Here is a 72,089-nt window from a genome sequence, read left to right on the forward strand (position 1 = left end):
CGCACTCGCTACTTTCTCCTGAAACGTGGGCAACACATGTAAGACGCTCGTGCCACCTGGTTCAAAATTTGAGCCGCACGCGAGGCTTTCAAAATGTGAGTGTCACGCGCAGCCATCAGCAAGTCAAATAAGTGGCGGTTTAACGGACGAAGCTCCGATGACATTGACGTTTCCCCTGTTTTATTAATAATTGTTTAACCCAAACGACGGTCTTTCTTGGTTTAAGACAACATTTTTACAGTTCGACGTTTACTAGCTAGAGATAAAAAATAATAATATAAACGGCTTAAAAAAAAGAAAAAGAAAGGTAAGTCTATGTAATGGGTAGTAACTAGCGGTTGTCTGTGAATAGCTAGCTAGCTAGCTGACAGGCAGCGAAATATGTAGTTAGCTAAATATATATTACTGACATTAGATCAGCTAGATATCTCTCTGCAAGCTCGGGGGGCATCAAATGGGCTAAGCTAGATACGCTAGCTCATTTTGATGCCCATGAGCTTGCAGAGAGAATGCTAAAATAAAATATAAATAAATAAAAAGGTTTACCTTTAATGGGCCGCTCACTGGTGGAGAGTTTGTTCTGGTCCTTGGTCGACATCGTCCAAACAGTCTCTGTTCACCAAAACTAGATAATTCCTACGCGTAGCTAACCGCCTAGCTAATAGAGTTAGCTAGCAGGCTAGCTACGTCTCGGCTAACAGAAAAAGTAAATGGCTGCTCCTGTGAAAAGCAAGGAGAGCCGGTCTAAAACTCGTCCTTAATGTGTAGAGTCACATATACTCTGGGGAATGGGGAGGCAGGGGAAGTCGGGGGTGTCTGGGAAAATGCTGAATTTTGTGTCCTTGGTTATAGGAGCGACCCCAGCGGCTGTCAATTTCTGCCGGAGGAGGAAAATCAGCGAAGCCAGGAAATGTAAGAAAGAAAAAATTATTTGAATTTCCAGTTCCTCTTTCACGCTGTTATTGTTTATCCAGAAAGTTGTTTGTTTTTCCCCTCCCCGGTTGTTTTATCGCGTCTAGTCGCGGACCTGTTTGCTTTCTCCGTTTTCAGTACTGATCCGTTGAGTGAACCTGACTCTCCCCTGTTTTCTGTCGGATTAAACATAAATCCACAGCACTAGCGGATTTCCTACAACATGGCGACTACGAGCTTTAGCGCGGCGTTTCTGGGTAATGTAGTTCTCTCATAGGCATCTGTTCTGTAGAGTAGTAGTGCTTCTCTGGACGGTTACTGCAGCCAGGGACCTCTTGAACTGTTTAAAACAATCCCCTCTGAGAATGATTAGGCACATATTTATTGAAATGCATTAATCTGTTCGTTCATTCTGGGATGACCAGGCCAGGCACATATTCTCTCTCTCTCACACACACACACACACACACACACACATTCACTCTGAGGGGCAATGTACTGCAGCCTATCCAGTACACCAGGACTTTGGGACCCAAAGCAATCTCACACGGCCCAGATCGCTTACTCAGTAGAGCATCAGACTTTCAATCTGAGGGTCCAGAGTTCCTGTTCGAACATTATACCCACTTGGTGCTAATTGAGTTTGTCTTAGCTTGTTGTTTAAGATGGTGGATTTCTGACTGGAAGGTTGTGAGTTCAAATCCCAGCAATGCTAAGCTGAGCAAGGCCCTTAACTGCTCAACGTACAAATGAGATGGATGTAAGTCGCGCTGGTTGAAGGGCGTCTGCCAAATGTCATAAATGACTCCAAAGTGCAGTGGAAAACCTTATCAGAAGTGTGTAGGTTATATAGTAGGGTGGATGTTCAGTACTCAGGTGTCCACATACTTTTGGCCATGTAGTGCTGATCTAGCCCCCATCCAGTAAGCGATGAGGAAATGCACCCTGTGACTACAAGAACACAAAAGGGGGAAGCCATAGCATTCTCCTCTGAGTGACACCGGATAGTTGATGAATTACAGGATCACATTACGCATGTCATCTAGGGAAAACGTTACCAGCACTGATTGTGTTAAATATAGGGTACAGGGTCATAGGATATGGATTAGGATTACATTCACAGTATCACAGTAGCAGTTCTTATGTGCAGCCTAGAGATTATACAGTGGAGCAGGAAGAAGGACGTGAGAGTAGATCGAGAACGGAGAAGCAGGAGGAACCAGTGAGTGCACTCGGCGCCATCTTGTGACAGAACCTAAAAAAAAAATGGCACCATATTTCACTTTACAGATTAACAGCAAACAGTGTTTTTCTTCATCCTCTTTTTCTGATGGACTATGTTTCTTTCACAGTATAAATCTAATCACAGTAGCCTCTTCTGTACATTTGGTTAGAAGCTTGGTACCTACGGCAGCACATTTTCATAGTTTGTACCAAAATGTACCAGTACCTTTTTTGTTCATAGTTTAAAACACTAAGTAGGCATTTAATAATCAGGAACAAGATTATACTGATCTGAATCACACATAATGACTTGCTGGCTCTAAAGTACACCATATCAGAGGTTCTCAAACTTGAACTGTAAAATTTAATTACACTCACCCCTTCAGTACACAGTATTTAAATGTGTGCAATAATATTTTGGTGGTTTAGAAACAAAGGAACTTCAGGATTTTAAAAAAATATATATATTCTTTTCATCCCTGTAATGGTAAATTCTCTTCTTAAACCTTTCTATTTCAGTTAAGTCAGAATGATCCATTTACTAAAGGCAAAATAAATACAAAAAATAATTTCCAATTATATTCTCAGATCAGTTTCTCTAACCACTCAAACATCCTGTATGTTTTAAAATTGTATTGGTCACTGTTAGATTTATTCATTTCACAAATGCACTATATGAACAGACAGTGATTTTATTTGTTTTGTACATATATTTATGGAGCCGACAGTAAAATGACCATGATACACACATGAAGCTGCGAACAGAAACATTTTGTGGATCATCACGTGGTTATTAAGCGTGCAGTACATGACTTACCAGCAGCCTACACAGGACCAGTGATGTTGAGTTAACATTTCAAATATGCAACTACACAACACAAATTTAAAACTGTATCTGTTACACTCTATTAATAGTCTAAAAGATTTCAGGATGAGACCGACATGAGAAAAAGTCTTACCAAAAGTCTATAATATAGTTTTGGCCAATTTTCCAGGCTTGGGGTAAAATGTTAAACAGTATCTCCTTCCAGATAGGTGTGTGTATTTGTGCGACTTCAGACTGCAGTGAAAACAACTAAACATTTCTGCCACTGACAAAAATTATCGGCTTAAAATGAACAAGACTGGAGAGAAATGTGACCTAGCATTCGATCCACCGAGCAGGATACCGAAATGAAATCTCTTCAATTCCCTATATCTCTTCTTATTACTGAAGAATTCATTATTTAAACCTGAAACAGTGACATATGTGTTTAGCTGTGTAAAAATCCTCAAAAGGAACTAATCTATCTGAATCCACTGTTCACACCCTACTCACAATTTTTCACATCATCATGGCATCTTAAGTTTCATTTGGTTGTGATGTCACTGCTGACTTCCAGCAATAAGAATCCACTATTTCGGATTCCTTTTTGCAATTAGCGATGGAGTGTTATTTCACAAATCTAATCTGGAGAAAAAAAAAAAAAACTGCAAGAAAGAAATACTCCAGTATGTTTAGACCAAATTTCTATCTTTTGCATCTCAGCAATATTGATATTTGACTTAAAATAGCAAAGAAAAAACAATAGAAAACCTGTTTATTTCATATAATGAACGTCTAAGGGCATGTGTTTAAATTCCATTATACAACAGTTCCATGAGTGCTGCTGATGTTTAGTATAACAGCACTGGTACATTTCACTGTTTGTATCACTCTGCTTGTCTGTGTTCACTACACAAACGTTCAATTCTAGCAACAGTTTGTCACATTGAAATCGTTACTACAATTACTACAGGCTATGAGTCAGTCTGTACGTTGGCATGGCAACACGCAACACTCTACCCTGATGTGGCTTCTTTGGGAAGTATTTTCGCTGACGGCGGAAAAATAAACAAATTTTTTTCCCATACCGCGTCCGAACTGTCAGTTAATCTATATTAATTTCTTACTAATAGAATTGCTGCATTGCTTTTTCAAACTCTTCAGGCAAAACTATTTGTAATAAAGCCCCAAATCTGTATAAGATGCTTTTTGTGGTAATTTTGTGGTTACCAGTGAGTGAGTTTAACACTGTATGAATACAACCAAACTTTCCAGAAAGCACTACTACTTTTTACTGTATTGCTGTAGTCTTAGAAAGTTGGAGAAAATCCGTAAAACTTTCGCTCATGTTTCATCCTAAGACCATTATAGTTGAAGTTTAATGGTGGTCATTTTTAATTTGCATGATGTAATTACATTTTTAAGTGTTGATATTCATGAAACTCAACAACTGCCCTTAGACTTCCATTTATATACAATTTTAAGGATATTTTCTGATCTTATTTCCTCAGTACAGGGAAATATGTGAAAAATTATGTTTACTACAGATTGAATGGATAGGGCTTCAGATTTAAGTTAAAGGAACCAAAACCTTTTTTTTTCAGCAGTCAAATTCATGACATTTAACCTCCGATTCTTTGCATACTTTGATATGGATGTGAGGTTTTGTGTTTTGCATTTGAACTCAGCGTGAACCCGAAAAAGAGTCATGATTATGGCCTATAAACCTGATGTTTCAATCGGAGATAAACAGGCTGGTATATTTAGCATGTGAATATGTGAAAAATGATGTGTTGTAATAATCATTAGTCCCTGATGTTACAGTTACTACATTGTGTGAGAAAGTGAAATGAAAAGGAAAAGCTTAAACACACAAACGCTTGGCATGAAAACTGCAGTCAGATGCACAGATAATGTGTGCTACGATAATATCATGCAATTTTCATGAGTTACAAAATATATGTTTTGCTATATATGTGCAGGATGTAGTTACATTAGTGGTTCACTTTATGAGCAGACCTCAATGGCTATGAATAAATAAATCAAATATTTATACAGTGGCACAATTGTGTTTTTTTTCTTTTGGTGACAATAAACAGGAATTGTGATCATATCTCATAAATTAAGGTTGTGTAAATATACACACATATATATATATATGACTGTTATAAATTGAACTGGGCACTTTGAGAATCTCACTAATATAAAAGGAATAAGGCGATAATCTGGGATTTTAAAGCAGTTTTCTTAGCATTAGAGTCTTTGAATGTACAATTATATTTGTATAATATTTCTTTGATTGAATGTAAGAGTACTATTGAGCTGTTTCAATATGTGCTGATATTATACATGAATCATGAGCCACTAAAGCTACTCCTGAAGATTTACCCTCCTCCATTCCATTTCTGTTTTTAATTCACCCTCGTCCACCTCAGCTTGTCCACTATCCCCTCTCCACCTCTTGGCCATACTAATATTACAACCCCAATTCCGAAATAGTTGGGACAGTATGGAAAATGAAAACAAAAAGAGTCATTTGAAAATTCAGTTTACTCTGTACTATATTGAAAACACATTATTAAGACATTATTTGATGTTTTACTTTGTGAATTTAATTTATTTTTGAAAATATACACTCATTTTAAATCTGATGATTGGAACACACTCCAAAACAGTTGGGACAGTCAACTGTTTACCACTGTGTTACATCACCTTTTCTTTAATAACACTTATTAAGCGTTTGGACGCTGAGTGAAGACACTAGTTGGTAAAGTTTAGCAAGCTGAATTTTCCCCCATTCATCCATTAGGCATTTCTTCAGCTGCGCCACTGTACGGGGCACATTCTCAATCGGAGACAGGTCAGGACTGCAGCAGGCCATGCTAGCACCCACACTCTCTGCTTACACAACCATGCTCTTGTAATCTGGGCAGAATATGGTTTGGCGTGGTCCTGATCTGGATGGCAGCATATGTTGCTCCAAAATGTGTACATATCTTTCTGCATAATGGTGCCTTCACAGATGTGCAAGTTATCCATGCCATGGGCACTGACACACCCCCATACCATGACAGACACTGGCTTTTGGACCTGACGCTGATAACAGCTCGGATGGTCCTTTTCCTCTTTGGCCCGGAGAACACGATGGCTGTTTGGTTAAAAAATTATTTGAAATATTGATTCAACCATAAAAAACACAATTCCACTGTGCTACTGTCCATCTCAGATGAGAGCGAGCCCAGAAAAGTCGGCGGCGCTTCTGGACAATGTTGATGTATGGCTTCTGCTTTGCACAGTAAAGTCTTAACTTGCATCTGTGGATGCAGCGGCGAATGGTGTCGACTGACAAAGGTTTACCAAAGTATTCCCGAGCTCATGTCAGGATATCCATTTCAGACTCATGACGGTTTTTAAGACAGTGATGTCTGAGGGATCAGAGACTACGCACATTCATAAGTGGTTTTTGACCTTGTCCTTTACGCACCAAGATTTGACCGGATTCCTTGAATCTTTTAATTATATTGTGCACTGTAGAAGGTGAAACGCCCCAAACCCTACCGATTTATCTTTGGGGAATGTTGTTCTCAAAGTGTTGGATTATTCGCTGACGCATCTGCTGGCAGATTGGCGAGCCTCGACCTTATATACTATGATCAGATGATTGCCTCACCTGCTTCACATCACCTTCTTATTTCAACTCGTCACATCGCTCTTAGTCCTAAATTGCCCCTGTCCCAACTTTTTTGAAATGTGTTACATGTATCAATTTCAAAATAACCTATGCAGCTGATTAGGTAAAATGGCCAATACCTTGTCTTTATATGTTTTTTGTTTAAATACAAGTCAAAGTATATTTACAAACCAATCCTCTTTGTTTTTATTAACATTTTCCATACTGTCCCAAATTTTTCAGAATTGGGGTTGTATTACATGGCTCTGCTATGCTCCATTCTGATTGGTCATGAGGAGTTAGGGAAACATATTGGCTACTGTTACTACAGGCTAGTACCACTGACATTATCTAGTTAAGCAACATGGCATCATCCTTTGCCATAAAACTGCTCCTCTTGCCACCTAACACAGACCAGTCAATATTACCATCCCAAAAGGTGTCCCAGTCACAATGTCTCACTTCTCATAAATGGAAATATTCAGTTTTAAAAGCAACATAAATGGATCATGAAACATTTTTCTCCCATGCTGCAACATATTTCTGAGAGTGTCTTCACACTGATGATCACTGGAATTTGGAGCAGAGGGAAGTTAAAAGTCACATGCTATGATGTTTTTGCTATGCATGGGAAATCAGGGACATGGATGAACAAAATAATAATAATAAAAAGAGTAGCCTAGTGCACAAGTTTATCCTATCCTAATGTATTTTTCTACTTTTTGATCAGTATTCTGTCAGATTACTGATTTCTTTGGTGAGTAGGCATGTAATTAGCCAAAACATGGATGGTGTTATGAGACCTGATCACCTGTTGGGGTTGATTACGTGATAAAGACTGGCTCTACTTAAACTCAAATGTTTGATTGTCTGTATTCAAATCGTATTGTTTTCTTCCAACTCCTCCATCTGTACATAACAAATCATGGAACTGCATTCCTTTACTCACTTGTTCATTCATCTTCAGTAAGCACTTTGTCCTGGTTAGTGTCACAGTGGAAGCGGAGTCTATCCCAGGAACACTGAATGGGATGCCCAGAGCAATTTATAGTCGCCAATTTACCTACTAGCATGTTTTTGCGAGGTTGGAGAAAACTGGAAGAACCCGGATGCAAAACTCGTCATAGACACTAACCCAAGCTCAACATCATACTCTGAACCATGGAGCTTTGATGCACCACTGTGCTGCCCCATTATATTATTCTGCTAGCTAATTAGCATGCTAACTAGATCAGGAGCCAGTATGGCGCTGTACAGAGGGGAAGTGAGTGTGTAAATCTCTGAAGTAATGATTTCAGCTGCTCTTACTGCTGAGGTTGAGTGTGTACATTTTGTCTAAATGCACACTTACATGAGGCAAGTCGTTAGGCTATAAGGGTATAAGGATGCTGCAAGTAGCACTGAAACTGTTCACTTGCGTGTCAAATCTAACACACAATAGCTCATGAGGGGCATAGAGGCATTGTTCAAGAATCCATTATTTAAGACTGAGACCAATTTGGGCCTATGCTAATGGAAAATGGAACAAGGAGGCAAATCTTCAGGAGGAGGGGGTTGTGATCTTTGACCTCTGCTTTATAACATACGTATATGTTAAGTTTGTATTTTGACTCGCTGCACACAGAGAGCACAAGTCTATAAGAGACATACACAAGCCACATGATATGTGTTGGAGTTAACAGTGGATTATTGATTTACTTATCCTGAAACGTGTGAGTTGTGTTAGTATCAGAGAATGCTTTTGTCCATAGGCAGATCCTTTGTGTTAGAAAAGCGAGACTTTTTTCTTCAGTTCATTTCTTTTCCACAGTGACAGACGATCAAATTCTGCCATCGGCATCCCGAATAGATTCTGGAACTCTTCAGGAGAGAGATGCCTCTGTGGGGAGACAAAGATACGAGCAATTACATGACACAAACCTTGTAGTTCAAAAGTCCACAAAAGTCCACTATCAACAGTTTTTATCCCATCAGTTATTAACACTTATACCACAGTGCTGTTGAATTCTCAAATCTAATTGGTCAGAAGGTGTTGATTATTGCTCCATAACAACAGTTCTGACACTAATGCCAGCTAAAAGACAAATCACAGGAAGTGTGTACCTCTAGTCTGGTTCTGTCTACTCCAGGTGGAAGCTTACAGCGCCCTCTGTGGGTTACAATGAGCATTTCATATGGAAATACCTGGAAACAAAACACAGGCAGAGTTTCTACACATTTTGGCCTCTATGCCAGTGAATGAGGTGTGGCCTTTCTGCTTGTCAGTAACAGTGATAGAGGTGTGGTCTCAGTGAATGTCAGTTTTAGTAAAGGAAGTGTGGTCTCAGTGAATGTCAGTTTTAGTAAAGGAGGTGTGGTCTCAGTGAATGTCTGTTTTAGTAAAGGAGGTGTGGTCTCAGTGAATGTCAGTCTTAGTAAATGAGGTGTGCCCTCTGTGAATGTCAGTTTAAGTGAAGAAGGTATGGCCTCTGTGAATTTAGTTCCCAGTGATGAAGAAGATAAAAATAAAGACTAAAGCCACTTTTCTTCCAGTTAAATCCAGCCATAGATACTGAATCACAATTGCATAAATGTAGATAGAAAGCAGCCAGAGACTCAATATGATAGGATTTAGAGCTCTCATACATGTATCGATTGTTGATTTTATTGAAAGGAGAAAAACACACCTCTAATGTCCCTGGCAGTGAGAGCTTACAGTGTCACACATCAAATTAGATATCTAGGCCCAATACGCATTTTGTGTTCAGTATCCCGCTGGAGAGAACTACATATTTCAGGTAAAAAGCACATGATGCATATACAACCTCCAAAGTTTTTTATTAGAAACATGGTAATGTCATTTCTAGTCCATGTCTTATTACAGTTGCCATTCGATGAGTGCAGCATTATGAGATGCGAGTATGAAGTGTGAGGTTCACAAGGAAATATGGCAAACTTTGGAGGAGCTCTTGATATTCAGTACTCGGCCTCACCTTCTGCTCCAGCATGCTAGGCAGTGAGTTTCCTCGATCCATTCTCCCTCTCTGAGTGTCTCCGTTCTACACACAACGGATTTGAGAATGGAGCGCCACACACACACAGAATGCACACAGTCAACATGAGTTACTGCAGATTGTCAGGCTTCAGTGTGAAAGCCCTTCATCAAGAGGACCTCACAGTAACCAAAGCTCTGAGGGTCTTTATCAAGCCAAAGGCGTTGCAAGTAGAGAGTTACAAGGGCGTGGAGTGTACAGCTTTCCTAGTGTCAAATGCAAAGTTTAGCATTTTCCTTGACCTCCTCACTGTTGATACTAGCTTATCTTTTACTTAAAACTGAGGAAGAGTTTTTTGGCATCTATGTATAACCTTCCTGTGAAAACACTCTGCCCAACAATACTACTGATAATGACATGAAGACCTAAAGCCACCCAAAAACCTGTTAAGAAGACTGCATTATAATCTTTATTCAATAACAAATTACTTGAAGTTTCACAAAATAGTCATTTGAGAGAAAAAGGGACAGAAGTGGCTACGTTTTTGCCCACATCAATACTCCAGATTCTATGAATATGCAAATGCCCCGAGCTCTACAAGCCCTGTCCCTTTCATGATAATCTAGTGTTGTATAGACTGTATGTGGACTCAGATTTGCTCTTAACACAATAATCCTGTCTGTCAACACTACTTCAGGTTTTTAAAATGAGTCCACCTGCATGTTCAAGTGATTCCCTCGATCTTTTCCACCCAAGTTCTAAGCACCTTTATTAAAATGTCACCCTCTAATTGCAAGAAGCCAAGATTAAATGAGTTAGGCAGAATGAATAAGGAGCAGATCAAGTGTACACTAGTGGCAAAGAACGAAGAGATTAAAGAAAAGGAAAAGCATGCAAAAATGGGGGACATGGTTTTCCTACTACTTCTACCAGCAGCCACAAGCGTGTGATAATGCAAAGAATGAGCTTTACCTGCAGTCCTGAGGAACACAATGTAAAGAGAAAGACAGAGAGTTAGTGATAAAATATTACACTATATAGATGACTATAGACAAGACATATGACAGACATATTACATTTAATAATAATAATCAAATAATAATAAAAATTTAAATATCAAAAGTCCATGATGTGATGATAGTAAAAACCTGATTCATATACAGTACAATACTCGTGACAAGTATTCTGCAGTTCTGTTTCCCACGCTTTTAAATGTCAAGAAAACACAACTGCACACTGTTCCTCAAGCACGCATGTTCCTCGTGTGATACACTTTATCTTGGCAGCACAAATGTCTCCCAAAAACAATGCAGAATGCAATGCAGGGGAGGATTATTTGAAGTGTCCAAATTCTAACAATAATATATCGGTTTTAAATAAAGTGTGACATATATCATGGACAGGAACAATACTGTTTTCTTATTGGCTGGCAGTTTCTTATACCAGAACCTCTTTAAAGAAGATATTTTCACAACTGTATTCACAGTTTCTTATGTTATTTATGACAACATTAATAATAGTTTAGGCAAGACCTATAGTGACTCTTTGCTAATGCCCTTGCTACCCTGCTGTTAAATAACAAGAAAAATATACAATTTATAAAGAAAGGAATATTTTATATAGGCTACAGTGAGTATAAATGTTTTAGGTAAAAAATGTCAGAGCAAGATAAGCACCCTCCAAAATGCAATCACAGCGACAACCATATAATGGCCCGTTCCCTATAGCCTACTGTATATTATTATTACAGTAAATAGTGTAGGTAATTTATTATAATGACAATGAGGTGCAATGTATTATCAGTTATCAGTTATGAGAAGGCTAACACGTACAAAGCCTGCTGGCTTAATCCCTGGTCATTGGGCGTGGTCTAAGTATGTCTAAGAGAGGTGTGGTCTAAGAGATAATTACACCAAGTACATAATATCCCAAATATCTGAATGTATGTTGTAGTGTTTCTCACCTCTATCCTTGTAATCTTTTCTGATATTGGGATGCATAGTTGTATGTTACGTATTATATAATTAATATGGAACATGTTTACTACAGACTACAGTTTACAGTTCTCAGATTACAGCTACATGCTGTATTAGTTTTTTCAAACTTACCTGTTGTGGCTTTTTCACTGTCTGTGGAGGTGAATTCAGCAGACTGCAGCTATAGACAGGAAACAAGAAACTGAGGAAAGATTCTGAGTGCTCAGTGTCACTGCATAGAAAAAACTTGATCTATGGCTGAAGGACAGTTTGTATTATAACCCCAACCCTGAGCCAGATTTATATAATCCTAAACAATGTTGAAAATGTGAGACAAGTCAACCCAGATATAATTCTATAGATTTCCTGTTCTGAGTGGTCCTTCAGTCATTGACCCTCCTACAGTACAATTTCTTTTCCAGAATAAAACACTACACATTTTCAGATTATGCTTGTGATTCTTGGAACATAAAATCTCGCAGAATTTCTTCTGAAAAAAAAAAAAACAAACCCTGTGACTTCAGACCAAAATTTTCACATGACTCAAAACTGTGTTTTCACACGAGACGATTGGTGTTAATTTCTATACCACAGGTTGCTGAATTGTAATTTGTTTTAAACATGTTTTACATCAGAGAGGCCACAATTGGACTGTGAGATATCAGAGAGGTTAAGATTAGATTTTGATTCAGGTTCGATTTTACACACCCCACACCACATGATAATCTGGGAAGATAGGGAGGGCCAAATCAGCCTGAAAATCAGCTTGATTATCCTCTAGTGTGGCAAGGATACATCGGGTAGGTTTAAATGTTGAGTCAGTGTGAAATATAACATTTATATGTGTAAGGAAACATCATAAAATTAGGTGCATTATCATACAGCATAGAGGTCACATAATTAGCATTCCTGTGTCCTTTGGTACAACATTACACAAACTACTACACTATATGGCCAAACGTTCGTGGACACCTGACCATCACGGCTATACATGCTAGCCGAATGTCCCATTCCAGATTTAGTCCCACTTTGCTGTTATAATAACCTCCATGCTTCTAGTAAGGCTTTTCACTAGATTTTGGAGGGTGGCTGTGGGGACTTTGCCCATTAAGCCACAAGAGCATAGGAGATGTCAGGCAAGGAGGCCTGGGGTTCAGTCAGTGTTCCGGTTAATTCCAAAGGTGATCCGTGGGGTTGAGGTCAGGGCACTGTGCAGGACACTCGAGTTCTTCCACTCAAACCTTGTGCTCGCTTTGTGCACAGGTACAACCCCAATTCCAAAAAAGTTCGGACAGTTTGGAAAATGCAAAAAAAGAAACAAAAAGAGTCATTTGAAAATTCAGTTCACTGTGTACTATACCGAAAACACATTTTTAACACATTATTTTATGTTTTACTTTGTGAATTTTATTTACTTTGGAAAATATACACTCATTTCAAATCTAATGACTGCAACACACTCCAAAAAAGTTGGGACAGTCGACTGTTTACCACTGTGTAACATCACCTTTTCTTTTAGCAAGCGGAATTGTCCCCCATTCATCCATTATGCATTTCTTCAGCCGCGCAGCTTCGTACGCGGCTTCGTTGTCTTATTTTGCGCTTCATAATGCGGCACAAGTTCTCAGTCGGAGACAAGTCAGGACTGCAGGCAGGCCATGCTAGCACCCGCACTCTCTGCTTACGCAACCATGTGCTTATAATCCGGGCAGAATGTATCCTGCTCTGAATGGCAGCATGTGTTGCTCCAAAATGTGTACATATGTTTCTGCATTAATGGTGCTCTCACAGATGTGCAAGTTACCCATGCCATGGGCACTGAAACACCCCCATACCATGATAGACGCTGGCTTTTGGACCTGACACTGATAATAGCTTGGATGGTCCTTTTCCTCTTTGGCCCGGAGAACACGACGGATGTATTGATCGGCGAGCCTCGACCCATCCTTGCTCTTGAAGGACTAGGCCTTTTTTGGAGGCTCCTTATATACTACGATTAGACGATTGTCTCACCTGTTTCACATCAGCTTCTTATTTCAACTTGTCACATCGCTATTAGTCCTATATTGCCCCCGTCCCAAATTTTTTGGAACGTGTTGCATTCATCAATTTCAACATAAAGGTTTTTCTTCAAATAACTGTGCAGTTGATTAGGTTCAACATCAAAAACCTTGTCTTTATAGGTTTTTTGTTTAAATACAAGTCAGAGTACATTTACAAATCACTCCTCTTTGTTTTTATTAGCATTTTCCAACTTTTTATGGAGTAGTACATTGCTGGAACAGGTTTGGGCCACTTAGTTCCAGTGAAGGGAAATTTTAATGCTATAGCATACAAAGACATTCTGTACAATTGTGTGCTTCCAACTTTGTGGTAACAGTTTGGGGAAGAACCACATATGGGTGTGATGGTCAGGTGTCCACGAATGTATGGCCATATAGTGCATTTACCTTATAATTGTAATGCTTTCTTTTCTAGTATCAAACACCAGTTTGGGACACAGCACTCATGTGTGTGTATGAGAATGAGAGGATGAGTGAGGAAGGAAGGAGCAATGTGGGTACCCGAGCAAGGACGGAGCGACTGCAGGGAGGTAGAGTGGCGGATTTAGATGCACCACTGGCTGAAACTGCAACCAGAAAAAAAGAGAAAAAACCTTTCATTATCCACCAGTCTGTTCACATTACCAAACATTGCTTTCACATTACACAGTTACAACTAATGTGTCTTTCTTTCTTTCTTTATTTATTTATTTATTTATTTGACATATTTTAGGCACACTGTCTGTAAAGAGACGAAGCTTCCTCCTGAACTGCACCAGCAAGGAATCAAATCCAGTTCACAGCATGGTTCCATTATGGTCAATAAGCAGGTACAAAAATCTGTACAGCTGGAACCTTTTGCTACTTCACTGTAGAAAAAAGTCCTGAAGACGGCTTTGCCCTAAAATTATTGTTATCTCTGTCCAGAACATTTGTAATAACTAATAATGTTACATTACTGTTTTTATACGAGTGCCGCTTGTCCTCGGTCGTGACCTGAAAAAGTAGCTCTTCAGTTTTGCTGAATGGGTTTAGAAAGAAGGTTCCAGGTGTCCAATACTGAAAACAGCTATCTATAACCACTAAGGCTCTTTACTGAGCTATTTTGAAGCAGCATTTTGGTAGAGATTACAATGTACTCATTATCAGCACATGCACACACTCGGAAAAAAAACAAAAGCCAACACAATACACCATTAGGCCATCACTCACCCAAGTGCATGTGTGTCCTGTCAGGCAGTGAGCGTGTTTTCCTCCGGATGTTCACTGATTTCTCTATTTCCTCCTTCAGGATCAGCTTACCCAGGTTGGACTGGATCTGAAAAGTGAATTGTAATCAGAGAAGTGCACTGGACCCAGGGTATGTTGTAGTGGGATGATACATTTACAGTATGTCCAGTCTGCTCATCTACCCAATGTGATGATTTTCAGTAAATCAGGATAACACCTTCTCATTTTCAAAGAAGATGACATTAAACACCATACAAAAGTACATCAACATTCTGGGAGTTCAGTTATTTAAAGACGGAAACTTCTACTGTTTTTAAAAACATATTTTTCTGGAAAATTCTGTGTATCTATACCAGTATAACACTATGATGATAATGCAGCTCATTCAGAGATCTTTATCACAGTAGCAGTCCACTGACGAGACAAGCAGTTTACACTACATACACGTAAACAGCACAAGCTTTTTGCACCTGCTGCAAAAATATTTGTATTATTTTATAACCATAGCATTATTGAATTCTCAAATTTGATTAGTCAGAAATAAATTACAAAAAAAAAACTCTACTAGTTCATATATACTATTTGATATAAGCTTTGTGTAAGGAGACGTTTATTTAGCATTAAAGGAAGTGTCATCACTTTTTGCCATAGGAAAGTCTAATGGAGGACTAATGACTAATGGATGGAGGACTTTCCTTTCTTTTTCTGCCTTATTAACTTCAAGAAGAAGTGAGGAACAACTATTTATAGCTGCTATAATGTAAGTGAAAAAAAATATTTGTTTTACATTATATGTAGGAGCACTAAAACATTAAATGCAACTGTAAATGGATAAGAATCGTATAATGTGCTTTTATAATTAAAAAAAATTGTTGTGGTATAAGAGAAATAAAACACTTCAGGATGTTTTGTCAAAAAATAGTCAAGTCAGGGTGGTAACAGTAGCTCCACTTTACAGCAGGAGTTGATTATTCACTTTCAAGTGTCTTTGGGTCTTCTGTAGTTAATTTTGTATCAAAATATTTTGGTTGAATGTCTTTATGTATTGTAAATGAGTACAAGCAAACTACCAGAATTAGACTTATGTACCCCCTTATGTTCTTACCAAGAAATAACAACTGAAACATATGTTTATCAAAATCCAATGTTGGCAATTTTAATAGAGATGGCAGTAAGACACTTTAACTTCACCTCAAATAAAACAGATCTGAAAGTAGAGGAAGAGCACACTCTCATCGGACTCGCAGCGTCGTTTATTTCAGATAAAAGCCTCTCTGACGGCATTGGGCAGGGTATCAAATGTCTGACGGCTGTTGTGTGAGTGTGTCTGTGCTCTTACTTTGTTAAGTTCCTGCTCCTGCAGCCTCTTTGCATCCTCAGTCAGGTCCTCAAATTCATCGTCCTCGACAGCTTTGCCCTGTTCTGCTGCCTTCCTCCTCCATTCAATCTCTACAGAGAGCCACAGAGACACGCAGCAGGCTTAACTGTGCACATACGCCATGTTAGGATACATACATTTAAAATGATTTTAAAAATTATTATAACATGATACGCCCTGACTAAGAAATAAACTAAAGAGTTATGATATAATTTAAAATTCTGATAAAAAAAAATAAAGAAATATGACACTAATAGAAAATAATGATAAATATATATTGAAAATGGCATGAAAATTAAAATGTTATATAAGTGAAATTTTATGATCTATTAATTTATCATCTATTAATAATACACAATTTTATACATATTGATATATACAATTTTATGTTCTAGTTTACCACAAGCTTACCCATGCTAGCCAGTGATGGAGGACAGGGCCAGTACTCCGTCTCTATTTTGGACGGCTGGCTGGGATCAGGAGGCTGGGCTGCTGGGAACTTAGAGGACAAGATGATGACCTCATCTTTATGCTTATTATGGGATGCTGCTGATCCTTCTGGGAGGGAGAAAGAGGCTTCTAAGAAATAACGATCAGTAAAATAACAGTCTCTGACTCTTTCAGTCCTGTAATGTTACTGAATTCATAAAAATATCATGATTAAAGAGATGAGAGGAAATACCATGCTTGTAAATGGGAGGCTTGTTGTAGATGTTGGTTCCGTTGTCTAAAAAACAAAGAAACACATTAAAAAGACTGTAGTATCGTGCTTAGATCAAATCAGTGGTTATTAATGATTAAAGAGTTACCTGCTCAGTACAGGTGAGTTATCGGACCTGTTGAATACAGGCAAGTTATCGTGCCTGTTCAGTACAGGCGAGTTATCAGACCTGCTCAGTACAGGCGAGTTATCAGACCTGCTCGGTACAGGCGAGTTAACAGACCCGCTCGGTACAGGCGAGTTATCAGACCCGCTCGGTACAGGCGAGTTATCAGACCCGCTCGGTACAGGCGGGTTATCAGACCCGTTCGGTACAGGCGGGATATCAGACCCGTTCGGTACAGGCGGGTTATCAGACCCGTTCGGTACAGGCGGGTTATCAGACCTGTTCAGTACAGGTGAGTTATCATACTTGTTTGACACAGCTAAACTAAGGAACTAAATCTGTTGCTATACCTGATCAGGACAGGTGAACTGATTACCTGGTCTGTGGAAGTGCTGTAAGGGGCCTCTGGATGAGGTGCTTGTTTTGCGATGCTGCACGGTTGAGCCCATGGAGGATGTGCCAGGTGAGTCATGTTCCACCCACTCCTTTTCTTTAGAGTCAAATATCTGAACCAAAGAACAGATTAAAAAAAAAAGATAAATCAATCTATTCAATCAGTGGCATATTTTTACTTCAGAGTAACCTGAATTAGGCTGCCAGTTAATTAGGAGTAACAGTATAATCTGCTGCACAAAGATCACACAGTTCATTTCTAATATTACTGTTGATCATACAATTAATTAGTAGTAATCATGTTAACTTGTTAACGATAATTAAATTTCCCAGGATATCTTTGCCTACTCAGAACCCACTATACCTGAACCGAGCTGCGTTAATCCCGATAGTATTGCATAGTAAAGTCTTCTGGACTGGACTCACATACCACTGAGGATTTACAGATCTCATGCTCACAATCTACATTTTTACAAAATATTATGCTACGTATATAATTACTACTGCATATTGATTGCACAGTTTTAAAATGTGGATGCTTGATAGTAATGTCTTAAATATCATCACACATCATAAGTGCACTTCTGAATCTGTCTAGACAGGGCTAATTTTTTTTTTGCTTTGTTCTGTTTTTTTACTTCACACTAACATTGAGTCAGCAAGACCTTAACGATCCAAAGCTGTATTTCAACAGGCCAGACTGTGGATCTGTCAATCTGACACTGTAGATTTATGTCTTGTTGTGATTTACTCCATTGGCCAGTTGAATGTAAAATACTTTTTTTTTTTCTCTCCAGAGAGAGCAGTCAGGACTGTGCTGCTGTGATATTACTCCAGTCCAGCAGCCTAATAAAAATAAAACCTTGCAGAAAATAGAAGTTATTGACCAAAATTGCCCCATATCACCACTTGTAGGTCTGGGGTTTAATAGGTGTCAAACAGAAAGAAAAATTCACCATATTACCTAGTATAGCAGTAGTTTGTTAGCAATTTTGGGTGGATTATTCTGGAAAATTATTGATTGCTGAGTAATAAATCAGTGTTTTCTAAATGTAATCAATCACACATTCTATTACCTCACATAAAAAGTACTTTTTCTATTCAGGAAAGTACAAAACTACAAGGTTATCCCCCTAGCAAGAGCTTTTTATTCAGACTTGTGTGTGTAATCCATTCGACGAGCAGCTGCAGAGCTCTGATTTTTATTTTTAACATATCTCTGCTCAGTTCAAAGGATTTCACCGATACACTTGAATCTGGAAATTTGAAATATACTGCAAAAGACTGTGATTTCACTTATGTTATCAGATATGTATTATAGCTTGTCTTTTGTCTGTCTAATATTTTTCTGAATACTGGTGGCAGCAATGTTAACCTGCGACTGAAATCAGTGGAGCACAAGCTTACTACCTTCAAAGCGATCAACAGCAATTATTCAAGCTGACCAGATAAATTTATATTGTGTAATAATATATAATATCAACAGTGATTTCATCATCACAGTACACCCATATACCACTATCTACAGTACATGAGAGTGTAGTTTTAATTATATGTAAGCAGAAAGCAGAGTAGAACAATAAAATAGCAATGAACACAACACTTTATATAACTGTACACAGATGACTCACCTCTGGGGAAGGCGGAGGAGAGATGGAATGAGGCGACATTGATCTCTAGGGGATAATAAGAGCGAGAACACAAAAACACATTCACCCATACACACACACACACACACACACACACACACACACACACACACACACACACATTAATTCAGAAATGTGTCTACGTGCACATTCAAGAATCTATCAGTTATCAACAACTAATGTTTATGTTTATATATATATTATATATATATATATATATATATATATATATATATATATATATATATATATATATATATATATATATATATAATCTAAGTAATTTAATTGTGAAATCATAATATTAACAAAAATCTATCATCCTTCTTTGATCATGGTTTAAGAAACATCTTTTTTTCCATCAACTGAAAGCAATAGAGTGAATAAACATAAACTAAATAAAACAGTTTCACTACATTTCAGTAAAGAAATAAAACACTTCTTACACTTCATATAACGACCTATAGCAGAATTAAGACCTCGAAGTTGATTATTTTTCTATAACAGCACATCCTGAATTTGCTAACATTTACAATTCTGAGAGTGATGTGTACTTTTATCCACTCATAGTTACATTTAATGTTGAAATTCTGTGAAACAAGTTCCTGTAATCACTCACAGTCGAAAAACATAAAGTTAGTGGTAATATTATATAACTGCAACAAAACGCTTCCGATCCAGTCTTTAACTAACTTCTAGGACTAGGATTTACTCCTGCGCTTAGGATCATTGTCTTGCTGCATAATCCAGTTGCGCTCGAGTTTCAACTTATGGACTGAAGACAGGACATTATCCTTTAGGATTTTCTGGTAGAGAGCAGAATTCATGTTTCACTCAATTATAGCAAGTTGTCCAGGCCCTGAAGCAGCAAAGCATCCCCACACCATCACACTTCCACCACCATGCTTTACCGTAGGTAAGATGATCTTTTTGTGGAATTCTGTGTTTGGTTTACGCCAGATGTAACGGGACCACTGTTCCACTTTCAACTCATCAATCCACAGAACATTCTCCCAAAAGGATTGCGGATCATCAAGGTGTGTTTTGGCAAATTCAGATGAGCCTTAATGTTCTTCTTGGTTAGCGGTGGTTTTCGCCTCGCCATTCTTCCATGGATGCCGTTTTTGCCCAGTTGTTTTTCTGATAGTGGAGTCATGAACAGTGACCTTTATTGATGTGAGAGAGGCCTGTAGTTCCTTTGATGTTGTCCTTGGCTCGTTTGTGACTTCCTGGGTGAGTCGCTTCTGCGCTCTTGGAGGAATTTTGGAAGGTCGGCCACTTCTGGGAAGATTCACTACTGTGTTGAGGTTTTTTTTCCCATTTGGAGATAATGGCTCTCACTGTGGTTCTTTGGAGTCCCAGAGCCTTTGAAATAGCTTTGTACCCCTTCCCAGACTGATGTATTTCAATCACTTCCTCATCATTTCTGGAATTTCTTTCAATTTTTGTATAGTGTGTTACTGGATAAGACCTTTTAACCAACTTCATGCTGCTGAAAAGTTCTATTTAAGTGTCGATTTGATTGAACGGGGGTTGCAGTAATCAGGCCTGATTGTGTCTAGTCCAGCTGAACCCTATTATGAATTTCATAGATTTAGGGAATTAGTAACTACTGGGGCAATATATTTTCGCACAGGCTAAAGTTGGTATTGGATAACTTTTTGCTTCAATAAATTACATTATCATTTAAATACTGTATTTTGTGTTTACTCAGGTTGCCTTATCTTAGATTTTGTCTTAATTTCTGAAACAATTTAGTATGAAATATACATAAACACACACACACACACACAGTGCTGTGTTGTGCTGTGTTTTATGTAATGTCTATACATAGTTGTTACTATGGATACAATAATGTATTCGTATGAGTGCATTAATATAAACATGTGATTTGCCCTGAAGCACTACGGTCAATGTTGCTGTTATAGAAAATTAATCAACACCATCTGACCAATCAGATTAGAGAATTAACAGTGCTATGGTATAACTCAGAATAAAAGTCATTATGATGGAAACCTCTCAGAGCATTACTGACTTCTCTGCTCCTGGACAGACTGACACGATCCAAAGATGACATGTTGAAATGAGGTTCATACACCATCAGGTCAGGCCTCTCCACCTCCAGGATGGCTTTGTCTTTAGGAATTGCTGCTAAATCCTTATATCCGATCACCTGATTATCCATTCTGGCCTGAATGAAGGGAAGAAAAAAAGCTCTTTATTATGTCTTTACTCACTACTTATTGATCACTCGTAGTCTTTTAAAATTTTAATAACATAAAACTGAAAACCCGTTTTATAAGTCCCCAATTTTTTATTTCTGTGATCAATATAAACAATCCTGATACAAGCTGAGCTCTTGAAGTTCCTTCTCTGTGAAGTGCCAGGTGTGTGTGTGTGTGTGTGTGTGTGTGTGTGTGTTAGTGGAAATAATAGTGAACGTATTGTCGCTTTTATCTTTCACAAGTACAAACAGCAGGCATTTTGGAAAAAAAAAGAAAAAAAAGACTGCAACTTTGGAAGTCATTACACAGTTTCTGACATCTCAATTCTGGCTAAGGGTTTCATTTAATCTGAGAAATTATTTAAATTAACAATGATACAGTACCTATAAAAGTTCAGTGGACAAAAGAAGAAGCATTTTATGATTCAGCTCAAAATTAGTGTTAAAACCAATACTTTGTGTTTTTATTTATTTATTTTTATTAGTTATATTTTATTGTTTAACTTCCAATCGTACAAAGCCCTTTCAGCTGTATTGCATGTATAAACACTGCAGTATAAATTAAAGGTTATTACTATTATAGACACAGAATCCTAACATATAATAACCATGAATAATCAAAAAATCTATATCTATCTATCTCTCTCTATGGGTGTTATGGCCAGGTGTCCTTAAAATTTTGGCCTTATAGAGTATGTAGATGAGGAAGATCACAGTATAAGTAGATGCCCATGGAAATGAAATTGACCTACCACAATGGAAGTGGCTGGAGATCCGGGGGCACTAGAAGATGGGGTCGTCCCTGCCTGCTGGGTCAAAGGTCAGTACAATAGGTCAAAAGTAATGCTTAATCAACCAGACCAGTTTAGCATGGACTAAATGACTAAATGGCATGAGATCTATTACAAGCATGATCAGTCAAGCCGAAACGCTCCTTGCTCCTTAGTCAGGATGCAAGAGTGCATCGTTAAATCACCAGGCACAGTATAGAAAACAGATACCATCCAAGCACTGCTTTTATTTAATTAAATACCAAACATTCATTTAGCACGCATGGTCGCTTAGAGGTTAGCGCTGCCCTGTGAGTACGGAGTTTGCATGTTCTCCCCGTGCTGCAGGGGTTTCCTCCGGGTACTCCGGTCCCCCCCCCCACCGTCCAAAGAAATGCACAGTAGGCTGATTGGCTATTGGACTAAGTGTCCGTAGTGTATGAATGCGTGTGTGAATGTGTATGTGATTGTGCCCTGCAATGGACTGGCACCCTGTCAAGGGTATACCCCACCTTGTGCCCCATGCTCCCTGGAATAAGCTTCAGGTTCCCCACAACCCAGTAGGATAAGCAGTATAGAAAATGGATGGATGGATGGATGGATGGACATTCATTTAGGATTTCCATCAGCGATCCTTATTATTCTAGAAGGCATCATAAAGAGTTGTTAAGCGCTGTGAGGAATCTTCACATGAGAATAACATCTACCTGAATCTTCTGTTCTGACCATTAACTATTTTTAAATAGTTTGTTAAGTTTGAGGACAAAAGACATCACTTATCACTCAAAAATGTGCATTCAATTGTTTTTACGTCGGCCATTTTGTTTGTGATGCACAGTCAGTGCTGGAAGAGGGCACTGGATAGACCTCCAGTCTCCTCATAAACACTTCGCATACCACCAGTAGTGGAATTCATGCAGTTTGGAAATTTAGATTATCGAGACAAACTTCCAAGTACTAGGAAATACAGCGCTTAGCAGTGTTAATTGTCGTGTTCTCAGTGACGAACATCTGATATAGTGTCTGTTTGTACATGCCTTTATTTGTTATCAGACCCACTGCTTTTAGTCAGTTTGAATAATAACACTTCATTCATATTAGCGATGATTGGTGTTTAATAGAAAAACAATTGAAAGGAAACTACACCCTGCAACACATTAAAAATGTTTATCTTGAAATATTTGTGATGTGTTTAGCGGTGGTATGTTTTCATTTTTCGCATGAGAAGTTAGCACACTTACAATGGCATTTAATAGGAGAAAAATAATTCAACAATCTTAAACATAAGAGATAACAATCAGATTTCTCTGCCAGCTTCTTTTCTCGCTCACCATTTTCCGGCAATGTCATCCATCCTCTACCGCTTACTCCTTTTCAGGGTCACGGGGAACCTGGAGCCTATCCCAGGGGGCATCGGGCACAAGGCGGGGTACACCCTGCACAGGGTGCCAGTCCATCACAGGGCACAATCACATACACACTAACACACCCATTCACACACTATGGACACTTCAGACACGCCAATCAGCCTACCATGCATGTCTTTGGACTGGGGGAGGAAACCGGAGTACCCGGAGGAAACCCCCACAGCACGGGGAGAACATGCAAACTCCGCACACACAGGGCCCCAGCGGGACTCGAACCCTGGAGGTGTGAGGCGAACGTGCTAACCACTAAGCCTCAATGTCATATTAATGAGAAATCCAGCTTAGAAAAAGTGGAGGCATTGGTGCAAACTCAAAGTTCCAACATGTAATTCAGTTATACGATAAAGTTGTGCTGAGTTACAGCAGAGCCGACTTGGCTCCTCGAGTCAATGATCTATGAGATGATGAATGTGATGCTGTTGATGGTGGTATTAGCATGAAAGTTGCCACTGCACCATTGTCAGCAGACAGTCGAATGGCATTATGGGTAATTTAGGAAACCGTTACCCAAAGTGAAAACAGACAACATTAAACCAAGTGTAACTTCAACTTAAAATTTAATTATAAAATAAATATCCTTTAACAAAATGGTATTAGTGTTTCATACCTAAAGAAATAAAACACTTTAATCTTAGATGATCTGATAAGTAATTATCTGCAGTGAAATTATGTAACAGTTCAGTAAATATATAAACTATACGCACATCCTGCTACAATTATCTTCTCTGTTTCAATGAGTAACAGATGGTAACAGAGCGTCATGTACAAAATAAAGAAAATACAAGCACAAAAAACAGTCCACCTACCTTTTGCATGATGGATGTTTACTACAAACGTTCTCTTGATCCTCTGGGCCTGTCAGATCTGTCATAAAACATCAACAGGATTGAGTCCAGCTTACATTATTACCCAAGAGGTGGTCAGTTTTGTTTGTAGATTATAAAATATTAGTGTAGTAAATAATACATAATATTTCAACATCTGGAAACAAAATATAATAAAATATGATAGGAATTATAATATGTGATTTTTAAAAATAAAAAAAAAGCTGCCACAAATGCAATTAATTTACTTAATTAAAATATACTTTAATCTATTTTAATATAATTTATTACAATTATTACAATTCAATTATATTGAAATGATATTCAATTCAATGTAAAAATTAAATTATATTCAATTTAAAAAATGTTTATATTTTTCATAATTTAAGTGGTAACAAGAATATTATGTATATATTAATTTAAAAAATGATTCCTTTACCACTTCACTTTTCATCCAGAATTTTTACTTTGCTTCTAGGAACTGGCAAATTTACTCACCTTAGATATTTAGATTTCCTCACTTTATATTTAGAAATTTTGATTTTTATATTTAGATTTCCTGACCTTATAAGCAGATGCTTTATTTCTAATAGTATTTTGCTTTTGGATGTTATAATTTTGTTTTATATTTCTGACGCAAAACTCCCACCACAGACTTTATCATCAGGTCACACAATTTAACCAACTGTCCAAAATGTTTGGGGGAAAAAACCCTTCATGTTGTTCTACGGAATATTCAAAAAGGGAAGACCAGTGTGAGATCATCAAAAGAAAACCATCGAAACTATCGCACACTTTTATGAGATTCAGACAGTTTGACACAGCCACTGGTCACAGAATCGCATTACTATTCAGCACAACACACAGACATTACAATCATTAGTGTCTGAACTGCACTTTAAGCAATGTTTCAAGGTCATGGATTGCTGTAGCAGCAATATTCAGCTGTGTATGTGGCCTGCGCACAGCCTCCCATCAGACCAGCTGCGTCAGTATCAGGTGTTAGCTTGTATAGCACAATTACCAGACACAGGAACTCATTTTCAATTTGAAAACATGTAACAATAATTTAATTATTTAGACTTTCAGGACACCTGATGTGTTTTAAAATGGCAATTTTACCGTCAAGCATTAAGTAAGGAATAAAACATGATGGGATGTGCTATTATAGGAAAATAATCCACGACAGGGTCATGTGATGCGGCGCAACATGGAGCGAAGTTGATTATTTACATCCTAAAGCGATTTATTCCTCTTACACAACAGTGATTTGTCTTATATCTATAAAATTTAATTCACTGTTGAACAACACACCGAGCATTTATAATTGTGGAACATCCACGAGACAAGTTCTTGTTATCATTTACATTACAGCAGGTATAAACACTCGTTCTCTAGAGTGTTTCCTATTGTGGTGAAGCTGGTAGGCTGGAGATGAAGCTGATGGCTGGTGTTGCAGGGGATGGTGTCAGGACTGTCCCATTGTCTTTCAACGAGACATTAAAACTCATTCAGGCTGTTGGCCAGAAGCAAGTCGTTAGCAGAGTGGGGGGCTTTAGGTTTGCAGTTTGTGATCTGTCTGAGCCCTTAACAGACAGAAGCAGAGTCACTGGCTGAGTACAGCTGTTTAGCTTCTCTCACCACCTTGCTAAACGTGTCTTAATAAAACTCAGTGCAATTTCAGTTCTAGCTGCTTATGCTCTAAAGCGAACTGCATCAAATATATGACTTATAATGAAAAATTCATGTCTGTTCTGAATTAAATCCCAATTTAGTATTACAAATGCAGTAATGCATGCACAGTACTTTTATAGTACTTGAACATATATGAATATTTTATAAAAATCACTAATGTTTCTGTATTGAAGTGAAATTAAGTTACAAAATACACATGCATTCAGTGCATCCTGATGTCAGCTCGGTAACAACTTAATTATGTAAAATGGTGTATCTGGCCATAAATCAGAGCATCATAAACACAACCAGTCTCTAGTCTCTCACGTTGTGTAAATAATAAAAATCCAATTTCCCAGCACCCATACAAAGCGCTGTGTCTGGATAAATGTCTGTCTGGAATAAGATGGTGTAACTCATCAGAAAGCGGGATGTCACATCCTGTTTTGTCATAAATGTAGTTTGTGCTTAATGCTGAGGGGGGAGGGGAGAAGATGGCCAACTCTATTCTTCTGTTTCAACCTCACCGTAATCCGGCGCAAATACAGACGCTCCTGCCCGCGTGCACTGCCAAGAACCGTTTGAATTATATCAACTATCTATCAAAACTCCCTCATTCTTTAATCATCTGAGCCCAGAATGCTGTGTTCTTTTGTACTAAAAGCAGCAGGAATGAAAACACTTAAAGCAGTATAGCCTACTCATGCAGTCAATATCAATGCTAATTGTTAAGAGAGTCAAAGGTGCTATTAAATGATGTATCACCAGTTGAATAAAACCTGATCTTCAGCCTGAATTCAGACTTTTTGTAACTATTAAATGAAGAAAAAGGCTTAATGATTACTTAATCATTTATAGGATTGTCCATTAGCATTCGGAGTAATGAGTGAAGCATTAGAACATTAGATTGCCTAGAGGAACAGTCCAGTGCTAAATGTGCTAATTAGCTGCATTTCAATTTCATCTAAAGATGCAGAAACAACAGCTTTGAATATTTGATGACATGAGCACATTCACCTAACTGAGTATGGTCTGAGAGCCTGGGGGCTTACTGAATTCACTTCCCTTCAGATGGGAAAGAGGAGAAAGATGCTCTATCAGCAAAAACAGCATGTTTTTTTTCATGCTATTTGGGGGGGGGGGGGGTGTTAGTGGTTAATAGCATGGCTCTTGTTTAAGTACCATGTAAAGCAAAGAAAAGGGGGGAAAACAATTAAAATTTATGCAAAATGAAAGCAGCTTCTTCAAGCTTATTATCCACAACAATAATTTTTTTTTATTGATAAAGGCTTTTTAAACTCAACTGTAGATATTAGATACTAATATTTCCTTATAATGCCTGTGAATGGGACAGACTTTATCTCAGGATTCGATTATGTACTATTTGAGGAAAGACATGATATCATTATCAGTGCAATTACTGATCAAACCAGTATGGCAGGGGTTGGGAAACAATTTCAGATAACAAACTGAGCTGAAAATAAAGAAATAGAAGAAGCCGTTATTTGTTACTCATATACATTACAGTACAGTTTTGAGCCACTGAGCCATCACTGCCCTAAGATTGAACTCACGACCTTCAGATTATAGCATTGAAATAACTAAAAGTAATATTTCCAATTTCCTATATTTCAAACTTTTTACAATCAGGCACCCTTTAACTGTAATTTGAAAAAAATCCACTATATAGATTTATTTTATTTTATTTTATGAATATCAATTTCAAACATCAGTCTGAAATATTGGGTTCCCAGAAATATGTACATATTTATAATAATAATATGGCTACAATTATCAAATAAAATAAAATAATTTTTATTATTGTTTTTAATTCCTGAAATTTCTACTAATACATATTAGAAGTTGATGTTTGGATTTAATCCATTCAGTTCAGTCAAACAGGTTAATAATAACTATAAGAACTCAATAATAAATATACTTGGATAAGGGTAGGTTGTGATGTCCACCACTGTAAATAACTGAAAGAACTGTGGACCAAAAGAACTGTGGATCGCTTTACGGACAGCACGTTTAAAACAATGGCACTAATCAACCTCATTCTACAACAAAACTAAATTGTTTGGCTCCTGAGCGGCACAACAGAAAAGCATTCGTCCTATCTTTGGAAGATTTTCGAATCCCTACAAGGACAAAGCCATCTGTGGGTGGGAGACTAGAGAACAAAACTGGCCATGCTTTCTGGGTGGGAGGGGTTTCATACTCTCTCTCTCTCTCTCTCTCTCTCTCTCTCTCTCTCTGCTGTCAATCACAGAGACACTAGCCTGAGCTCATGTATGTAGAAGAGGGCAGCTAGTGCTTTCCTCTGTGCAAGGTATGCTGCATGTGATGTACAGTATGAGGTTGGTTAGCTTCACATGCCTTTGATTAAGAACATTAGCTGGCTGGTGGGTAGGAACTGGCAGGTGACCAAATTGATGAAACAATGTTAGAAGAAAAAGAGTTTAATTTTATTAGGGTGACTGTAGGATAAATGCATGCACTGAACTTGATATCAATCACTGACATTTAGCCTACCAGCCTGGATCATTCAAACAGAGACCATCAGCTTACCTCTGAAAGTATTACTATTTGCCGCCTACATGTACCAAACACTAAATTATAACCATGTCCTGGACTATGACTGGTTTAGGCCAATGGTTAAGACAGTGGACTCCTGATCGGAAGGTTGCGAGTTCAAATCCCAGCACTACCAACCTGCTATTAACCCTCACCTGCTCAGTTGTATAAAATGAGATAAACTGTAACTTGCTCTGGATAAGGGTATCTGGTAAATAAATAAATGTTAAAAAAAAAAACCCTCAATTGAACATTGAAAAAAGTGCAGAGATTTCATCTACAGTGAGGGGAAAAAAGTATTTGATCCCCTGCTGATTTTGTACGTTTGCCCACTGACAAAGAAATGATCATTCTATAATTTTAATGGTAGATTTATTTGAACAGTGAGAGACAGAATAACAACAAAAAAATCCAGAAAAACGCATGTCAAAAATGTTAAAAATTGATTTGCATTTTAATGAGGGAAATATGTATTTGACCCCTCTGTAAAACATGACTTAGTACTTGGTGGCAAAACCCTTTTTGGCAATCACAGAGGTCAGACGTTTCTTGTAGTTGGCCACCAGGTTTGCACACATCTCAGGAGGGATTTTGTCCCACTCCTCTTTGCAGATCTTCTCCAAGTCATTAAGGTTTCGAGGCTGACGTTTGGCAACTCGAACCTTCAGCTCCCTCCACAGATTTTCTATGGGATTAAGGTCTGGAGACTGGCTAGGCCACTCCAGGACCTTAATGTGCTTCTTCTTGAGCCACTCCTTTGTTGCCTTGGCCGTGTGTTTTGGGTCATTGTCATGCTGGAATACCCATCCACGACCCATTTTCAATGCCCTGGCTGAGGGAAGGAGGTTCTCACCCAAGATTTGACGGTACATGGCCCCGTCCATCGTCCCTTTGATGCGGTGAAGTTGTCCTGTCCCCTTAGCAGAAAAACACCCCCAAAGCATAATGTTTCCACCTCCATGTTTGACGGTGGGGATGGTGTTCTTGGGGTCATAGGCAGCATTCCTCCTCCTCCAAACACGGCGAGTTGAGTTGATGCCAAAGAGCTCCATTTTGGTCTCATCTGACCACAACACTTTCACCCAGTTGTCCTCTGAATCTTTCAGATGTTCACTGACAAACTTCAGACAGGCATGTATATGTGCTTTCTTGAGCAGGGGGACCTTGCGGGCGCTGCAGGATTTCAGTCCTTCATGGCGTAGTGTGTTACCAATTGTTTTCTTGGTGACTATGGTCCCAGCTGCCTTGAGATCATTGACAAGATCCTCCCGTGTAGTTCTGGGCTGATTCCTCACTGTTCTCATGATCACTGCAACTCCACGAGGTGAGATCTTGCATGGAGCCCCAGGCCGAGGGAGATTGACAGTTCTTTTGTGTTTCTTCCATTTGCGAATAATCGCACCAACTGTTGTTACCTTCTCACCAAGCTGCTTGGCAATGGTCTTGTAGCCCATTCCAGACTTGTGTAGGTCTACAGTCTTGTCCCTGACATCCTTGGAGAGCTCTTTGGTCTTGGCCATGGTGGAGAGTTTGGAATCTGATTGATTGATTGCTTCTGTGGACAGGTGTCTTTTATACAGGTAACAAGCTGAGATTAGGAGCACTCCCTTTAAGAGTGTGCTCCTAATCTCAGCTCGTTACCTGTATAAAAGACACCTGGGTGCCAGAAATCTTTCTGATTGAGAGGGGGTCAAATACTTATTTCCCTCATTAAAATGCAAATCAATTTATAACATTTTTGACATGTGTTTTTCTGGATTTTTTTGTTGTTATTCTGTCTCCCACTGTTCAAATAAACCTACCATTAAAATTATAGACTGATCATTTCTTTGTCAGTGGGCAAACGTACAAAATCAGCAGGGGATCAAATACTTTTTTCCCTCACTGTAGCTAGCAAATGTTTTTTTTTTTTTGCAATAAGCAAAGTTTAGTTCTATTTGGCTCGAAAGCTTACTTACCACTCAGGCTACATCCACATTAATCCTGATAGATCAGAAAACTGGAATTCCATTTTAAAACACTCGCCGTCTATACTGGTGTTTTCAAATGTTTTCCAAAAATTCCTCATCCACGCTGAAATGTCTGAAAATGCTTTCATCACTATACTGCTTATTTAAAAATGAATCTGAAGGTTGTACAAAGTGACATTAATCTTTAACAAAGCGATCAAACTGGACAGCAGGCGCAACAACTTCAGTATATCATCCACCATCTTGTTTGTTTTGAGTTGAATGGGTCACATGATTGTGTCACATGACTAAAAAAAACTAAGTTTTTGAATATCTCCGATTTCTCAGGTCACGCTACAAGGCGAAAACACCGTTTTCAAATTTATCCGCTTCGAAAAGCTCGGTATTCGCTGGACAAAAACGCCGTAGAGAAAAAGATGCGTTTTCAAATTGACCCGGATTAATGTAGACATAGCCTAAATATGTTTTTCAGGCAAGTACATCAGGGTATGTGCTTACAGTTTACTATTTTCAACAGGACATAAAATCCCACATAACAATACAGCAGCTGCGTGAGGATTCAGTTATTGCTAGAATATTGTTCAAAGCAGACTTCACCTCTTTCACCTGACATGCTGAATTTAGACCATTAATTCAAATTCTCTTATGACAATATATCATCACACCAATACATGCGCACAACAGTATTCATTTGGCTTATTTCTAATTTAAATCTACATTGTCTTTCCTGTTCTTGTAAATTCCTTTATCTGCTCCACTGGTTAGTTCCAGCTGGTTAGTTAGCCTATATGGTTCTGCTGGGAGTCACTGAGGTGTGAAGGGCGTCCCGATGAACACCACCACGCTGACGTTTTAACCAACTTAAAGCTGCTCTACTGACATGATTTATCACCAGCGAGGCAAACAGTGGCCGAGGGACCCATCTGCATCAGGCGCTCTTCAATCCCAGTTCAATTTGGGAAACGTCTTTAAACGTTTCCTGTCTGACCTACTGCAAGGACGATATTTTAATTCTTCAGCTGGATGAGATGATCAGGTTCAAGTCTGAGTGCACGAAACAATCGAACATTTTACTCCTTATTACTGAGGAGACATCTAACTCTGTGATCTCCAACTAAATGTTCTGTTCACACAGAGTATGCTTGCACAGCATATGAAAATCTCTCTCTCTCTCTCTCACACACAAACACACATACACCGAAAGATCTGGCTTCCTGTTCTTGACATGTCCTGATCAACCATCCTTATCCCATACAATGCTCTTCTCCATCCTGTACAGGCATGGGAGTCTGTCTGTCTGTCTCTCTCTCTCTCTCTCTCTCTCTCACATACACGTACAGGCTGCAGATTAAATAGATTAACCTCTTTCCGTTCTGTCCAGGACAAACTCAACCAATATCATTTCCCCCTCAACACAAAGCGCTCTGCACATGCACTAAATTCCCTAATAAACATCATGAGCTCCTTTTAAAATGATATTATGTTTAAAACCAGCTGCTGTGTAAATATGAAGTGACGTCCCATTCCCAACATCTTTTCTTTCTACTCCCACCTGCAATCAGGAGAATTCCCGAGCGTTGGGAAAGGTAATTGCTCTGTTTCTGTCGGGAATGTCTATACTGAACACTGAAATAACGAGTGAGCATTTTAAAATGAATTACCGTACGTTTGTCTGGCTGTAGAAGCTGAAAGGAAAGGCTGCTTTGAGAAAGCTGTACTGGGCGTTGATGAAAAAGAAAAAACAGCATGGTCTAAATAAAAGAAGTTTTAAGTAAATAATAAGATATAATACTAAACCTAATACTAGTTTGGACTACTGTTCACAGAGTCTTTCCAAAACCAAATAAAAGCATCCTAACGTGTAAAATAACTGCTGAACATCTCAGACAGTGAGCCATCAACACTCAGAAGTTTTAAAAAGAACCCAAATATATATTTATTTAACACTACATTCAGCATTTGCTTTTTAATTCATTTTGTTTGCTTTTGTACATGTTGTTTACATAATTATTAATATAATTATTTTTTATTACATTGTAACAAGGCTAGTCATGCTACGTAGCGATACATTCATTTGCATTTTATTTTATCCCCTCCCCTCCCCTATAGTTTTCCATGTATTGCATTTCGTTTGTATCTCTTAACTCTCTTATCTCTTAATTTTTTTAAACTTAAGCTTATTTTCCTCTTACGTCATATTTGATAAAAATGCTCTGATGTTTTAATACATGTTAAATACTTTATAATCTGTTCCGGTAACGATCAGTCTCATTTCAGTGAGCCATTTTTGACTTTACCACAGGGTTAGTCATGCTACTAATCTGTCTCGGCCAGGCTGAGTTGCTGAAACACAGAGCGTGATTACAGTGGAAGAACACCAGCGGAGGAGAAACGATAGAAATTAGTAAGAAAGGAAATAAATGCACAACAAACCCACGAGACTCGGCTTTCCACGCTGGCGAGGAAATCCTACACTGACAGGCGTACACTTCCTCTCATCCTGCTCTTCTGCTCCACGGCCTCACACTTTTCTGTCTTTTTTCTCCAAGCTACTTCACCTCTATGTATCTCCTTCCATGTAATTATATATATATAATATATATATTTCTTGCTACTCTGTTTTCCACTGCTCCGGTCTATCTTTCTCCTTCTTCTTCTTCTCTCTCTCTCTCTCTCTCTCTCTCTCTCTGACTCCACCCCTCTTCTCTCTCCACCCTAACTGTAATTCTTTATCTCAGAGCAGCATGAGAAGCCAACGCCCAATCAGGCCCTTTGGTGCCGTTTCCACAGCAACGATCCCTCTCCGCTCCATCGTGGTTAAAGTCCTCTGATGCTCTGTTCTGTACTGTTACACACACACACACACAGTGCACTAACAAGAGTTGTGTTATATTTCATCACTTAAAAACACTAATCCAACATCTTCCTCAGTCATGAACTGAGTAATGAATCCTGGCATAAAACTAAAATCTACCTGTACACGCACCGCTCCCGTCATCTGTAATCAGTCAGTAACATGTTTGCCCCGGACCCACAGTGTTAATAGTTTTTTTTGCCTCTCAGGGTTGGGCAGAATGAAAGCATGATATTGACAATGCACTAAAGTACAGCATGATGTGCTTTTCTGAGAAAATCACAGATATTATCTATACTTTCGCGCTGGACGGTTCCGCTCTGACTCACACGGGGCCTCCGATCTGAATAGAAGCGCAAATCTTTGGCAGGAGCATTTACATAAGAAATGTAGTGTTTATGAAAATAGTTAATTTGTTTAAAAAAACAACAACAACAAAAATTCATATTCTATGGATACTCCTGAGTTTGTGTAAATTTACATAGATGGAGACTCACTAAAGTGAACTTTTGAAAGATTGTGAAAGATTCGATTCATATGGGTTATACTGACAAGTTTGAATCGATAATTTCTTTCACTTACGCACAAATTTCATGACAATTTGGTGATACTCGGTTGTTTCATATTAATGACAAATAAAACTAGCCATTTAATTCGGATAAACGTAATGGTGCCCTATAAAAGTAGAAAGAGATTTTGTGGGAATCATTAAATGTACATCAGCTGCGTTACGAGTATTTATTAATATACACTTTATGGCCAAATGTTTGTGGACACCTGACCATCACATTCACATGTGCATGCTGAACAGCCCCTTCTGGAGCTAGTCCCCTTTTGTTGTTATAAAAGGGTATAAAAGAGTGGTAGCTCAGTGGTTAAGTTGTTGGTTTACTGCTCAGAAGGTCGTGAGATCAAACCCCAGTACTGCCAAGTGGCCACTGTTAGGCTCTTAACCCTCAACTGCTCAGATGTCTAAATGAGATAAATGTCTCTCTGGATAAGATAAGAGTGTTTGCCAAATGTCATAAATATAAAAGTTATAATAACCCTCACTCTTCTGGGAAGGCTTTCAACTAGCTTTTGGAGTGTGGCTGTGGGGATTTATGATCATGCAGCTATAAGGGCATTAGTGAAGTCAGGCAATGATGTTGGGTGAGGAGGTCTGGGGTGCAGTCAGTGTTCCAGTTCATCCCAAAAGTGTTCAGTGGTGGTGATGTCAGGGTTCTGTACAGGACACTCAAGTTCTTCCACTTCAACCTTGGCAAACCATGTCTTCATAGACCTGACTTTTTTGCAAAGCTGGAACAGGTTTGAGTCTCTCAGATTCAGTGAAGGGAAATCTTAATGCCACAGCGTACAAACACAATTAATTTGTGAGGAAACAGCTTGTGGGGGAAAACCACATATGGATGTGATGGTCAGGTGTCTACAAACATTTGGCCATAAACAGTAGTATGCACATGAGTATGGAGAAAATTACTGAAACTTTTGTAAGTCTGGTGGGAATATTTATTTCAGCTTGGCCGATGAGAACACTGACATATTACTAAAGAATCAATAAATGAGGCATATTATTTAATAAATTCCCCCTCTCAGCATGCATCATAGATCTCAGCATGAACAGCTCTGCGTCCGTGTTTTTCTGTTTTTGTTTAGAACATCTTATGCGTTTGTTTTGATTCATGTCTCTGCCCCGTCTCGTCATCGTCGTAATTATGTGCACCTGTTTAATCTGTGTAATCGTTCCTGATTAGTTTGTCCATTTCAGCCTTTCTGTTTCTCTGTCTCATTGCGAAGTCTTGTCAAGCGCATCGTGTGTTATTCGCTAGTTCGTGTCTAGACTTCCTGGTTTTGATCTCCAGTTGTGTTATTGTTTGGGATCATGGATTACCGCGTACTTGCGTCCTGTTTCTCCTCAACTACACACGTTAACAATAAAGGGCTACTAAGGAAACCACTGATGTCGAGTCGGAGAGCATTCCCCTTCCAACATCATAGCTTAGAATCGGTTCCATTAAACTTAGACATTTGAATCGGGACACTTTATTAAACCTATGCATGTGTTTCACGTTCAACTGAACGTATTATCTGCTGATTGCTTGCAGAACTATACAGTCTCTTATCAAATGCAATCTCATTAACTAACTTAGTACACTCCTCTGTGTTATGATTTATAATCCATGAATTATAATTTAAGCCAGCAAGAAAAAAAAAAATGTTTATGGATTTATATTAGTGAAGAATAGTGGAGGAAAATAATGTATTCGTGTTTGATCCTCCTCCATGCCATTGTTAGTCTATTTTGATGTTTTTCATGGCTTTTATATAAAACAATGGCTTTGCAGAACAGTTTGTCCCTCAAGAGAAATCCTGTGTCTCAAGACAAACACACACACACACATACACGCGCGCGCACGCGCACACACACACACACACACGCACACACGCACACACGCAACTCTGCACTCTCACTTTTCATTTCACTAAGAGGTCCTCTGCGAATCCCTTCTGAGCTTTTCTGCAACATCATGGCACCTACTGGAGTAAATTTAAATTAGCTTTTAAATCATGTTGATAATCTGTAGTGCCAATTATTACAGTACTGTGTGTTGAATATCTCATTATCTGCAGTTTATATTTAACGTTGTATCTGCTGTTTAATCTGTTGTTGGATAACACACGTGATGCGCAACGTATCAAGTGCATAACACCTCACACAAACAAATCGAAATTTTAATCAGCTGTATTCTGGTTGCATCACACTTCTCTCCTCACTCAGAGAGTATCACACACACACACACACACACACACACACACACACACTAAAAGGCATCAGTTTAAATCCTCAGGGGATGCTAGTAGGCGCCCCTTTCTCTTTAGCTCTTAATCTCTAATTTCCACTTCCTAAGCCTGGAATCCGTTTGGGATACATTTCCATCAGGACTGTTTATATTGATCAGCAGTGAGATGAAGGGAAGAGAGATTGAGGGTTTTAAACTTCTAAACGTCACATCTGGATTGCTATAAAACCTTACAAAAGCGGCCTGCAGCGATGGGACAGCGGTGAAAATTACAGGACGGCTAAAAGCTGCTCAGACAGTGAGCAGCGAGACTGACTAATGGATCCGTACGATCAGATTAGGCTCACTGATTACATCACTAATGCACTGCAGCTCCTTTTGAAGTACAGCGGCGAAGCGCGTGTGAATGGTGAATGTGAGGATTAGTAGAGAATGAGTGCATCTGGTCTTACGGGCTAGGTATTACGGGACGGTGGAGACTCAGTGGTTAAGGCTCTGGGCTCAGAAGGTTGTGACGTCAAGCCCCAGGACCACCAAACCGGCACTGTGTCCTTGAGCAAAACCCTTAGCCTTCTCTTCTCCAGGGGCACCAAACAAGAAGTGACATTGAATAGGAACACATGTAGGTACAACTGTTCATTCATGCCATTATCTAATCAGCCAATCAAGTGCCAGCAGTGCAATGCATAAGATCATGCAGATGCAGATCAAGAGCTTTAATTCATGTTCACATTAAACATCAAAATGGGGAAACATGTGATCTCAGTGGCATGGTTGTTTGTGCTAGATGGGCTTTTTTTTTTTGAGTATTTCAGAAACTGGTAAACTCCTGGGATTTTCACACACATAATCTCTTGAGTTTATAAAGAATGGTGCGAAAAACAAAAAAACATCCAGTGAGCAGCAGTTCTGCAGGCAGAAACACCTTGCTGATGAAAGAGGTCAGAGGAGAATGGCTAGACTGGTTTGAGCTGACAGGAAGACTACGGTATCCAAGGTAACTACTCTTTACAACCATGGTGAGCAGAAAAGCATCTCAGAATGCACTTTACGTTAAACCTCGAAGCAGATCAGCTACAACTGATATTGGTAATCCAAGGACAGAAGTCTGAGGCCAGAGTGGGCACTGGTATACTGAAACTGGACAGATTAGAAATAGACCAGTTGATGTTATTAGCCCGATAAAACAACTAATTGGACATTTATTCACGGCTGATTTTTAGCCAAGGCGAGGCAGCATCCAATCCCAACATAGAACTGTTTTGTGTCAGTTCATTAGTTTATCAGTGTAGGTGTGCTAGAAAAAGAAAATCACCAATATGTGCTAGACTCTGGGCAAAAAGACCTCTGCCATCTTTTACTAACTGCATAAACAAAAGGTGAGAACATCCACATTTGCTTGGCCAGATATTCATGGCACATCTAGATTTTGACCAGAGTGAAACTTTGAGGCTTTAGAAATGATAACGAATGTGGTTGCATTCCTAATATGGACTAAAAAGCATGCATATTTCAGGAGACCAGGGCCAGGATTTAAAATGGATTTCTTATCAATTTTAGATGGAGGCCCAATAAAGGATGATTATGGAAGTCTGGTCTCTGGTGCTCACTGGTAAAGCTCCAGAGATTAAAAGAAGGCAGTTGGGAAGATCTTCATCAGAGTGCTCATCAGGAATGTTAGGTCTCTGCCTGACCAATTCATAGCATTTATCTGGTGATCTTGGGAGAGCACAAATCTCTGGTCAGATTTCAGAACTGAGGTTATTGGAATGGATTTTTTCAGTCCTATAACAGGATGAACACAGCTAATGAACTGATTCAAATCATGAGTTGTTAAATAGATTTGTTAACTGGGTTTAGAGCAGAATTTTAAGTACACAGGACCTCAGACAGACAAACCTGTGAAACAGGAAATCCCAGAGGAAACGTACAAGAACACAAGGAGAACATGCAAAACTCCAACAGACAGTAACATAACTCAGGATCAAACCAGGGACCCTGGAGCTGTGAGGCGTCAACCATTTACACTGTACCACTGTGACTTCTTCACCGCGTTCCATCCACACACAAAGGTTAATTGTACAAAGAAGCAGACGTTTGCATAAGTATTCACCCTCTGTGGAAATACTTGAAAGAACCACCTTTGACAGTCATTACAGCTGCAACTTTTCATGAACCAGAACTATACAAACAGGGGTGAATACTTATGCAATGGCAAATTTATATATTATGGAGCATTTTGTGTCATGACATTTAATCCCAGTTAAGTCCAGTGTGAATCTCAAATTCAGTTCCAGGGCTAGGTGCTGTGGCTCTCTGGTCTCAACCTCAAAAAGGACAAATACACACTACCGATCAAAAGTTTAGACACACTCATTCTTTACTTTTTATTTTTTCCCCCCACATTTTAGAATAATAATAAAGTCATCAAAACTCTGGAGTAAAACAAATGGAACTATGGGGATTATGTTATGATAAAAAAATCCAAAATAAATCAAAATAATTTAGTATTTTAGCATCTTCAAAGTAGACAGCCTTTTTGCCTAGAATTTCCAGAAATGTATTCTTGGCGTTTTCTCAACTGATTTCTTGGGGAATTTCCCTGAGATGCTTTTTAAACAGTATTAAAGGAGTTCACACCGACGCCGGACTCTTATCACTGCTTTTACAGAATATTTCGCTCCGAGTCGTCCGTTTAAAAAAAAGATTTTTTGTAAATAAAATGTTAGTTTTCTAATAAAAGAAATGAATATGTTGGCACGATTATATTTTTGTCTACAACACCGATTTCACACATTTAATCACACACCTTCAGATCAAAAGGTTTTTAACATCATGGGAAACATTTCACTCGAGTGTCCACAAACTTTTGACTGGTAGCGTACATAGTGTATCAATTTTTATTATCTTATTTTTTTATAATACTTAACATTTTGCAGATTCTGCAAGGCATATGTAAACATAACTGTAGAGTGCCCTCCACTAATATTGGCACCCTTGGCAAACATGAGCAAAGAAGGCTGTGAAAATTTGTCTTTATTGTTTAACCTTTTGATCTTTTGTTTAAAAAAAATTACGAAAAATACTCTGCTGTCATGGATATCAAACAATAGCAAACAACACAGGTTTATATTAAAAAAAAAGAAGTCTTTGTTAAATATGGGTGTGCAACAATTATTGGCACCCCTATGGATTCATATGAGCAAAATATATTTGAAGTATATTCCCACTGATATTCTACATTTTTTACTACACCTTGGCGACTAGGAACAGGAAATTGTTCAACCATGACTTCCAGTTTCACACGGGTATTAATATGAGATAACACATAGGCCAAATTCCCTTAATCATTCATAACAATGAGTAAGAGCAATGAATATAGCACACAGAGAGGTAGTCATATGGAAAAGTACCTCATGCCCACGGTTAAATATGGTGGTGGCTCTTTAATGTTTTGAGGCTGTTTTTCTGCCAGAGGACCTGGACATTTTGTTAGGATACATGGCATCATGGACTCTATCAAATATCGACATATATTAAATGAAAATTTGACTGCCTCTGACAGAAAGTTTAAAATGGGCCGTGGTTGGATCTTCCAGCACGACAATGATGCAAAACATACATCAAAATCAACACAAAAATGGTTTACTGACCATAAAATCAAGGTCCTGCCATGGCCATCCCAGTCCCCTGACCTGAACCCCATAGAAAACCTGTGGGGTGAACTGAAGAGGAGAGTCCACCAGTGTGGACCTCGAAATGTGAAGGATCTGGAGAGATTCTGTATGGAGGAACGGTCTCAGATCCCTTGCCATGTATTCTCCAACCTCATCAGGCATTATAGGAGAAGACTCAGAGCTGTTATCTTCGCAAAGGGACGTATCACAAAGCATTAACTAAAAGGGTGCCAATAAATGTATTTAACAAATATGTGTATATATATTTTTTTATAAACCTGAGCTTTGTTCGCAAATGTTTGATATCCATGAGCGCAGAGTATTTTTGTGAATTTTTTAAACGAAAGATCAAAAGATTAAACAATCAAGACAAATTTTTCCCAGCCTTCTTTGCTCATATTTACCAAGGGTGCCAATATTAGTGAAGGCCATTGTATGTAAAGTACACATCAACCCAAAGATCAAGCATAACACAAAAACCATAGTATAAGAAAGTTTGCAAACAAATACATAACGAAGCCTGCATCAGCAGTTCCTTCAAGGAAACAGTAACTTCCTGTTGCTTTTTACAGGACAAACACAGCAGTGACGAGAGCGCGCACGGATACCAGCGGGCACGCGCTTCTGCAATTCATCGCTCCACATGCTCATCAGACCTAAATAACATTAACCAATTAGATTCATTAATAAGCAGATTAATACGTGAGCTTAACGACTCAATCAGGAGCACGAACAGGTATCTTAAAGGGAAGGGAAATGTAAACATTATGTAAAACAAAGTCAAATTGAGGACACCCAAGCAGATATTATAACAGCCTATAATATATAGCAGTATGGAAGAGCATTTATGGTTATTAGCAAACCTATAAAAAAAATGTGCTTTGGAATCATTTACTCACAATTTTTGTATCAGAAGAATTTTATCAGTAATTTTTCCACGGTTCTGAAACATGACGCTTGTCAACCTCTCTAAAGCCTATTTAGATATTATTTTTTATTTTATTGCGTTTTTTATGCATGAACAGCGCGGCACAAACCATGAGGCTTACCTCGTTTGATTTGAAAGAAGACCAAAAGAAAAAGAAAATCCTCCTTTTCTTCAAACTGCCCGAAGATGCAGCATTTTAAATGTCCGCCTGTGGATATCTCATGGCTCATATGAAGAAGAGGGAGGAGGAGGAGGAGGAGACACCAGGTAATGTTACTGAAAATAATAATAATAATACTAAAAAATACAAATAAAAACACACAGAGACCTGACTAATCGAATTTAATAGCGGATTTATCGTATATTATAAAACCGTATTATTTAAATAAACATAAATATTCCGATAACAAGCTAATATCACTAGTGGCTAACGCCTAGTAGCTAAGGTAACGGGTTCTGCCTGATGCGCGTGAGACGTAAACGCAGATATGTGATTGAATCATTCTGGTGCTGCGGGACTCGATTCGACCGAATCGATTCCTTTCAAACGACTCTTAGAAACGTTGTGGAAAATGTATATCTTTCTAGTACGTGTAATGTTTAGAATCTCTTAAGAATTCAGGATACTTGGCTTAATATACTTTGACAATATAAGTGCACTATTATTCGTTATGCCCGGCTTTGAATTTAACCGAGTAGCGCTGAATCGATTCACAGCTAGAATCCAAATGGTGTGTATTGAAGGTTTTTCCAATGGATTTCTATTCAAATATACATACGGAAGCAGTCCGAATATCAAAAAGGTAATGCACGTTTTTTTTTTTTTAAAGCCCCGTGTATTGTTTATAATCAGTTGCAATAGACTGAATCAGTTGGAATCAACTCAGCTGAAACATATCTGTATACATTTCTTAAATCACAGGCTCACTCCTGTTGTAGAGTCCCTGCTTCCATCTTATCTGATTTAACTAACCAGCTAATTAACAGCCTTTCCTGAGTCTACGTAGGTGTGTTAGAGCAAGGATGACACTAAAATGTGCAGGACAGGAGGTTTTCCAGGATCAGGATTGAGAACCTGTGTCTTAAATGTTAAACACATCACATGCCCTGATATTTGGTTTCTACAAATGTTCATGAAACAGAAATAAAAGTTGCCTGCCGCCTTGCAGTCTAGTACTGACACATGAGTTAATCCATCTATGTCCATAACCATAAAAAAACCCCAAAATTATTGTTCCCTGTGCTGAATACAACACATACGCTGTATAGTTAATAGCACTGGCCAGTCCATTAGTAGTAACTGCGTAATCCTGGTCAGGGCCGTGTTGGATCTGGCGAACAGCCCAGGAACACTTGGCATGAGGTGGGAATTCAACTGGATGGGATGCCAGTCCACTGGAAGGCACTGTGCACACATATTCACACACTAGTGGCGATAATAATAATAATAATAATAATAATAATAATCATCATCATCATCATCATCATCCATCTATTTTCCATACTGCTTATCCTACACTGAGTTGCAGGGGAATCTGGAGCTGATCCCAGGGAACAAAGGGCACAAGGTGGATGGGGTACCAACCCATCTCAGGGCACAATCGACACACATTCACACACCCATTTACACACTACGGACAATTTGGAAATTTCAATCAACCTACAACGCTTGTCTTTGGACTGGGGGAGGAAACGGGAGTACCTGGAGGAAACCCAGAAGTAGGATGAGGCAAACAGCAAACGTCCCAACTACACCTTTCCCCCATAATAATAATAATAATAATAATAATAATAATAATAATAATAATTCATAAATAAAATGAATGAACTAATAAATACATCATACATTAATCAGAATTAACAGATATGTAAGTCAAAAAATAAAGAATGAATAAAGATGAGAAATCTATAAACAAATCTACAAAAAGCATGCAGTAAAAACAAGCAGACATAAACAGTAACCATGCAGTAAGAAGGACACTGTATACATCGGCACAGGAAGTCAGAGTGAAAAGATGTTATGTGATTCTGTAGTGAAGGGATACATGCCCAGCATCTTAGGAGGCTGTGTTTCTATTTTGTTCCCTTTCTTTTGTTATGAAGGTGCTTCATATTTTCAGATTTTGGACTGAAAATGATGCCTCATAAATCATCACGATGTACATTAATAAAATGATCTTAAATTGAATAGTAATGAAATTACTTTGTCTGCATAGTATGACAGTCTGGAACAAATGTATTAAATAAACCATGACGATAAAAGAGCAAATATTCAATTACTAGTTTGCCTGTCAAAACAAATAAAAATAATTCACATTTATACACAAACTACATTTCCTACAGATGTCACTTGCAGTTTTAACTTGATTGCTGTGAAGTGGATGCTCAGGATAGAAAACACGGACAACACGGTGTACAAAATCTATCATACCTTCAAAACTGGATCAAACCAGTAAATAGAGCCATCACAGAAATCAGTAATTATCCCAGACAATAATGAGTATATAAATATCCAGTAGTTTTACAGAATAAAATCTGCACCCTTTACTGTTTTAAATTTATTTTAATACTTTAACTAAATGCTAGAAAAGTGGGATGATTGATATAATCCAGATGGTGTGGATGATATACTGTAACTTATTATACATTAGCTAAAGTAACGCAAGTGGAGAAATACCTGTATATCCTACCTATGTAGGATAATACCATGTTGTTAAACAGCCTTAACAATGACATGCATTCTTAAACAATTATCAAGTCTGTGACACAACAAAAACCATGGAAAACATCTGGTTAAAATAATCAAATGCAAACAACTGCAAAACGAAACACTGACCATCTGTTGGAAACACAGTTTAAGATACAGACTAAAATCAGTAATTGTTTTCAAATAGTGCTGGCTGTGTTTTAAATCAAAGCATTCATCTTCTCTAACTGCTTTATTCTGGTCAGGGTCACGATGGATCTGGATCCTATCCTGGGAACACTGGGCATGAGGCAGGAATGTATCCTGGGGGTAGGGGATGCCAATTCACTGCAGGACAATAAACGGTTGTTTTTCGTAGTAAATAGGCTAATGTGCGGTTAGTGTATGAGATTGTGATCTATGAATCATATTTATAAAGAACATGCATCCACATGCATAGCTAATTCCTGACTGTGGACCCCTGAAACACCAAGTACATGACCTTCTGGTTATATCTTATAGATAATACATACCTTTCTCACTTTGCTTCATTACAAAATCATTTCAATGTTAGATTTGTAAAACAGCTCTATTTCTCAGTGGTACATTGTGCTTGCGGTGCACAGATGGTTAACACAGACGGACCCATCTGTATTATCAACTGCTCATCAACTGGTGGCCTGCGGTCCGGATGTGGACACAACAAAGTATATCAGCAGACCGAACCAAGTACGAGAAAAAATACTGTAGCAGAGCCGATCACATTACAGGGGTGCTCAATCATTTTTTAAAAATGAATGAGCATGTTTTTTTTTTTTTTTTTTTTTTTTTTTTAGCAGATCCTCTGTTGTGGTTTATCCAATCACATGCATTTATGCAAATAATTTAGTTGAAGATAGCTCATCAGATCAGAGACTGGATATAAGACTAAAGACATTAAAATTTCACAGACTTTCACAGATAGATAGATTTTTTTCATTGTATTTAACCTTTCTGGTCTGATTAGTGAATTGATGACATGACGTCATGACGTAAAAAAATAAGCAGACAATGAAAACGACTAATGGACAGAGCAGCGTGTTTAGTTTACCTGCACAGAATTCAAAATCAGTCCATCCAGGATTTCTGTGAATTTGTGATCGCAGAAATGAACACAAAATCAAGCAAGCTCTGCGATATTTAGAGGAGCTTGCAATTTTTCTAAATTACCGCAAAATTTCTGCAGATTTGGGCCAAGTCACGCATCACGTGACATCATCACGATTCGCATTCAGCCAAAGCCCTCTTTGATTGATGTGTGTTGAACAGGAGTACAGCTAAAATGTCTCCTTTACCAACAAACATCACTTTAAAGACTGTGTGAAACAATTTCGTACAATTGCGGTTCTGTCAATTCAAGTAGATTTCACCAAAAAAACTCTGCAACTACCATCACAAATTTTGGAAAAAGCCGCATCAAAATCATGCATTTTTGGCCACAACAATCACAAAAAAAAAAAACACCTCAGCGAAATCCTATATGGACTGCAAAATGGATGCCTCATCTATTCAAAGTCAATAGTCAAAAGTGGTAATGTTAAACTCGACTACAAAACAAAACTTAACCACTCCTCCATAAGAAAAGATATTAGTGCTAAGACTACCCATAACCTTAATTTTTACCATTTGTAATTTTTCATACAAATTGTGCTGTGCGACTTTTCACAAGTGTGATGCTGGAATAAGAACGTATAAACATAAGCCTTGTTAGAATTGCTTTTGTGCATTTTTGGGAAACTTAACTGGGGAAAACTCATCAAAAATACAGTCTACTACTAACAAACAGCGTCTGAAAATACAGATTTTGATGAAAAGTGAAGACTTTTTGCACTCAGTGCTCGCTGCCTGCTCTGTGTAAAACCAGCTCCATCAGAGGACGGATAGAGCGACATTTTCCAGGCATCTGGCCCTTTAAGAGCCACGCGGTTTTATACATTTCCGGGTCAAAGGACATCAACATGGACACGGGAGAAGTCCTCGCGTCTCTGGTTTGAAACGATTTTTATTTTGTTTTCTTTAAGTAACAAAATAAAAACGCAGTATAAACGGATGGCACGATTTCGAAATAAAAAACAGATGCATGTTATTTATATTTCTATTAATAAAAATCAACATTTTTAGAAGCCATTTAAGTGTGTTAGATAACACATGGCGGAAACGTGGTCCAGCAGCTACGGATAGATGTGATGAAACAAAAACAAAACAAAACACAAAGCAAAATTATATTATCAGTATATCATTTCATCTTTGAGCTGATTCATGTTGAAAGAGTAGTATTAACTTCTAATTATATAATGACAGAGATCACTGAAGGAGTTGTCGGTCTTCATTCTTACTGTCATATATCTTCAGCCAAAACACATGATTAAAAAACAAAACGTATATTTAAATAAACCTTAGAATGCATAAAATGAATAAAACATGGTGAAATTATTATTATTAACATTCTGAGATATAAGGTTTTGAAAATGTGACAGCCTATCAACCTCATGATAGGAATTCTACCTGATAGCAAACTTTTATAAGTAATACCTAGTGGGGGAGGGGGAGGGGAAAATGTAGATGAAAAGAATTAATAGGACATTTTTTTTCCTGAATGGAAATAATTGATTGACTAAATTCCAAACAGTTCCTGGAGTTAATGAGATGACCAGTGTAGACTGTAATTAAAGGTTTTAAAGACACTGTATCCTGTAAAAGATTCAACCATGTCCAGAAACACAACAAAGATGCTTCATAAAGTGCATGTTAATGACCTCTACACGTGAAGAAAGTGATGATAAAACAATAATACACAGTACGCTCCACATGGCACACTTTTAGTGAATAATAATAATAATAATAATAAACTTTATTTTTTTTTAATTTTTTTTTTATAGAGCGCCTTCTCAAAGTACTCAAAATAAGCAGTACACAGAATTTTTTAAAAAATAACAGCAATAATAATAATAATAATAATAATAAAAGTAGACATCAGCAGTCAAATGCAAGTATAAAAAAGTAAGTCATAAGTTGAGCGTTAAAATTGTCAGAGGTCTGAGCTTCCCTAAGTTCAAGAGGATGAGAGTTCCAAAGGGAAGGAGCACAGACAGAAAAAGCCCTGTCACCCATACATTTTAAGCGGGTTAAGTTGGTGGTTGCTTGATTTCAAGGAGCGTTCAAGTATTTTTCATTAAAAACTAAACCTTATATACTACTTAATGTAATATAAAGTTGCATTTTAGTAAAAAGTGTTAATTTCGCCTATGTATGGAGACTTTTGGCACTGTGTATTGACACTTCAGTATGGAATAGGGAGTAGGATGTCATTTCAAACATCAAACAATGTCAGTATGAAAGGCTATTCAATAGATATTTGATATTGGTGGAATAATCGGCGTAATAGTTTCTCTGAATCCTTCTCCTCAGGGTGTGGAAGGAGCTGCAGCCGCGGCACATGCGCTCTCTCTCCCCGCCGAGGCCTACGGGAATGATGTCAGTCTCGTTTTCTTCTTATTATTAAATATTAATTTCAAGTGTACACTTTACTAATGGACCAACTTTAAGTACACTGATTTTTTAAATGATTTTTTAAAAAATGTTTTCACACACCCAGGCTCAGTTGGAGGTGATGTGGGCGATGAAGGCCTACAATCATGCAGAAGTTTACTTCAATGTAAGTGATTTAGGAGATTTTTTTAGGCTTAGACAGAATGTGACTTTCTTGCTTGAACACACATTTGTTTATTACTAGGTGTCCTTCCTAAGAGAAGGGAAATGAGCAATGCAGTGATGAGGAAATGTGAATAGTTACACTTGATGCTGCAAGGGTTTAAAGTCTCGTTCATAGGAATGTCGAGTAAATGAAAGTGGCGTTTATACATTGTTCTGCTAAAGGTTCGGTGTGATTTCCACTTTAAACAATGTGTTAGCAGTTTCCCGTCACACTGCCACTGCACTGTCTCTCAGTGTTTAATGTCCTCTTTGAAAATAGGAAGCTATAAGCAGATACTGTAAAATTCTGAAGTTGCATGCTCTAACCGCATTTCCGTGTGATGACTTGAAATGTCGTCTTTCGCAGCTCATTTCTTCTGTGGACCCGAAATTTCTGAAACTCACAAAAACAGACGACTTGATCTATTCCAAGTTTAGGGAAGACTTTCCAGACTTTGATCTCAAGATTCTGGATCCAGAACTGCTCAAGTCAGCAGAAGCGAAAGAGGTTTGTTAGGACTTTTGCACACAATTTAAAACAAATGCACAAACACGTTCTACCCTATCACTAACATCAAATCCATAAATGTCCCAAAATATTATTGGATATCATAATGACCAAAAATTTGTACGCCTACGACTCCACATGCCATCCTCAAGTCCAAAAAGACTTCACTGTTTATTTAAGATTCAGTATTTATGCAGTAAAACTTCTCTTATGCTACATTCACACGTTCAGCGACTCGTAGAGACAAAGCGACCGGAGAGCGTTCATTTTCAGTGAGAGCCGGCGACATGAGTGACAGCGTCTAGATGTGGGCGTGTTCAGTAACGCAACAAAGTTGAGAAAAGTTTAACTTTATGCAAAGTTGGAGTGCGTTACTGTCTGTAGACAGTAACGCACGTGATCTGTAATCCGCCATGCTACCTGCGAGTCCGAATAGTTTTGTGGACCCAGGCAGTCCTGCGCATGTGCTTTCGCTGCAGATTGAGATGAACACTGCTCCTTCATCTCGTAGGATATGATGCACATATACGCTTGTGAATTTTACCTACAAACGCTCTCCCTCCAGAATGTTTCATTTTAACGGCAAGAAAACTGGTTCGTTGTCGAAGTGGAAAGTGGAATGCTAGCTGCACCACCCACTGATAAATATTACTATGGCAACCAGTAGTACAGTAGGAACGCCTCCTGGTGACTTGCAGCTTTTAAATCGCTGTATGTCTGAACGCACCTTTACACGTACACTTTCTTTAAAAAGCTGCCCCAGAAATACACATTTTACACAAGCCTTAAAATGGCAGTAGAGATGCAAGAATTCCTCTTTGCTTACATTCTTGCTCCTTGCTTATTATTGGCGATGCTTGGCGAGACGGTTCACTGGTAATGCAATTTGAGCAGCTCTGTTATGTAGTTTTGCATCTGATTTTTTTTAGCAGTTGTTGACATAGTATACAGAAAATCCTGTTAACTAGCATATTGTAATATTGTATTTTCACAAGCGATAAAAAGGATACTTTTCTTTCCCCCACAGAAAAGCAGTTGTTACTATGAATTAAATGTGCAAAGGTTTTTAAATGTAATATTTGCTGGGGTGGCACATAAAAGATGCGTGCCTGAGGGTGTTCAGGTGATTTTTGAAATGTTTAGTAGTTAGTGAGTTAGAGGAACCGGACGTGTCTGCTTCTGAAGAATGACTTGAAGTCCTCTTGCTTTATCAGTCACTATTTTTCTGTTGCAGAAATGGAGGCCTTTTTGTAACCACTTTGAAGGCCTGGTTGAAGACTTTAACTACGGTACGTTACTGCGTCTGGACTGCGAGAAGGACTACACAGAGGAGAACACGATATTCGGTATGTTACCATAAAACACCCTGTTTTATTATCATTCGTTTAAATGTGATGCACTCTGAAACGCATTGATTGGTTTGCACCTGAGCATAAAGCTTACATGGCTGTTAACTGAGAAAATCATTCACTTAGATGCATAATATTGTTGACAAATGTTTTAATTACTGGTTATGTTTCAAAAAGTCATAGCAGAGTAGCAGGATGTGTCTGTTTAAGGCACAAGACGGCGCCGCTTAGCTACCATTTCTAATGTCGGCAGCCTGTTGCAACAGAAGCCAGTTTGGTGTTAAATTGGGCGTCACTGTTTACGGTCAGATAAGACAAGGCGAAAGAACTTGTGAAATGTTTACTTCAAATAGGTATTTATAAATGTGATATTAATAATACACCAGTAATACAGCTTGGGCATCCCTCACCAAATCACATATTTTATTGATTTTTGTAGTGAAAAGAAGTAAACACAAGCTCTGAAGCAAAGTATTTAATATTTAAAATATTACTGCAGAGTTACTTTTTATTTGATGAACTTTGATGAAAAATGTGTAAAAGTTTGGACACCCTACTAAGTCAATACTTAGTAACACTCCTATGGCAAATGGCAAATATCACAACTTGCAAAAGCTTGTTGTAGCCAGCAGGTGTTTGGTTTCAGAGACGTTCTTGGAATATCATACATATACAGCATGTTTAAGATCCACCCACATTTTTCAATGATGTTCAGGTTAGGCGACTGTGAGGGCCATTCCAAAAGCTTCAGCTTTTGTTTCATGAAGTCGTTCATGGTGCATTTTGAGATTTCTTTTGGATCATTGTCTTATTGTTGAATCCGGTCTCTCTACAGCTTCCGTTTCTTGACTGACTGTGTCATGTTTGCATTCAGAATTTGCTGATACTTTCTGGAATCCATTCTTCCATCTACTTGTGCAATGTTTTCTGTGCCACTGACTGCCACACAATCCCAAAGCATAATTGATCCACTCGCATACTTAACAGTTGGCAAGGTGTTCTTTTCATCAAATGCTGTTACTTTTTTCCTCTAAACATACCTTTCATGATTGTGACCACAGCACTTTTTTTTCCCGAAATGCCTTTCGCTTATCTAGATCTTGTTTTGCGTACATTAGACATTCACTTTTGTGATGAAGTCACAGGTAAGGCTGTCTTCTGATGACTCTCCTATGCAGATCACGTTTGTGCAAGCACTGCTGCAGAGTAGAATGGTGCACACCACCCCTCTGTCAAATAAATCTTCCTCCAGACCCTTAGTGTCATTTTGGGGGTTTTGCGTTGCCTTTCAGGCTAGCATATGACCAGCTCTATCTGAGAGGTTTGTTTTGATCTTCCAGATCTTCTACAATTCTGTATAACTGCATTTCCTGATGACATTTCAGACAGTGGAATGTGGAAGCATTTTGATATATTTTTTAGAACCTTCCTCTGCTTTGTAGGCAGAAAGTTTGTGTGTAGCTGTGGCTCAGGTGGTAGAGCGGGTTGTCCACTAATCGTAGGGTTGGCGGTTCAATGCCCGGCCTACGTGCCGAAATGTCCTTGGGCTATCACTGAACCTCAAATTGCTCTCGATGGCAAGCTAGCACCTTGAATGGCAGCTCTGCTACCTGTGTGAGTGAGTGTGTGTGTGTGTGTGTGTGAATGAATGGGTGAATGAGAACCAGTGTAAAATGCTTTGTAAAAGAAAAAAAAAAAACACTATATAAGTGTAGACCATTTACCAAGGTTTGAAATGGCAGAGAATTTATTATGCTCTGGAATCAGCTGACAATTCCTAATGACAGTTCTTGGCCTGAGTAACGAATCCTAATGAGTCAGTTAAGCCCAAATAATTTCCTAATTAAGTTCTCAAACTTTATAACTAGAAGAGTGTCCTTCAAAACTTTTGAACATGCCATAATTACTTTTTACAAAAAATAATTAAAATCTTTTTATGTTTATCAAATTTAACATAGCAGACATTTATTTAAAAAAAAAGAGGTTGTGTTCATTCCTTTTCATTAAAACAAACAAACAAACAAAAAAAAAACATCAACATATGTGATTTGGCTAAGGGTGCTTATGCTACTGCTGTCACTCAATAAGAAGATTGTTTTAGTGAAGAGTAATGGAATCTAACATATCTAGTTGTATTTGTGCTGTTTCAGCCACCAGAATCCAGTTCTTTGCCATTGAGATTGCGAGAAACCGAGAAGGTTACAACAATGTGGTGCACAACACCAGTGTGAAGGCGAAACAGCCTTCGAAGACGAAAGAGCAGAGTTAACGCCTACAGCATCACACTTCAGTGGCCTTGTTTTAATATTTTAGGTCTTGTTTATGTTGCTAGCCTAACATTCTTACTATCCACATGATTCCCTTCACAAATGGAAAAAGTACTATTTTCAGGCACAGGTGGAGAGAAACTGAAACTAAACCCCTCAGTACAAGTATTTAAAACACATTGGATGTCTGTAATTAAAATGTTTTCAGTGTGTTAATGTATTTTGTTTCTGTTTTGCTTCTGTCTTTTCTTTATAATGATTAAACCCCCAAACAGGGTCTCAGTATTTCATATTTTTTGCTAGACTTTTGTTTTATTTCATGAGATGCATTTACATGGTAAATGTATATTAAAGTGAGAAATGTGTCCAGTTTCTTTATAGTTTGGAGTTAGTTATATCTGCAGTCATACAGTAGCTTGCAACCTGTCGTTAAACTGGCAGGTTTTTGTGAAAAACCTCAACTAAAATAAGTCACGACGGAACCCTTTTCACCTTTACTGCGAAATTTGAACGTAAATATCAATGACAAACACCCAGACATGTTTTTTTTTGGGGGGGGAAAAAAAACAAAACAGAAAGCTTCCAATACTCAGCTCATATAAGTGTGCACACCCTTTTACAACCCCAATTCCGAAGAAATTGGGACAGTATGGAAAATGCTAAAAAAACAAAAAAAAACAAAGAGCATTGATTTGTAAATGTATTTTGACTTGTATTTAAACAAACAAACAAAAACAAAAAAAAACGTATAAAGACAAGGTATTTGATGTTTAACCTAATCAACTGCATAGTTTTCTGAAGATTAACAGTAATTTTGAAATTGATGCATGCAACAGGTTCCAAAAAAGTTGAGATAATTTGAAATAAGAAGGTGATGTAAAATCACTAATCATAGTGTAGGGAAATTTAGCTATTTAGATTAAGTTGTTGCATTCTCAACCATTATATGTGACTAAAGTTTAGATATTTAGATCAAGTTACCTGTATTCTCCACCATTATGTAAGAGAGACTACAGATCAGCTTGGAAGGGGAAATTTGGCTGATTTACTATTTCTGATCTATTTCTAACTATTCGTCCAGCAGACTCCGATAGATTCCTGCTCTTTAAATAAAACTGGACCTTCACTCACACCTGATTGTCATCCCCCTAATTGAAAACACCTAACTCTAATTTCACCTTCAAATTAACTTAATCCTAGAGGTTCACATACTTTTGCCACTCACTGATATGTAATATTGAATCATTTTCCTCAAGTAAATAATGAAGTATAATATTTTTGTCTAATTTGTTTAATTGGGTTCTCTTTTTCTACTGTTAGGACTTGTGTGAAATATTTATGCAGAAATATAGAAAATTCTACACAAACTTTCAAGCACCACTGTAAATATTAGCTTAGAGGTGTGCACGCTTATTGTACTTTTTTTTTTCTTTTCATTTTGTGCTAAAATATTTCTTATTGTTTTTCACATTAATGAATAGGTTCAAATTTCATAATAAAAGGTAGAAAAGGTTCTGACATGATTTATCTTTTTTTACATCACAAAAACCTGGCATTTTAACAAGGTTGTGTAGACTTGTACAGTCACTGTATATTAAACTTAATTTAAACAAGATTCAAATTATTATTCTTATTAAATTATGTACAGTAAGCATGATCAGTAGTATTAACATAAACCAATTACATTATGGAATCTGTTGGCCAGTACCAGAGTGAGTGAAGAGTGGTCACAACTCTTGGGTAGGATTCGGAGGAGAAAAGGAGGTGGTAGATATGGAAAGTGTCATAAGTAAATAAACTGAATAATGGGAATTTATAGGGCGTTAACTAGGAATAAAGTGGAGCTTCAGATGTGGTTTGTGTCCCAAACTTCATTTATTTTTATTCATTTATTTATTAACGTCATAAAAAAAATAAAAAACTGTATTGGTAGGTACTGATATGAAAAATATTATAAATGCCTAAACATGTATATTACCGTTTATTCTGACCACTTGAGAAAAAAAAAAAATGTTCTCAGATTGACAGACAGTTTAATTTTAATGGACCTCTTCTTCGATGAATGGCCTTTTCTAAAAAGGACACAAAACAAAATAAACAAACAATCAAACAAATATAATAATGGTGATGATGATAATGATTATTATTATTAGTAGTAGTAGTATTATTAGTAGTGGCAGTATTGGCATTATTATTATTATAATTGTTAAAACCTCCTCTCTTGACAGTTCAAGCTCTCCTACAATCTCTCATCTCTTATTTAGTATGAAAAATAAAAGATTATCTTGAAATCTTTACCATCTAGTGTAACAAAAGGTTTAACGTCAACACATTTCTCACAGTGTGTCTGAGGCAAAGAATGCATGTAAAACAAATGTGACTTCCTGGTGTTGGCAGTTTTTCAAAAATGTTTGTCAAACTTGTTCCTTAGATGCATTACACGAAGATATACTGGTGATATCCTCGGAGTGCCCATAAAGTGCGAGATTCCGTAAAAGACTAAGCTGAAAAATTAACCCTACATTGTATTGTTTCTAAGAGACTGAAAATCTGTGAACCCTGATGTCAACATCGCCTTATGCCATGCCTTCTATATGATAATTAAACAGTGTGGTGGAAACAAGAGAATAAGGAAACATGTTGAATCCAAACTGGTCTGGTTAGTATTCAAAGATTATGAGATTATGCTTTAATGATAAGGCAACTGCGTGATCTGTTGCGAGAAAAAAACCCCAAAACCAAAACGAAACAACACAAAAGCTAAGAGGATTCTGGAAGACCTGCTCATCTTTGGTGAGAAAAAACTTGGGCTGACTGGAGCCAAGGTAAGACCTAAAAACAAACAAACAAAAAATCATGATAGAGTTAACATTATGTTCTCTTGATTCTATAACTTTCAGTAGAACAAAATATGTATTAGCATTTGTCTTTAATGATAAATTAAATAATCACAGACATTTATTGCGCTTGTAGCGTATGATAATTGTTTTCCCTCAACTGTATGAATAAAACATACAGTTGAGGGAAAACAATTGGCATCCCTGTCCAGGGTGTACCCCGCCTTGTACCCGATGCTTCCTGGGATAGGCTCCAGGTTTCCCGCGACCCTGTAGGATAAGCGGTATAGAAGATGGATGGATGTTATCTGATTTTTTTAAATGGTATATTGTGCTATTAATTCTATTTTAATTTTAAATCTATTTTTTAAAGCTGGAACCAGGAGAGGTGAGAAATCATTAAGCTACATATGGACGCCTCTATACTCTCCTATTACATACAACTATGATGTAGTTTGCTCAGAGTAAAGCTGAAAAAAAATCTAGAAATGTATTTAAATTAAATTGACTCTCAGACACGCTAGGAAGGTTGACGAATTTTAGTAAATTGACCACAAATGTAAATTTCTATTTTATAAAATGGAAGTAAATTAATGCTTAATAAAAACATGTCACGGCTGCGTAGTGTTCATGAGAAATAACAACTGATAGATCTAATATCAGTCATGTCAATAATGACTGACAACTAAATTCATAAATCTATCTTAAATAATATCTGAAACATACTGTACATGGTACTATGCATACTTTGTTTCCTTCACTGACATCAAATCTGTAAAGAACTGAAATGCTTTCACTTACTGTGAATAGTCATCACTGAAAATTTCATACTAATGACAGAACAGTAGTAACTCTTTGCACTGGTATAATTGGAATAAAATCTCGGTACATCCAGCCATTCGAAAATACTTAATTTTTTTCAGATACCACATCACACAACCCAATCAATGATTACATACACTACATACACTAATCTAAATTTAATTTGTAAAGATACCATAAGAAGCAGGATTCAACCAAGTCAACCATCAATGCAAAAAACAAACAAAAAATAAATTTAAAAAGTCAAAAATCTTAGCAAGTGAAAATATCTAGAATATATACAGATTTATATTTTTAATAATCTTATATTAACAAATATAAGATTATTCAGCCTGTTTTTAAGATGCTTTTAGACATTTCAAATATTACATTTTATAGGCAGATTGTTTTTTTTCCCCGCTTCTTTCTGGAAATATATATATATATACTGTACTTAAAATTAGAAAAACAAATCTGCCACTAGAAAAAGACTGTTTCAAACTTGAAATGATTATTATGTAAATAATTATGTAAAAATGTCTAGAAATTTGTTTTATTGTAATCTAGGATGACATAGGAAACTTTAGATACTTCTGACTGGACAGTATTTACGGTCATTTCACTTACTAAAAGGTAATTAGTTTGCTGTGATAATATAGGATTCTACTGGAGAAACAATAGAAACTTTTAATTGGCTGTGAAAATGTTTGTTAAAACAAAGGCAGAGCCATGGAGTAGTTCAGAAGGAATGCAGTACAGCATAACTATAGGTTCACCAGTGACATGGAATTTTCTGTTCCTTTCAAACAACATTTTAAACAAGTGATATGTTACTTTTATTGAGCCAGGAGGAAAGTTTTATTTAAGTGGTAAAAACTATTATTCTTTAATTCTGTGATTCTTTAATAGATTAATTTCCTTTTTTGAAGAAAGTAGAAGTTGTTCTAATGCTTTTGGATGTCTTCGGAATGTGCTCAGTAGCTCTTGTATTTTACACAGAGACACCAAAGAGACACCAGATGAAGTCCAAAATCTACCTGAGCATCATGGCTAATAAAGGTAAGTTACCTATTTTTAGAAATGCAACTTTACTAATAATTTAAAATTACATTTTGCTACAAAAGAACCATTTACATTTAAATGTGTTTGTTTGTGTAGAAGGAAACATGTCAGACTTGTTTGGATTATAATTACTTACTGGAAGCAAAAGGGTTGAGCTCTAACTTTTCGTTTGATCTTCTAATGGAATTAGATGAAATACTCTTGAGATATCAAGTCTATAGTTAATCTGATCAGGTGTATCACAATAAACATAGTTTTAGTCTGAACTGTCCATCTTTGTTTCCTTAATCTACTGCCGAGTTAAAGCTGTTTTTAAGCCTTGCATACATTATCTTATACAAACCCACTATCAAGAATTAGGACAGCTATGTCATGAATCCAAGGTGGAGACGGACATAAGTGCAGAATTTCTTTAATTAATAGCACAACCAAACACAAAACAGGAACTATGAATCAGCATCAAAACACTAAGGCTAAGAATAAACATAAAACAAATATCATAAACTCAGCAACATGCACAATGACAAACGTAAGACAAAGAATGCAGTGCAAACTGTGGCTATATACACACAGTGCTTGTTAACAAGAACGTGATTCAGGTGCAGGTGGTTATGTGACTGATGCAGTGGCTGCTGGGAACTGCAGTTCAGCGTATCTTCTCTGATTACATGACAAGCTAAATATGTAACAGGGTAATGCTCTTCATTTACCAACACAGAGTAGAAATAGTCATAATGATAATATGAGGAAATAAAAATAAAAATAAAAGAAGTAAAAAGACAACAGTGACTCTCCATACAAAAGCCTTGAGGAAATTTGTGCAAGAACAGTGAATACACTATATGACAAAATGTTTGTGGACACATGACCATCACATTCAGTTGTGTTTTTTGAACATCCCATTCCAGATTTAGTCTCCTTTTTGCTGTTATAATAACCTCCACTCTTCTGGGAAGGCTTTCCACTAGATTTGAGAGTGTGTGGCTGTGTGGATCTGTGATCATTCAGCTAAGAGGATTAGTGAGATCAGGCACTGATGTCAGGTGAGGATGCCTGGGGTGCACTCGGTGTTTCAGTGCATCCCAAAAGGTGTTCAGTGGGGTTGAGGTTGAATTCTTCCACTCCAACCTTGGCAAACCATGTCTTCAAGGAGCTCGCTTTGTGCACAGGGTCATTGTCATGCTGGAATATGGTCCCTTAGTTCCAGTGAAGGAAAATCTTAATGCACATCAAACAAAGACATTGTATACAATTGTGTGCTTCCAACTTTATGGCAACAGTTTGGGGAAGGACCACATATGGGTGTGATGGTCAGGTGCACCAAATTCTGGCCATATAGCGTATTTTTGGAAGAACTGTGAATGTTTTTGGAAGAACAGTGTTCATCGCTCCAGTACAGTTCAAGAGACTAGTAGAATCTCTACCAAGGCTCACTGCTGGCTGGTTCTGGTTTCTCCAGAACCTGGTGGCTCAACACCTTACTACACCACTGTATGGTGTTTTGTCTTTTAATTTATCACCAGACTGCATTTTGATGATGGTGGTGGAGAGTACTATGGTGTTTTTAATTCAGTTTTCAACTTGTTCTTCTCAACTTTTAGAGGGCGTGGTTGGGGCGGGGGTTTCTAGGAAGATCTGTGGAATGTCTGGCAAGCAGTGAAAAATGACAACAATGTGTGTGTGTGTGTGTGTGTGTGTGTGTGTGTGTGATAAGGTTTGTATTTGGTGTAGTAATTCTAGAACATAAAAGGATATAAAACATTAAAGTACGTGAAGCATGCCATCACCCAAGACCATACAATTTGTTGAGAAGTCAGGCCTTAGGTCCAAGTTATACTTCGTGTGAAATCATTTGAGCTGGATCCCCGCTAAGGTCTCTGTTTTAAAGACATAAGGTTCAGTAACTGCTGAATCTAGATGGTATTTCCAAATATGTTGCTGTTCCACTTGACTAGTATGTGTTAGGACAGGTAGGCCGCTGAACAAGTTTAAAAACAATGATATCTATCGAAAGCTGACAGGGAATACACACAAATCAGAATATGGTGTACTTAGGGCTGTGGGACTCAAGTCAGGTCTTGACATGTATTGACTTGGACCTGTCTCTGATTATTGGAATTTGTACTTGGACTTGTCTCAGTTGTGGGCAATGGTCTTACTAAATGTGGTTCTGGCCTTATTTTTTTTTTACATACACAAAGTTTGACAAGAAATAATTATTTATTTTTTGAAAACAGCCTAATCGTTAACATAATGCATGAATGAAGCAAACTAGTTGAAGTAAAGCTCTGGCCTCAAAAAGCATTTGATGGTTTTTGGTCTAACAAGTTTGTCTGGTTATAGAAATGATCCAAGCAGGCTTCTGTAGGCAGAAATAAACTCCAGTTTATTTGATCTCATTTTCATTCAGACTTGATCTCTACCCCCTTGGTCTTGACTTCATCTTGGCTAGTCCTGATCTTGGACTTGACAAATGCAGTCTTGACTACAGCCCTATGTATATTACAGTGCATCCGGAAAGTATTCACAGTGCTTCACTTTTTCCACATTTTGTTATGTTACAGCCTTATTGCAAAATGGATTAAATTCATTATTTTCCTCAAAATTCTACAAACAATACCCCATAATGACAACATGAAAGAAGTTTGTTTGAAATCTTTGCAAATTTATTAAAAATAAAAACCAAAAAACCACATGAACATAAGTATTCACAGCCTTTGCCATGACACTCAAAATTGAGCTCAGGTACATCCTGTTTCCACTGATCATCCTTGAGATGTTTCTACAACTTGATTGGAGTCCACCTGTGATAAATTCAGTTGATTGGACATGATTTGGAAAGGCACACACCTGTCTATATAAGGTCTCACAGTTAATGCATGTCAGAGCACAAACCAAGGCATGAAGTCCAAGGAATTGTCTGGAGACATCCGATACAGGATTGTATCGAGGCACAGATCTGGGGAAAGGTACAGAAACATGTCTGCAGCATTGAAGGTCCCAATGAGAACAGTGGCCTCCATCATCCCTAAATGGAAGAAGTGTGGAACCAGCAGGACTCTTCCTAGAGCTGGCCGCCCGGCCAAACTGAGCAATCGGGGGAGAAGGGCCTTAGTCAGGGAGGTGACCAAAAACCCGATGGTCACTCTGACAGAGCTCCAGTGTGTCTCTGTGGAGAGAGGAGAAACTTCCAGAAGAACAACCATCTCTGCAGCACTCCACCAATCAAGCCTGTATGGTAGAGTGGCCAACCGGAAGCCACTCCTCAGTAAAAGGCACATGACAGCCCACCTGGAGTTTGCCAAAAGGCACTTGAAGGACTCTCAGACTATTATGAAACAAAGATTGAACTCTTTGGCCTGAATGGCAAGCGTCATGTCTGGAGGAAACCAGGCACCAGTCATCACCTGGACAATATCATTCCTACAGTGAAGCAAGGTGGTGGCAGCATCATGCTGTGGGGATGTTTTTCAGTGGCAGGAACTGGGAGACTAGTCACGATCGAGGGAAAGATGAAAGCAGCAATGTACAGAGACATCCTTGATGAAAACCTGCTCCAGAGCGCTCTGGACCTCAGACTGGGGCGAAGGTTCATCTTCCAACAGGACAACGACCCTAAGCACACAACCAAGATAACAAAGGAGTGGCTACAGGACAACTCTGTGAATGTCTTTGAGTGGCCCAGCCAGAGCCCAGACTTGAACCCGACTGAACATCTCTGGAGAGATCTGAAAATCTGTGCACCGATGCTCCCCTTGTGCCAAGCTTGTAGCATCATTCTCAAAAAGACTTGAGGCTTTAATTGGTGCCAAAGGTGCTTCAACAAAGTATTGAGCAAAGGCTGTGAATACTTATGTAGAGTGTGCTTATGTCTATACATATTTATACTTCTTGTATATACTAAACACAAATGTTGTAATCTGTTAAATGTGCATATGTGTGCTGTATGTTTGGTTATATAATGTTGTTGCCCTGAGAAGCTTTTAACTCTACATGCATCATTATCTTTTTCTCAGAATCGTTTGGTAGAACTATACACAGTGAGTTGTTAGTCATGACTGGGAGTGGTAACCATAAAAAAACAGTTCCTTATTGATATTGTTTCAATGGTTGAACAATGGTCAATTTCAAGACCAGGATTAGCCGAAATCAAGTCAAGACAGTGTATTAAGTGACCTAAGTCATGATTGACTTCAAATGAAGGCGGGCTTGAGATCAAGACAAAACAACAACATCATTAAATCCTTTTCAAGGCCAATCTTTATAGTACTTTAATTAGTTGGCTTCATTTGTGTCTGGCACCACTGATTTGACCATTTTCTAGAAGAAGGAATCACTTCTTCACAACCTTTGCATATGTGGACAGAACAGACAACACAAACATTATTTACGAACTATGGGATGAAACCATATTTAGTCAGACCAATGCCTAGGACCAAGACAAGTCCCAGTACAAATTGGCATATGTTCATAGTATGATGTGCATAGTTTCAGTATTTCTCTCTCCCATTTACTGTTTGCTTACAAAAAAAAATGTTTTTAAGTCAGATGGTAAATTAATGACCTAAAGTTTGTTGAAACCCCCCTTCCTTGTAAATTCTCTTCTGTGGTTGGATAAAGAACCTATAAAAGGATTTAGTAGAAAACTATCCACATGAGCACCAAGAACTTTAGGCTACTGTTCACCATAATTCTCAGAAACAGTTGAGTTTCTTCAGCAGCAGAGTTACGTGCAGGAGATCAGCAAAAGATACATTTGGGACTCTGAATAAAGTCAAGCATAGAGATTCAGCTGTTCTCGAATAAAACATACACTCTCTTGGAATAATATTTGGTAAGTTTATGTGAAAATTACCCTGCTAGGCTACATTTTAAATTTTTTTAATCTTTGTTTTACAGGGAAAAGGCCAGAATGTTTCCTGAGATTTTTTGCCATCCTGCTCATTTATATGGAAGTGGTGAACTCACAAGGACTCCCTGAAATTTCAGACATAATTGCAGAGGTAATGTTTTTAAACTGAAATATGAGTTAAGAAGAAAACCAGGCACTATCAAAGATTCATCCATCCATCCTCAAACTCTTATCCGTTATCGGGTTGCGGGGGCAGCAGCTCCAGCAGGGGAGCCCAAACTTCCCTTTCCTGAGCCACATTAACCAGCTCTGACTGGGGGATCCCGAGGCGTTCCTAGGCCAGTGTGGCGATATAATATCTCCACCTGGTCCTGGGTCTTCCCCGAGGTCTCCTCCCAGCTGGACATGCCTGGAACACCTCCCTAGGGAGGCGCCCAGGGGGCATCCTTACCAGGTGCCCGAACCACCTCAACTGGCTCTATTCAACGCAAAGGAGCAGCGGCTCTACTCTGAGTTCCTCTCGGATAATCGAGCTTCTCACCCTATCTCTAAGGGAGAGGCCAGCCACCCTCCTGAGAAAACCCATTTCGGCTGCTTGTACCCGCGATCTAGTTCTTTCTGTCACTACCCAACCTTCATGACCATAGGTGAGGGTAGGAACGAAGATTGTCCGGTAGATCAAGAGCTTTGCCTTCTGGCTCAGCTCTCTTTTTGTCACAATGGTGCGGTAAAATGATTGCAATACTGCTCCCGCTTCTCCAATTCTTCAGCCAATCTCCTGCTCGCATGTCCCCTCACTCGTGAACAAGACCCCGAGGTACTTGAACTCCTTCACTTGGGTTAAGTACTCATTCCCCACCTGGAGTAGGCACTCCATTGGTTTCCTACTGAGAACCATGGCCTCAGATTTAGAGGTGCTAATCCTAATCCCAGCCACTTCACACTCAGCTGCGAACTAATGATGCCATCAGGACCACATCATCTGCAAAAAGCAGCGATGAGATCATCAGGTCGCCAAACCACAACCCCTCCCCACCATGACTACGCCTCGATATCCTGTCCATGAATATCACAAACAGGATTGGTGACAAAGTGCAGCCCTGGCGGAGACCAACCCCCACCTAGAACGAGTCCGACTTTTTGCCGAGCATCCGGACACAGCTCTTGCTTTGGGAGTACAGTGATTGGATAGCCCTAAGAAGGGAACCCCTCACCCCATACTCCCTCAGCACCTCCCACATTAAACCCCTGGGGACCCGGTCATATGCCTTCTCCAAATCCACAAAACACATGTAGACCGGATGGGCATACTCCCAGGCCCCCTCCAAGATCCTTGCGAGAGTAAAGAGCTGGTGCGTTGTTCCACAACCAGGACGGAATCCGCATTGTTCCTCTTCAATCCGAGGTTCGACTATTGGCCGAACCCTCCATTCCAGCACCCTGAAGTAGACTTTACCAGGGGGGCTGAGAAGTGTGATACCCCTATAGTTGGCGCACACTCTCTGGTCCCCCTTTTTGAACAGGGGAACCACCACCCCGGTCTGCCACTCCTTGGGCACTGTCCCTGACTTCCACGCAATGTTAAAGAGGCGTGTCATCCAAGACATCCCCTCCACACCCAGAGCTTTCAGCATTTCTGGACGGATCTCATCAATCCCTGGGGCTTTGCCTCTGTGTAGTTGTTTGACTACCTCAGTGACCTCCAACAGGGAAATTGACGATGATCCCCCATCATCCTCCACCTCTGCCTCTACCATAGAGGGAGTGTTAGTCAGATTCAGGAGTTCCTCAAAGTGTTCCTTCCACCGTGCAATTACTTCCTCAGTTGAGGTCAACAACGTCCCATCCTTACTGTACACAGCTTGGATGGTTCCCCATTTCCCACTCCTGGGGTGGCGGATGGTTTTCCAGAAACACCTTGGTGCCAACCGAAAGTCCTTCTCCATGTCCTCTCCAAACTTCTCCCACACCCGCTGCTTTGCCTCTTTCACAGCAGAGGCTGCAGCCTTTCGGGCCTGTCGGTACCTTGCAACTGCCTCCGGAGTCCTCGGGATAACACATCCTGGAAGGCCTCCTTCTTCAGTCGGATGGCTTCCCTGACCACCGGTGTCCACCACGATGTTCGAGGGTTACCGCCCCTTGAGGCACCTAAGACCTTGAGACCACAGCTCTCCACCGCAGCTTCAGCAATGGAGGCTTTGAACATTGCCCACTGAAGTTCAATGCCCCCAACCTCCACAGGGGTGCCAGAAAAACTCCGCCGGAGGTGTGAGTTGAAGATCTCGCGGACAGGGGCCTCCTCCAGACGTTCCCAGTTCACCCACACTACCCGTTTGGGCTTTCCAGGTCTGTCCAGAATCTTCCCCCACCCTTGACCCAACTCACCACCAGATGGTGCTCAGTTAACAGCTCTGCCCCTCTCTCCCGAGTGTCCAGAACATGTGGCCTCAGATCAGATGATACGATTACAAAATCGATCATTGACCTTCAGCCTAGGGTGCTCTGGTACCACATACACTTATGAGCCTCCTTATGTTCAAACATGGTATTCGTTATAGACAATCCATGACTAGCACAGAAGTCCAACAACAAACGCCTGCTCGGGTTTAGATCAGGGAGGCCATTCCTCCCAATCACGCCTCTCCAGGTATCTCCATCATTGCCCACGTGCGCGTTGAAGTCTCCTAGCAGAACTATGGAGTCCCCTACTGGTGCCCTATACAGGACTCCATGCAGGGTCTCCAAGAAGGCCGAGTACTCTGAACTGGTGTTCGGTGCATATACACAGACAACAGTCAGAGTTTCCCCCCCCACAACCCTTAGGCATAAGGAGGCGACCCTCTCGTCCACCGGTGTAAACTCCAACGTAACGGCGCTCAACCGGGGACTTGTGAGTATCCCCAAACCCGCCCGGCACCTCACATCCTGGTCAACTCCAGAGTAGAATAGAGTCCATCCTCTATCCAGGAGTACGGTACCGAGACTGTGCGTTGAGGTAAGCCCCACCAGACCTAACTGGTAGCGCTCCACCTCCCGCACAAGTTCCAGTTCCTTCCCCCACAGAGAGGTGACGTTCCACGTCCCCAGAGCCAGCCTCTGCCGCCCGAGTGTGGTCCGTCAAGGCCCCTGACCTTCACTGCCACCCATGTAGCAGTGCACCCGACCCCCATGGTTCACCCCATGAGTGGTGGGTCCATAGGATGGAGAGGGGGGTGCCACGTTGCTTTTTTGGGCTTTGCCCGGCTGGGCTCCGTGGCAAACCCAGCCACCAGGCGCTCGCTGTCAGGCCCTCCCTCTGGGCCCGGCTCCAGACGGGGGCCCCGGGCTTCCTCCAGGCAGGGTAACTCCTCCTCCCTTTGTTTTCTTCATGAGCTTGTCTTTGAACCATTCTTAGTCTGGCCCCTCCCCTGAGACCACTTTGCCTTGAGAGACCCTACCAGGAGCACAAGGCTTCAGACAACACAGCCCTCAGGTTCGTAGGGACACACAAACCTCTCCAGCACAGTAAGGTGACGGTTCCCGGAGAGGAACTGATATCAAAGATTTCTAAATGTAAATGAATTTGCCTAAAGACAATAGTGTCTAAATTACCAGTAGATTTGAAGAATGACTTGATTAATAATTCTGTACAAACAAATACATATTTGTGTGTGGCTTGGCTCAGGTGGTAGAGCGGGTTGTCCACTAATCGTAGGGTTGGCCGTTTGATTCCCGGCCCACATGACTCTACATGCTGAAGTGTCCTTGGGCAAGACACTGAACCTCAAGTTGCTATCAATGGCAAGCTAGCACCTTGCAGGACACCTCTGCTACCATTGCTGTGTGTATGATGGAGTGAGTGAGAAACAATGTAAAGTGCTTTGTAGAACCGCTAAGGTTAAAAAGCGCTATATAAGTGCTGATCTTTTACATATTTACACTCTGGAAGTACTCCGGATTCCATGTACAAAATGTCATTTTGAAGATAAAGTATGAACTCAGGAACGACCAGGATTTACAACCAAGTACTAAAAAGAATTTTATATATGATATATGACTGGGGGGGGGAGGGGTGGCTTAGCGATTAGCACGTTTGCCTCACACCTCCAGAGTTGAGTCGATTCCCACCACCGCCCTGTGTGTGCATGGATTGCATGTTCTCTCTGCTTCAGGGGTTTCCTCCGGGTATTCCGGTTTCCTCCCCAGTCCAAAGATATGCAGTGTAGGTAGATTGACATTTCTAAAGTGTCCACAGTGTGTGAGTTTGCGTGTGTGATTGTGCCCTGCGATGGGTTGGCACCCTGTCCAGGGTGTCTCGTGCCCCGAGTTCCCTGGGATTGGCTCCAGGCTCCATGCAACCCTGTGTAGGATAAGTGGTACAGACAATGGATGGATGGATGACTATTGTCAATCCAAATACTATCCACATTAAACAGGGAAATAAAAATACATAAATGTTCAAGCTTAATAATTCAACAGTTAAGTAAGTTGCTCTGGATAAGGTCATCTGCCAAATGGCATAAATGTAAATGTAAATAAAGAATGTTGAAACATATGATATGGTTTGCATTGTCGGTATTGCTATTACTAGAAGTAAAGGCTTTGTAATAAACATATATAAACTGATGACAATGTTTAAATTTCTTTCAAATTCCTGACACTTCTTTAACTGAATTCTTTGTAATATTGAATTTCAGTAATAAGTAATGGTAAATTTCAGGTTTTTACAGCAATAAAGACTACAAATCGTATATGTGATAAACATAAACATTATTATTACTGTAACCAATATTATGCAACTTTGCCTAATTAATTTTTCCCCTCAAAATTCAGTTTAGCTACACAGATGGAGAAATGAATCACTTAAGGGAAAAACGATCTGGTAAATAAAAATCCATTAAAAAAAAAATCCTGCTATATGAATTTTAAAGCAATTCTATATATTATATTTATATCTATGTCTGTTTTTTTCTTTTCATACCCGTCACCTAAATGACCAAAATTACATTTTCATTTCCAGTGAACACGGATATACTAGAATACATTGTAATCATAGAGGTGAATGTGTCACAGGCGATTTTATTTGAGCAAATCAAATCATCATTGGAGTCCATCAGTAGTTTCCAAATAGACAACACCACAGAAATCGAAAGCGTGAACATTACAACAGGTAAGCTCTGTTCGAAAACAACAACCACCACATGTTATTATTATTTTTCAATGTAGGTTCTTGATTATAAATGTATCTAAATCTAAGCTACTGTATTTGCTTGACACTATGGGAATTGCATCAGATGTGATGGAAGGATCACTAGCCCCAGCTGGGTTTACATTGTATGATATTCTGCCGTATAAAATCGCACATCTGGTTGCACTGATATCATGCAGAACGTTACTTTGACATACAGTATGTGTTTTGTTAGCACAGTTTAAAATAGGTCCTAAGCCAAAATGGAATATAGTAACCTGGTCATATAGCATGTTTTCAGTGACAGGTTGGAAGAACCTGTAAACGTTTAATGACACAATGTAAAGTCTCCAAAGATTCTCTAACAGCTAAAGGGTGAGACGTTCAGCAATTAAATAACCTGTCAGACCACAAATGATGTAATACGTGGTAAAATGCAGCTTGTGTGAGAGTTTCGCTTCACACAGGAATTAGAAAGTTAAATTTATACTTCAGTGGAAGAGATACAAATTGGTCAGTGCAACCCTAGTGCTTTCTCTCTCTTGAAATTAATAAGACAAAAAAAAAAAGTAGTTCAACACGTTACCCAGAAACTGCATAGTGCAAAATCTCTGTCTTGAAGACGTTCAAAGAACCGACACTCGAGACTTCTTATATGTTTTCTTACAGAAAGTTTGACCAAATAAATGATTACTGTCTATGTTTCTCGCTTTACACCCGGTGGTCCAGGGATAGACCTTGGATATTAAATTATCTGTTTATTATTAACATTCAATTATGTGGAATGCCTGCTATACAAGTCCCTGTGAAAGAGCTGTTACTGTAGTAACCACAACATATCTGAATAAGTGGATTAATAATTTATGTTCCAGTCAGAACTATTGTCAGAGCTGCAGTGCAAAACTCAAAAAAGTAACTGTAAAAAAAAGTACTGTAAAAGTAACAGTCAAAGACTAAAAGGCATGGATATCCAAATAAAGGGTAAGCCTACAGAGTAATCTAAAGCCAAGGCAAGGGTCAAAGCACAGTAAATACGGGCTCGATACTAACATGGGTGCTGAGGCTGGCAAGACTTCATAATGAGGCCATGCATGCATGCATAATTACATATTCAAGTTTAGTCCTAATCTTTTCTTTAAAATTCTCTTTTCCTCAGTGTGTCACCCAAATGGTTCTGAATATCAGTGCATTTGTGAGGATCAGTATTTTTGGTCATTTAATAACTGCATTGTGCATAATGCCTGCAATGACCTATATGAAGGAGTATGTACCTGTATCGATGTCTTTCCCAGTGATGGACAGATGTGTGTGACAACAAGTGGTAAGAGAAAAATTGTATATAAGTATATAAACCATAAAATAAATACCTAAAATAGCATTTCTTGTATTCACATGCCTATTGTCTTTTTGTAGAACTACCATTATTTGATATTCTGGTTGAAATTGAGCTGAATACCACAAGCACAACAATGCTCGATGAACTGAGAAACCGTTTTGCAGAAATCAGTTTCCCAATTACATTTGGTCATGCAGCAGAAATTACAGATGTGGCCATTACAACAGGTAGGAGTTAGGCTGTGTATAAAAAAAATTCCTATTAACAATATAGTGCAATATTTTTGGGGTGAGCTAATCTTGAAATTGTGACAAAAGACATTGGAGAATATCCAGTGCACGCTTTTAAATGCCAAATGAACCATGATGAAGTAGGATTCAAATAATGTAGCCTGATATTATAGAGTGAGGAGGGAATTTTTGTGAACTATAAAGAGTGAAATGGCTTTGATGCTAACGATTTTAAAGTCTGTTTTGCGGACACATCTATAACATGTCATCAGTGTTTTGTAATGAATATGGGTATTGAAATCACAAAATCTTAGAAACAGACAAAAAAATGAATAAATCTTCTTACATTCCACAGTGTGCAGTTTGAATGGTACTGAATATCAGTGCACGTGTGAGGATCAGTACTTATGGCCATGTGAAAAGTGCACAGTATATGGGTCTTGTAATAATGTCACCAATTCCTCATGTGACTGCATCAACGCTCTTCCAAATGATGGACACTTCTGCCAACCAATCAATGAGCTGATGAGTATGTATTATATATAACACAAAAAACAAGAATGTCTGACTGATGTTCATTTATTACTTTATTACTATACAATGATAGCTATTAACTGTCAAATGCATGGTACTTCTAGAAGTTTTGTTTTATAGAACTGGATAGTTTAATGCTCTAGATATTTAAGTCTACTCATATCTCAACAGACATCAGTTTGAAGCTAAAGTTCTCATTATGAAGTAAAGAGTTGGTGAACATATTTATTAGTACTTTTTAATTATGGTAATGCTTTACTTTACAGATAACTCTACATGTCCAACTGGACCACCCCCAGGTAAAACTACCCCAATAACTAACCAAAGATGTGAAGATTCTCACCAGTGTTACTTTACTTCCGTATAATGATGTAGTAAATTTATATGGAATTTCTTTTCATTTTTCTCTCAGCTGAATACCTAATTGAGATTGAAATTAGCGCAGTGGATGTAACAGTCTTGAATGAACTGAGGAACATTTTGAAGACACTCAGTTTATCTACAATAAATAGTAACATCAATATCACTGAAATTAACATCACTACAGGTAACTGACCTTTCAGTTTCTGCTGAGTCTTGCAGTCACAATGTGTCAGAGATTATATGATCCAACCTCCAATAAAGTCATACACAGCATTTCAGAGATTGCTTTCATATGAAATTTAATGACATTAACCACAAATATTTACTTGAAATTTTTATAAAAAGAGGGGTTAATCCCCTGATAACCACTTCTTTCAAGTTAATGTCTGTTTACACAATATCTCAGAAGGCATCAAATAAATTGTATTTAAATATAATTTAAACCTATATAAAAAAAACCATTCTTAAAATCACAGCATTGTTCTAAGAAATCCTCACCTCATCATGATTTTCTGTTCCACAGTGTGCAGTTTGAATGGTACTGAATATCAGTGCAGGTGTGAGGATCAGTATTTCTGGCCATGTGAAAAGTGCAAACTATATGGGTCTTGTAATTATGTCACCAATTCCTCTTGTGACTGCATCAACGCTCTTCCATATGATGGACACTTCTGCCAACCAATCAATGATCTAACGAGTATGTATGATATGCAACACGAATAATAATTATTTAAGAATAATACCCTTTCAGTACTTCATTAACATATAATTGTCACTTTTAAATGGCAAATGTGTCCGCCGCCCTGGCAACATTGATATCTCACATGTTCAATCCAATAAGAAAAACTGACCCAATTACAAAAAAAACCCACAACAGTGCCGAATGAAAGAAATAGCACAAACGCTCTAGATATTTAACTTCATAAACACTCAAACATGTTTGATGATAAATACTCTTATGACAAAGTTTTCTAAGTTACAGTGGGTTAAATAAACTGTATTTATTAGTCCATTTTTTAATCATGGCATTTTGCTCTTTACAGATAACTCTATATGTCCACCTGACCTACCCCCAGGTAAACTACCTCAATAACTACCACAAGATGTGCAATTTCTGACCAGCGTTACTTTACTTCCATGCTGTATAATCATATAGTAAATTTTAGTGGAATTTCTTTTCACCATTCCTTCAGGTGAATATCTGATTGAGATTGAGATTGATGCAATAGATGTAACAATCCTGAATCAACTGAGGGACATTTTACAGACACACAGTTTACCTACAATAAATAGTGACATCAGTGTCACTGACGTTAACATCACTACAGGTAACTGACCTTTCAGTTTCTGAGAATCTCACACTCACAATGTGTCAGAGATTATACGATCCAAATCCAGTAAAGTCATACACAGCATTTCAGAGATTGCTTTCATATGAAATTTAATGACATTAACCACAAATATTTACTTGAAATTTTTATAAAAAGAGGGGTTAATCCCCTGATAACCACTTCTTTCCAATTAATGTCTGTTTACACAATATCTCAGAAGGAATCAAATGCATTGTATTTAAAGATAATTTAAACCTATATATGAAAAACCATTCTTAAAATCACAGCATTGTTCTAAGAAATCCTCACCTCATCATGATTTTCTGTTCCACAGTGTGCAGTTTGAATGGTACTGAATATCAGTGCAGGTGTGAGGATCAGTATTTCTGGCCATGTGAAAAGTGTAAACTATATGGGTCTTGTGGTAACATCACCAATTCCTCATGTGGCTGCATCAACATAATTCCATATGATGGACACTTCTGCCAACCAATCAGTGAGCTGATGAGTATGTATGATATGTAACATGAATAATAATCATTTAAGACTGATGCCCTTTCAATACTTCATTATGATATTTTGTATATAATTCATAATTGTCACTTTTAAATGGCAAATGTGTCCGCCGCCCTGGCAAAATTGATATTTCACATGTTCAATCCAATAAGAAAAACTGACCCAATTACAAAAAAAGAAAAACAACAACAAAAAAAAACACCACACACACTATAGTTCCGAATGAAAGAAATAGCACACATGCTCTAGATATTTAACTTCAGAAGCACTCAAACACATTAAGCACACAAACATGTTTGATGATAAATACTCTTATGACAAAGTTTTCTAAGTTACAGTAGGTTAAATAAACTGTATTTATTAGTCCATTTTTTTAATCGTGGCATTTTGCTCTTTACAGATAACTCTATATGTCCACCTGACCTACCCCCAGGTAAACTACCTCAATAACTACCACAAGATGTGCAATTTCTGACCAGCGTTACTTTACTTCCATGCTGTATAATCATATAGTAAATTTTAGTGGAATTTCTTTTCACCGTTCCCTCAGGTGAATATCTGATTGAGATTGAGATTGATGCAATAGATGTAACAATCCTGAATCAACTGAGGGACATTTTACAGACACACAGTTTACCTACAATAAATAGTGACATCAGTGTCACTGACGTTAACATCACTACAGGTAACTGACCTTTCAGTTTCTGATGAATCTCACACTCACAATGTGTCAGAGATTATACGATCCAAATCCAGTAAAGTCATACACAGCATTTCAGAGATTGCTTTCATATGAAATTTAATGACATTAACCACAAATATTTACTTGAAATTTTTATAAAAAGAGGGGTTGATCCTCTGATAACCATTTCTTTCAAGTTAATGTCTGTTTACACAATATCTCAGAAGGCATCAAATAAATTGTATTTAAATATAATTTAAACCTATATAAAAAAAACCATTCTTAAAATCACAGCATTGTTCTAAGAAATCCTCACCTCATCATGATTTTCTGTTCCACAGTGTGCAGTTTGAATGGTACTGAATATCAGTGCAGGTGTGAGGATCAGTATTTCTGGCCATGTGAAAAGTGCAAACTATATGGGTCTTGTGGTTACGTCACCAATTCCTCTTGTGGCTGCATCAACGCTCTTCCATATGATGGACACTTCTGCCAACCAATCAGTGAGCTGACGAGTATGTATGATATGTAACACAAAAAAATAAGCAAGCCTGATTGAAGATCATTTATTACTTTATTAGTAAACAATGATAGCTATTATCTGGCAAATTCATGGTACTCATAGAAGTTTTGTTTGATAGATATTCAGATGCTTTAGATATTTAACTCTACTTCATATCTCAACAAACAACATGTTTGAAGCTAAAGTTCTTACGATAATTCTTTCTACGTAAAGAGTTGTTGGAACTATTTATTAGTACTTTTATTGACGGCACTGCTTTATTTCATAGATAACTCTACATGTCCAATGGAAACACGCACAGGTAAAACTACCCCAATAACTACCATAAGACATGCAACTTCTGACTAGTGTTACTTATTATTATTATTATTAATATTATTATTATTGTTGTTGTTGTTCTTGTTGTTGTTAATTTTTTCCCCATTTGATTATGTAATACATTTATGTGGAATTTCTTTTCATTTTTCTCTCAGCTGAATACCTAATTGAGATTGAAATTAGCGCAGTGG

At 38.4% G+C, this 72,089-nt stretch overlaps 4 protein-coding genes across 17 annotated transcripts in view; 2 read left to right on the forward strand and 2 right to left on the reverse strand.

The window, feature by feature from the left end:
- The window catches only part of ppp3ccb (protein phosphatase 3, catalytic subunit, gamma isozyme, b), a 64,428-nt gene extending 63,603 nt beyond the window's left edge, over positions 1-825 (reverse strand). For all 3 annotated transcript variants that reach the window (XM_053646088.1, XM_053646087.1, XM_053646086.1), the window contains exon 1: positions 547-825. In XM_053646088.1, coding sequence (XP_053502063.1) covers positions 547-598 — 52 coding nt within the window. In that variant the 5' untranslated portion in view covers positions 599-825. The remainder of the gene's footprint in view (positions 1-546) is intronic.
- A 4,456-nt stretch (positions 826-5,281) lies between these two features.
- Positions 5,282-41,042, reverse strand: dmtn (dematin actin binding protein). Of its 12 annotated transcripts, none has more exons than XM_053646092.1 (17): positions 40,926-41,042; positions 25,691-25,839; positions 24,306-24,363; positions 22,055-22,111; positions 21,114-21,269; positions 19,061-19,105; positions 17,413-17,542; positions 16,892-16,936; positions 16,621-16,788; positions 16,171-16,280; positions 14,814-14,919; positions 14,124-14,188; positions 11,692-11,740; positions 10,556-10,563; positions 9,584-9,649; positions 8,715-8,795; positions 5,282-8,490 (listed from the first exon to the last, which is right to left on the reverse strand). In XM_053646092.1, the coding sequence occupies exons 3-17, from the start codon at positions 24,312-24,314 to the stop codon at positions 8,377-8,379; spliced, it is 1,209 nt and encodes a 402-aa protein (XP_053502067.1). In that variant the 5' UTR covers positions 24,315-24,363; positions 25,691-25,839; positions 40,926-41,042; the 3' UTR covers positions 5,282-8,376. The 12 variants fall into 12 exon arrangements, with proteins under 12 accessions (XP_053502067.1, XP_053502070.1, XP_053502069.1 ...); XM_053646095.1 differs by lacking the exon at positions 40,926-41,042 and adding an exon at positions 32,982-34,245; XM_053646094.1 differs by lacking the exon at positions 40,926-41,042 and adding an exon at positions 32,978-34,245.
- A 4,410-nt stretch (positions 41,043-45,452) lies between these two features.
- Positions 45,453-51,720, forward strand: pbdc1 (polysaccharide biosynthesis domain containing 1). Its single transcript, XM_053645218.1, has 6 exons — positions 45,453-45,517; positions 46,938-47,003; positions 47,125-47,184; positions 47,590-47,730; positions 48,965-49,076; positions 51,230-51,720. The coding sequence occupies exons 1-6, from the start codon at positions 45,488-45,490 to the stop codon at positions 51,346-51,348; spliced, it is 528 nt and encodes a 175-aa protein (XP_053501193.1). The 5' UTR covers positions 45,453-45,487; the 3' UTR covers positions 51,349-51,720.
- Positions 51,721-55,497: 3,777 nt separating this feature from the next.
- Positions 55,498-69,621, forward strand: LOC128620719 (uncharacterized). The gene is made up of 11 exons (XM_053645961.1): positions 55,498-55,853; positions 55,984-56,043; positions 60,946-61,049; positions 65,711-65,759; positions 65,898-66,047; positions 67,222-67,386; positions 67,479-67,628; positions 67,987-68,160; positions 68,432-68,464; positions 68,578-68,658; positions 69,605-69,621. The coding sequence occupies exons 2-11, from the start codon at positions 56,004-56,006 to the stop codon at positions 69,619-69,621; spliced, it is 963 nt and encodes a 320-aa protein (XP_053501936.1). The 5' UTR covers positions 55,498-55,853; positions 55,984-56,003.
- Positions 69,622-72,089: the final 2,468 nt, after the last annotated feature.

The sequence above is a fragment of the Ictalurus furcatus genome, chromosome 16, assembly GCF_023375685.1.
Source record: "Ictalurus furcatus strain D&B chromosome 16, Billie_1.0, whole genome shotgun sequence".
NCBI lineage: Eukaryota > Metazoa > Chordata > Actinopteri > Siluriformes > Ictaluridae > Ictalurus > Ictalurus furcatus.

Coding starts and splice junctions, on each gene's coding strand:
- dmtn (XM_053646089.1), bottom strand. Junction 16,789..16,891: donor GCCTCCCATTTACAAGCATG/GTATTTCCTCTC, acceptor GTTATTTCTTAG/AAGCCTCTTTCTCCCTCCCA. Junction 8,796..9,583: donor CTAGCATGCTGGAGCAGAAG/GTGAGGCCGAGT, acceptor TTTTGTTTCCAG/GTATTTCCATATGAAATGCT.
- LOC128620719 (XM_053645961.1), top strand. CDS start 56,004: ATGAAGTCCAAAATCTACCTGAGCATCATGGCTAATAAAG. Junction 56,044..60,945: donor GAGCATCATGGCTAATAAAG/GTAAGTTACCTA, acceptor TTTGTTTTACAG/GGAAAAGGCCAGAATGTTTC. Junction 65,760..65,897: donor CTTAAGGGAAAAACGATCTG/GTAAATAAAAAT, acceptor TTTCATTTCCAG/TGAACACGGATATACTAGAA.
- pbdc1 (XM_053645218.1), top strand. CDS start 45,488: ATGGACACGGGAGAAGTCCTCGCGTCTCTG. Junction 45,518..46,937: donor GAGAAGTCCTCGCGTCTCTG/GTTTGAAACGAT, acceptor CCTTCTCCTCAG/GGTGTGGAAGGAGCTGCAGC. Junction 47,185..47,589: donor ATGCAGAAGTTTACTTCAAT/GTAAGTGATTTA, acceptor CGTCTTTCGCAG/CTCATTTCTTCTGTGGACCC.